Here is a 60,948-nt window from a genome sequence, read left to right as displayed (position 1 = left end):
TTCGCCAATCATAGACCATCGTGAGATCAGAGACTTCTGTAGATTGATTAATTGAAACAGAGTAATTAAGAATAGAGATTAACAGTGTTTGTCAATGCGGCCCTGACACCAACACATGGCACTGGAAGTATGCTTACAGAAGCAATAGTATTACCAACATTTAAACTGCAGCAGCACAAAGTTGGTTTAGTTAATAGAACAGCCCCATATGTAAAATGGTGGTCCTAAAGAGGACCGTTTGGTTAGAAATGGTAGAAATTAAGCTCTTTCGCCCGAATGCGACAGGCCAACCAACTGTGTGTCCTTAGGCATAATAGTGATTCTCTTGGCATGAATGTTTAGCGTGAGCCATAACTTTCTTTAGTAGTAACTGAAAGGCTATGTTTAGCACGAGCCATAATTTCCCTTAGCAGTAACTAAAAGTCTATGTTTAGCACGAGCCATAACTTCCTTTAGTTGTAACTCAAAGGCTATGTTTAGCACACACAGCCCATAAAGCGCTCACTAAAAGATTCATAGACCTCTATAGCGCCTGCTTTGCGACTATGAATACCATAATCCCATGGCAAAATGTTACTAGTGACAACCATCTAGCTCGATCGTGTTGGTCGGCCGACCGGCTCGCCTAGCGAGACGGCCGCTACTAGTAGTACACGGGACCTCGCCTCTTGAGAAGAGCGCCAAGCCGAGCGGGGGTTTTCGCTGTCTCGGCCGGACTCAGCCCGACCGAAGGCGGTAAAGGAGGAGCTAAAAAGCATGGGAAAGTGCTTCGTGATGATAATCAGGGTATCACCAAATTGCTACCGCCGTTTTGCAGGAAGAGACAAAACGGTGGATTAAAAACAAGATATGAACTCATCTACGAAGACATGTGAGGCGTTCTTAAAGTGTTTCTCAAAAATGTAATTCGTGACGCTGTAACCTACCCCGCAACCTACGCTGTAACCTACAATGCAACCTATGCTTGAACCTAATCTGCAACTTACTCTGTAACTTACACTAACCACGCAAAGAGGAAAACCGTCACCGCAATGGGCGTTGTTTATGCACTCCAAAGACAAGGCCACACTCTGTATGGTTTTGGAGGTTAAAATATTAGTACCATTGTTCCCAATGGTCATTTTCAAAGTTACCCAAATGTCAGAGAGTTGCTCAAGTAGCACTCATTGCATAAGCTTAATTTGCTTGAGCAAGCTGCAAGTACATATGTAATAAACTAACACAAGCTGCAAGTACATATGTAATAAACTAACACAAGAAAAAGAATGTTTCAACACGAAAATAAATATATCAACATAATTATATCTTATCTTGAAATGAACGGAGCACTTGTGTGTTAAGAAGATTATTTGAATATACAATCTACTAATCTACTAATCTACTAATAGCTTGATTAACCTAACTTCGTTAATTACTCAATTGAGTAAAATTTCAAGATATCTCTGAGTATTACGTGAAGCTATCGATTCTTCCGCTGCGCACGATTATGGCACACATGCAGGATTTTGACGCGGCAGCCATATTTTCTCATTCATCAAGACCGAGTTTCTCTGGCCAATAAAAGCATTGCGAGCTGTGCGGACACTCGAGTTATCTCATATACCCGTATGTGAGATAGTTGAGCATCAGCAGCCGAGAAGACTTGTTCCTAAAAGAGATACAGCTTAACCTAGAGATTAGAATGCTTGCTGCATCTTCTGTTACCTTCAGTAATTTTTGGTGCTGGACTAGCTTCTCTTGTGTGTCTTGTAAATAATGCATAGTCTTCCAAGTCCCACCTTTGCCCATGTTTAATTGTGGTTTAATGCCACGTTCCTTGTATAGCTTTCCAAATGCAGTAATTCCTTCTGCAATTATTTGAAGTAACTCCTCTACGATTTCTGTGACTCGTTTCCATTTTTTCTAAAATTGTATATAACATACATATGTATTATACTAGCTTAATGCCTAGGTATATATAAAAAAAAATTGTTTCTTCATCCCGGATGCCCCGTATGGGTGGTAAATTCTGCTCTAACTCGGGTCTCCTACCAGAGACCTAGGAGTTTGAGCACTCGCTTCAAGATCTTAGCTGTTCCCAATAGCGCACTTTTCTGCAACTCACCTGAGTTGATTGTTGTTGGTATTTGGGCAAGCCACATTTTATGCGCCGGTGTTATTGCGCCCAGTGCCCCAATGACTACTGGGATTACAGTTGTTCTTACATTCCAGCATTTTTCAATTTCTTCTCCAAGAAGGAGATATTTCTCTACCTTTTCTTTTTATTTGCTGGCTATATTGTAGTCATTGGGTACTGCTATATCTATTATAGTAGCCCTTTTGTTCTCCTTGTCTACCACCACTATATCTGGTTGGTTTGCTAGGACATGCTTGTCAGTTTGGATGTAGAAGTCCCAGAGGATCTTAGCGCGGTCATTTTCATTGACCTTACCAGGAGCTTCCCACCAGTGTTGTGGTTTATTAAGGCCATACTCATCACATAGACATACATATATATATATATATATATATATATATATATATATATATATATATATATATATATATATATATATATATATATATATATATATATATATATATATATATATATACACTGTATATATATACACTGTATATATATACACTGTATATATATACACTGTATATATATATAGTTAGAAGTTTGTCAAAATTTGACTAAGCATAAAAGTTACTATAAGTTTCATATTACACAAAATGTGTGTAATACTCATCAGATAAAATGCCTAGTGAGGACTATACATGAAATTCTGGATTAGCTGGTAAACTAAAATAAAAGCTCAGGTATTAAAAGCTAGATGGATGGGGTCCATTATGTAACGCTATTTCATAAAAGATGTTTCTTAGAATGTCTACGTCTATGTCTTCTATGTCTTAGAAAGTCTTAGTTGCCTTCTCCGGTCTGTAAATGATGAATTATTTTTCCAAAGTAAATAATTTGCAATTTCGGCTGTTTTTGGAGTGAGACTTGGCTTGTAATAAAATTTTCCAGGTTATGTGGGAGTCGGTGCTGCTTTCTTTGAGGTCCCATATGTAGCTGCTTAGCTCGGTAGAGTGGCGTTTAGATATGTCCTTGAATGTAGACTTGTGATGACTTAGTGTGACTAAGTCATCGCTTATGTCAGAATGGTTATATCTAGTTTTGAAGCTGGTTTCGGTGAGCCTGACATGTGTGGCTACAGGTCTTTTGTTATCGCTGGTTGTTACACTTGCCTGGTATATCACTGATTTTGCTAGGCAATTGTTTGGTAATGGGCAGGTGTTCTTATTTCTCCAATTGCAGCCAGGATTAGTTGTTTCTTGATTGTTCAGTGATAGTAGCTTCTGATTGTGAGAGTTGATAGCCTATTTTACGTTGCTCATGCAGCTATAGCTTAATTTTATAAGGTTTCTGTGAAAGATTTTGTGTAGCTTGTGGTTGGTTGAAAAATCTTCATCGATTAATTTGAAGAAAGTTTTCCCGATGTTGGTGTGTACGGTGTTGCTGTAAGGTGGGTTGTACCAGATTGTGTTTCTCTTTCTTTGTCTATTTCTTGCCTTTAGTTGTTGAGCTCTAGTTGAATAGAATTCTAGCTTGTGTTGGTATCCGCTCTTTGCTAATGCTTCCTGATAAATAGGGGCAGCTTTGCTGATGGCATTTTCATTTGATAAAATTTCTGAGAGTCTTTGGTTAATAGCCAGTGGTATATTTTCGATGATGTTAGGCGGGTGGTTAGAGCCTTTGTGAACATGGGTAATGGTGGTGTTTGGCTTAGTCACACTAAGTCATCACAAGTCTACATTCAAGGACATATCTAAACGCCACTCTACCGAGCTAAGCAGCTGCACATGGGACCTCAAAGAAAGCAGCACCGACTCCCACATAACCTGGAAAATTTTATTACAAGCCAAGTCTCACTCCAAGAACAGCCAAAATTGCAAATTATGTACTTTGGAAAAATATTTCATCATTTACAGACCTGAGAAGGCAACTCTAAACAAACTTAGTGAATTAATATCTACCTGTAGACATTCTAAGAAACATCTTTTACGAAATAGCGTTACATAATGGACCCCATCCATCTAGCTTTTAATACCTGAGCTTTTATTTTAGTTTACCAGCTAATCCAGAATTTCATGTATAGTCCTCACTAGGCATTTTATCTGATGAGTATTACACACATTTTGTGTAATATGAAACTTTTAGTAGTTTTTATGCGTAGTCAAATTTTAATAAATTTTTTACCAAATTTATAGTAAGCTCTACTTTAGTATCGAGCAGTTTATGCTGACTTTTAGCCTATACTTTACTGTATATATATATTTAAATATATACAGATACAATTATAGTGTTTTATATAAAAGTGGGGCAATGTGCATTGATATACATAGCCTGTTTGCTTAACAACTTCATTACCTTCATTGTAAATCCTTTCAGTGGCATGTCTAAAGTTTCATGAAACTCCTGGCAAGTTCTCCGCCATAGATGTAATTCTGTTTTATTCGCAGCCTGCATGTAGCTGATCCACTCATCTTTCAGAGCTTGTATGCAGCTTTCTTCAACATTGCACAAAGAGAAATGGTGCCTCATCAGCAATTCGTGTAGTTTTATCATGTGTCTCTTGCGGGCCGCATAGTCCTGTCATTAACAAAAACTTGTATGAACAGACAAGTCTGTACACACGATTACTTATGAGTCTCCATTCATAAAACAATTCTCTCGTCTATTTTGAGTTACCTCTTTTTCTCCTTGTTCTATTCTCTTATCAGACCATTTCTCCTTTTTGGCCAGCTTCAGTTGACTCCTGGAGTTGCCCCTTTCTATGTCGAACTCTCTTTTGACATTTTTAAATTCAGTAGTGATCTGGTTTTTGTGTTCATTTATGGCACCCATGACCCTTTTGAATATCTACAAAATTTTAAGAATTTAGGAAGCAAAAAAGATATCGTAGGAGCTTGGATAATGGACCACTGGGTAAATAACAATGGTAAAGTCTGTAAAGTGGGAACTACAAGCTTTGAGGCACAATCATAACACATTTATCATGCTCATGCATTTATACATTTACATTTATGCAGGTATATATATACATTTATGCAGGTATATATATACATTTATGCAGGTATATATATACATTGCTATGCTAACTTGAAACTGAGTAACATTTGTATAAATTGAACTGGAATAAAACTTGGAAAATGCAAATGGCTAGAACAAACTTTGGTTGCATGTTAGACATTGATGAAGTTAAAAACAATGGAATGAGAGATACACACATAATCAAAAATCAATCATTTAAGACACCAAGTGGATGTGGCCAGTAGATGTGGTCAGTAAATGTGGTCAGTGTATGTCGGCTATTCTACTGCGACAAACTAGTTACCTCGGCGAGGTGTTCAGAGCTGAAGTCAAATAGGGCAGTTGCTTCATTATGGCTGCTCACTGCTGGCTGATCTGGAGTAGCAGGATTAGTAGACCCTTCGCCATCCCCTTGGGGGGCTCTACAGCCCCCCCCGCCGACCTGTGCCAGCTCTCTCTCGTACTCCTACAACAGTAAGCAACTCTACATAACACCGCAATACATTCAATGATTTATTTTACTTCCATTCATAAAAAATTTGATCAAGCTCAGTTCGCCTCCACTGGTAGATGGTAAATGCAAATGTGAACTGTTTTGTCGACTGATTAATTGTGTGTCTACACAAATCACAAACAAAAGACAACCGATGAAAATTGTAGCTGTGTATAGCCCAAAAGTCACACGTTTTAAACACAACAATAGCTTGTTTTTGCTCTACAAGTTAAAATTTGTCGATATTGGGAAACTTTCACACAACTGTACCTCAATGTCATGCTCTCGGCTGGTTATATTCCCTGCGTGTCTGATGTTTCTACCAAACACAGAACCTGACATTTCTCATTGGCAATCACATGTTGCAACAGGAAGCGCTGGCCTAGTGATGTCATCAATCTATGTGATAGTAGCTGATAAGGGCCAAACTGGTTTTCAGTATGCGATCAAAAGGCTGCTCACAGTCAAACATTTATAATCAATAATATATTTAAAATATTTGTTATACTTCATTTCCCTAGCTAACTCAGACAGCAGGCCGATTATTAGGTCAGCATAATACTTTTCAGGGCACAGTTATTATTGTTCTAATGCGTGCGTCACTGAAAAAAATGAAATGAAGTGGTCTTATGAAAACCTCACTTGAAGCATTGAGAGAAACCATGAGAAAAACTTGCTGGCAAATATAACAGATATCTTGCCTTAATATATAGAGAGAACTACATAGTAGCCTGGACAAATTTTCCCAAAACATTCATTATGTCGAAATAGCTCACATAGATTGTATAGAGTGATTAGAGACTTGAACAACCAAAACATGAAACTTGGCCCAAGTTGACAACAGATGACAAGTGAATGTTAAATGAAGAATTTTGGAGCATTGCTAGTTATATCTCCTTATCGCTTTGCTTTGATTGGTAAATTTCTTGTTAACGAAAATAGGGTCTCCGTATTATTGCATTGTTATTATTGTTATTATCATTATTATCATTATTGCTGTTCAACTACATTCCAAGAATAAAAATGCTCTTGCATCTGTTGAGTGCTTTCAACTAATAGGGAGTTATCTCCCTATTAGTTGTAGACAATGGGGAGTTATCTCTCCATTGCCTACAATTAAGATGTGCTCACAAGTTCAGTCTAAGTAGAACTGGTCTATGTACTGCAAGGATACAAGCATAGTGTAATGCAATATTTCAACAATAGAACAATAAAACAGTAGAGCAAGATTTTTTTTCCAATTCTCCCATGATATGTTACAAGAGATGTGGCCTTGCTACCACAGAGTATTTGTGGCATTTTTTTAGGGAAGGCGGCATATCTTGGTGGTGAAGGGAACAGAGTCTAATACATTATGCGGAGCAAAGAAAAGCTGACTCCGTTTTACATTGCAGCATGACACAGCAATGACATCAGATCAACTAGGGCTATGTGGATTACTAAGACTAGGCTACCGGCACAGATATGCTTAGTTTTCATGTCCAGTTTATTATCAATCTTATTGTTATATGCTTTATGTAGATGAGCTCATCCTGGCTATTCGATCTTTTGGTCGACTTGTGAAAGTATGTATTTAGAGTCTACACGCTGTACGATTGGCTGTTGAGCACATCAGCAGCCAATCAGCAGCCTCATGAGGAAAATCTTCAGTTGTGCCGAGTAGGAATGAAGAGAGTCTGAAATAAAGAGAGAAATATTAATCCTATCATTGACCACACAGCTATTTTCATCCAGCCACATTAATCCTATTATAGACCACACACAGCTACTTTCACCCAGCCACACTCTGTGCCGGCAAACCAGCACATCTGGCAACAAGATTGGTCTACCTTTGCTATATTGACAAGCGCTACAAGATTGTTATAGAACTGAAATGTGATAGCAGCATATCTTACCGAAGGGCAGGAGATAGGAGCTGTAGGCAGAAGATCCATTTGTTTAAGCCTTGTTGGCTGCATCTAACAACAGAAGTAGACAACATCATGATTAGACGCGACAGTGGGACAAATGGCAAGGAAAAGTAGGTTCTTAAACGTAGTTCTTTACTTAGACTATCATCTAAATTCACTAGGTCATACAACCTCAACCTTGATGTACCCAACATGTCATTTAACATGAGTATTAATGTATTATGTATAATGTTTACTACTAGAAATTCCACTATCATACAGCCCACGACCAAAGTGATATTGGAAAAAAGAAAAGGGTACTGATGGTTGAAAAATGCAATACTAGCATTCAAATAGGATAACTGCAATGGTAGCTGTAATGTACTGGGTGGGGGTGTTATTATATACAACAAATAGCAATAATGAAAGGAAAAGATTATATGTTTATATCTCTCCTCCTGCAAAAAGAGAAATGCAATATTGGCCAATATTAGAAGTAAAATGCACTGATATTATTAGAATAACCAATATTATTTATATAGTAATAATATAAACCCAAAGCAAATTTTTTTTTACATTTCAAAACGGCATAGCTAACAATATCACGAAGTTGTGATATTTATATAGATTTTTAGAAAATCTGTACTACGTAGTCATTGTTCCGTAGTCATCCAAACTTATAATTAATTATTGTAATAATCTCATAAGAAACGTTAAAAAAATATCATCGTCATTTGCTTTACTGACACTGCGTTGGACATCAGTTAGAATGCAAAAGTATTCAAATATGTCGGCAAATGAAATTGAAAATGAAAAAAATTGAAATCGGCAAGAATGAAACGATTTCTGTACTCCTATGTTAATTGCCGAAACCTTCGGCAATTCGACAATGCTATAGACTGGTGAAAAGTGCACGTTTTTTTCATGAAATGCGCAAGACTTTATCAATCTATTCTCTGTCGCCCGGCGTTTCAATTTCCGGTCTTAACTTTTATTAATCCAAGCTTTTCAAGCGTTTTGTGGCGACTTTCATCCAAAAAAATCTGTCTATTTGTGTATAATCCGATCGGATGGGTTTGTTTTAGGAATTTGCGGTAACCTTTCAAAGGCTTGGTAACATATTCAAATAGGTTTATATGCGTTTTGTATCATTATTATACTTAAACGACTTTACTGAAAAATAGTTAAATTTGTTGATAAGATTTTGTTGCAAGGGTTTGGTGACGGCCGTTAACGGATAATTTTTCGGGAGTTGTGTGCACATGTGCATTTATCATAATTCTCCCAATCAATCGTTTCACTCTTGTTTGGTCGTGGGATAATAAAAGTACATACGTATTTTCGAAGTCACATGTAGAGCGTTAGTCCAATGTAATGTATCAGGAGAAAATCGAACTCATACATTCAGCTTAGCAGTCAGGTTAGTAGTTAGTAGTTAGCCAACTACTAACTGCTCCACTCGCCTACCTTGCTGCGTATGGAATAATTGTGTACATATTTAGACACCTGACGATCTCTCACAACACGCTGTACTGTCAGGGTACTAGTCTCTTATAATGTGTTCTTATCTCAAATTGTTGCAGACCTTGCATAGAGAAGTTTGATCTTGCATAGAAAGGTTTGACCTTGCACAGAGAATTTTGACCTTGCATAGAAAGGTTTGACTTTGCATAGAGAAGTTTGACCTTGCATAGAGAAGTTTGACCTTGCATCGAGAAGTTTGGCCTTGCATAGAGAAGTTTGACCTTGCATAGAGAAGTTTGACCTTGCATAGAGAGGTTTGACCTTGCATAGAGAAGTTTGACCTTGCATAGAGAAGTTTGACCTTGCATAGAAAGGTTTGACCTTGCATGGAGAAGTTTGACCTTGCACAGAAAAGTTTGACCTTGCATAGAAAGGTTTGACCTTGCATAGAAAGGTTTGACCTCGCGTGGAGAAGTTTGACCTTGTATAGAAAAGTTTGACCTTGCTTAGAGAAGTTTGACCTTGCATAGAGAAGTTTGACCTTGCATAGAAAAGTTTGACCTTGCATAGAGAAGTTTGACCTTGCATAGAGAAGTTTGACCTTGCATAGAAAGGTTTGACCTTGCATAGAGAAGTTTGACCCATTTGTATGAGTAAGAGTAAACTGAGTGGTAAAGAATGTTGCATAAATAAACAGGAAATGAAGACAAAGTACAACATACCTGCTCTAATGACAATACAACTTGACTGATGCAAAATCATAAATTAATGTTATCCTCTAAGAAGAATTAGTTTTCTCTTAATAAAAACCTGTGGTTCCATGTGCGGTTACAAATATATAACATGCCTATTGACTACAGGCTATAAGAAGAAGCCGCTTTCATTAAAACATTTACAAACATCTATCTCCTTGACAATTGTGTGACCTTGCAGAAATAACACAAGAAATACAATCAATAATGGAAACTTCCAACTAGTGGGAGCTTGCAGCAGTTACGATTGGACTGTTTGTTGATAATTTCGCATTAAGTAATACAAATGTCTGCCATATAATAAACCAACAGGCAGCTATTGAAATGCTGCCTCAATCGCAGTAAAATTCTAAACTTTTCAAAGAATCGACTAACTTGTTGGAACTCCTACCATGTTGTTCCACAGAGCCTTGCCGGCAGCTCTCTGTCCTTTTCCACTCAGATGAAAGCAGTCAGGGGCAAAATAGCTAAGATCAGGTCTGCCTCTCTGCAAAAACACTGAACACTGTATGATGATTTCTTCTCCGTCGCACGGAGTATTACAAGTTGTAATGTTTTTTGTGATATTAAGATGACTGCGAGAATCATCAGTGCTATGATCAGTGCTTGATGATAAAACATGATAACTCCTGATATATGGAATCATCAGTGCATGATGATAAAACATGATAACTCCTGATATATGGAATCATCAGTGCATGATGATAATACATGATAACTCCTGATATATGGAATCATCAGTGCATGATGATGATAAAACATGATAACTCCTGATATATGGAATCATCAGTGCATGATGATAATACATAATACATAATAAATCCTGATATATGGAATCATCAGTGCATGATGATAATACATGATAACTCCTGATATATGGAATCATCAGTGCATGATGATAAAACATGATAACTTCTGATATATGGAATCATCAGTGCATGATGATAATACATGATAACTTCTGATATATGGAATCATCAGTGCATGATGGTAAAACATGATAACTCCTGATATATGGAATCATCAGTGCATGATGATGATAAAACATGATAACTCCTGATATATAGAATCATCAGTGCATGATGATAAAACATGTTAACTCCTGATATATGGAATCATCAGTGCATGATGATAATACATGATAACTCCTGATATATGGAATCATCAGTGCATGATGATAATACATGATAACTCCTGATATATAGAATCATCAGTGCATGATGATAAAACATGATAACTCCTGATATATGGAATCATCAGTGCATGATGATAATACATGATGACTCCTGATATATGGAATCATCAGTGCATGATGGTAATACATGATAACTCCTGATATATAGAATTATCAGTGCATGATGATAATACATAATAACTCCTGATATATGGAATCATCAGTGCATGATGATAATACATGATAACTCCTGATATATGGAATGATCAGTGCTATGATGATAATACATGATAACTCCTAATATATGGAATGATCAGTGCATGATAATACATGATAACTCCTGATATATGCAATCATCAGTGCTATGATGATAATACATGATAACTCCTGATATATGGAATGATCAGTGCTATGATGATAATACATGATAACTCCTGATAAGTGGAAAAAATGCTTCAATTCATTCTGGCAACCATTCACAAACTAATAAATGTACATCGAAGTATTTCTGACAATATGTTTGTGCAGCTTTCCGTTGAATAAATCGCAGGAGAGTAAGCTTCAAATCTTTGGAGTCGCGTTCAAAATTAAAAATCTCAGTCTCAGTAGGCTTTATGTAGAATTATGTTTAATTCATAAATCAAAGGAAGCAATTATGAAAACTCCTCATTTCAGTTCAATCACACTCGTCAATCACACTTGTGGAATTGTTCACTCTATGCTCCATGTAAGTTTTTGATGCGCAATAAACATCTTGAGCAATTCGGATGGTTTTGGCGTCAACATTTGACTAGCCAATGAGCTGTGACAACTATGATGTCATAATTTCTAAGCTATTTTATTTGACTCGGAATATAAAATTGCAATTAAAACATGATACTCAAAAGAAACCTTATTAAATTTTACTTCACACAATGAATCTTTACACAACTTACAAATTTGGAACACCATTTGGTGCGCCAATGAACGCACAGCCCTGTTTGTTTTGTATAAATGAGGAACTCAAAGGGTGATTCAAGCTTCCATAAGGTATTCCAGTGTGACTATGTAGAACTTTGATTAAAAACAATAAAAATTGGTTAGTGCTACTTATAATGTATGCATATACATAGGTATATGTTACGAGACTGACAACCCAGTCGTAACTTGGAGTAATGTACTTCAGCGTAAAATAAGGCAAAACTTTCTCTGACCATGTATGACTAGTCAACTGATATGTACATCTATGACTAGTCAAGGGATATGTACATCTATCACTAGTTAAAGGATATGTATATCTATGACTAGTCAAGGGATATGTACATCTATGACCAGTCAAGAGATATGTACATCTATGACTAATCAAGGGATATGTACATCTATGACTAGTCAAAGGATATGTACATCTATGACTAGTCAAGGGATATGTACATTTATGACTAATCAAGGAATATGTACATCTATGACATGTTAAAGGATATGTACATCTATGACTAGTCAATGGATATGTAATTTCAAATTTATGAATCATCTAGTTTCGTCTTGAGAAGCAGAATACAAGCAGCAAAAAAGACAAAGGAAACTGTACCAAGTACCTGCATTGTAGGAAGAGTCAGCTGGCTGAGAAAGGGCTGTATTACGACTGAGAAATCAGGACGCGTGTCATATTTTCCTGTACCAACTAAATCAAAAATGGCTTTCCTATACTCTGTAGCAAGAGGGCCAAGGGCTACTCTGTTCACATTGAGTCCAGCTCCACATGGGCAAATTCCTCTGCAAATGATGATACTTTCTATTTGATATTTTGAGCTGAAGGAAGGTTATGTCAGTGTACTCTCTATTTAATACTTTGAGCTGAAGGAAGGTTATATCAGTGTACTCTCTATTTAATACTTTGAGCTGAGGGAAAGTTATACCAGTTTACTTTCTATTTAATACTTTGAGCTGAAGGAAGGTTATATCAGTGTACTCTCTATTTAATACTTTGAGCTGAAGGAAGGTTATATCAGTGTACTCTCTATTTAATACTTTGAGCTGAAGGAAGGTTATGTCAGTGTACTCTCTATTTAATACTTTGAGCTGAAGGAAGGTTATGTCAGTGTACTCTCTATTTAATACTTTGAGCTGAAGGAAGGTTATATCAGTGTACTCTCTATTTAATACTTTGAGCTGAGGGAAAGTTATACCAGTTTACTTTCTATTTAATACTTTGAGCTGAAGGAAGGTTATATCAGTGTACTCTCTATTTAATACTTTGAGCTGAAGGAAGGTTATATCAGTGTACTCTCTATTTAATACTTTGAGCTGAAGGAAGGTTATATCAGTGTACTCTCTATTTAATACTTTGAGCTGAAGGAAGGTTATGTCAGTGTACTCTCTATTTAATACTTTGAGCTGAAGGAAGGTTATATCAGTGTACTCTCTATTTAATACATTGAGCTGAAGGAAGGTTATATCAGTGTACTCTCTATTTAATACTTTGAGCTGAGGGAAAGTTATACCAGTTTACTTTCTATTTAATACTTTGAGCTGAAGGAAGGTTATATCAGTGTACTCTCTATTTAATACTTTGAGCTGAAGGAAGGTTATATCAGTGTACTCTCTATTTAATACATTGAGCTGAAGGAAGGTTATATCAGTTTACTCTCTATTTAATACTTTGAGCTGAAGGAAGGTTATATCAGTGTACCCTCTATTTAATACATTGAGCTGAAGGAAGGTTATATCAGTTTACTCTCTATTTAATACTTTGAGCTGAAGGAAGGTTATATCAGTTTACTCTCTATTTAATACTTTGATCTAAAGGAAGGTTATATCAGTGTACTCTCTATTTCATACATTGATCTGAAGGAAGGTTATATCACAGCACTTTTTAGAGGAAACGACAGAGTACATAGTCACCCAATAACCAAACTGCAGAGAATGTTGGAGTTGGCGAGACTAGCAACCATATTGATGTCGAAGACTTCGACTAGGTTAACCAACGTTCTGGGTAAATGCCTGTGTAGGATGTCGAGAGCTCTCTCTATTCCATCCTTGTATGCAGCAGCTGAATAAGCAACCTGCCAAATGTGATCCATACAATTCATTCTGATTGGTTGATTGGCTCTATATGGCTAAATAGTGAGCAGGTGATCGCTGTGAGCTTATGAAAAGCTAAATATGTTTTCAAATGCTTTTGAATGATTCCATGCATAATAATATGTTAAATTACCCATAAAGAGAGGTAACATTTACCAAAGTATTCTAGACACTATGTAAAAAAGACAAGACTTAGTGTACATGATAGTAAACATACAAAATATTCATGAAGGTAACTTGACAATGATGACACATACTGGATTTATGCAGGAGTTACAGAGGTCATTGCCCCCTACGAGCAGAGTGATAACTTTCCAGTCAGTCATGTAGTTGATGTGGCGGTCAGCCTGTAGTCTGGCCAGTAGTCTAACAGCCTGGCCAGCCATGCTCCTGTCAAGAGAGAGAAAATGAGAAGTCAACAACCAAATCACACCAGATAGACCACAGATCAGACCGATGACCAACAACGACAAATAAAAATATAATATTCCTATTGGTACATGTTGTAAAATTAATACGTATTCAATTTACCATTATCTTCAGGAGTTGCTCGCTCAAACGCTTCCCAGAATGGTAGAGTTTTGTATCAGAAATCACAAAGCTGGTGAAACTTATTGAAACAGAATTAGTAATGCCTGGATTCAAAACTGGCCGAATCCATCGGCTCCTAAATTTCACAGCACCTAATATGTTGGTGGGTGAAGAAATCTTCAATAAGATGAACTTCCATCGTTGGATTGGGTCATAGTATGTATGTAGAACTTTGTATTGGCATTGGGTCATAGTATGTATGTAGAACTTTGTATTGGCATTGGTTCATAGTATGTATGTAGAACTTTGTATTGGCATTGGGTCATAGTATGTATGTAGAACTTTGTATTGGCATTGGGTCATAGTATGTATGTAGAACTTTGTATTGGCATTGGGTCATAGTATGTATGTAGAACTTTGTATTGGCATTGGTTCATAGTATGTATGTAGAACTTTGTATTGGCATTGGGTCATAGTATGTATGTAGAACTTTGTATTGGCATTGGTTCATAGTATGTATGTAGAACTTTGTATTGGCATTGGGTCATAGTATGTATGTAGAACTTTGTATTGGCATTGGTTCATAGTATGTATGTAGAACTTTGTATTGGCATTGGGTCATAGTATGTATGTAGAACTTTGTATTGGCATTGGGTCATAGTATGTATGTAGAACTTTGTATTGGCATTGGTTCATAGTATGTATGTAGAACTTTGTATTGGCATTGGGTCATAGTATGTATGTAGAACTTTGTATTGGCATTGGTTCATAGTATGTATGTAGAACTTTGTATTGGCATTGGGTCATAGTATGTATGTAGAACTTTGTATTGGCATTGGTTCATAGTATGTATGTAGAACTTTGTATTGGCATTGGGTCATAGTATGTATGTAGAACTTTGTATTGGCATTGGGTCATAGTATGTATGTAGAACTTTGTATTGGCATTGGTTCATAGTATGTATGTAGAACTTTGTATTGGCATTGGGTCATAGTATGTATGTAGAACTTTGTATTGGCGTTGGTTCATAGTATGTATGTAGAACTTTGTATTGGCATTGGTTCATAGTATGTATGTAGAACTTTGTATTGGCATTGGGTCATAGTATGTATGTGTTATGTTTCTGCACAGAAGCAATTAAATAGAGTATTAAATTAGAGAAATGGTTTATTGCACACTCCAGAGACAACTGATTTGATAACAGAAAACCCAAGTATTTATATGTTTGGTCATAGAAAAGCTTTGTAAAAAGCTACAAGCATTATTAATAGCTATAATGAGACAGTACTATATAATATTAGCTTGTATAAAGCTTTAGCTAAAAAGCATAATGTTTGTTGGCAAAGTACCAGTAATACTTGGCACTTGCATGACACCTCCTCACTAAGCTAAAGGTTCTTTCTGGTTCTCTTAGACCTTCGGGGTTTGTCTCTGCTATACTCATCTCCATCAGGTAGACGAGGGTTGCGTGGTCTTCTTCTAGACGGAGGTTGCTCTGTTACAGTTGTAGGGGCTGGTAGTTGCAGTTTTGTCTCCTCTGTTATATCAGGTTTATCTCCAGGGTCTTGAGCTTCTTCTGTTGAGTATCTTGGTCTGAGTTGTTCAACATGTCTTCTCCAAGTAGGTCCCTTTGGTACCACTTTGACATTGAGACTACGAGTTCCATATATCTTAGTAACAATGGCTGGAACCCATCTAGGTTGTCTGTTGCGTCTAGGTCCATGATACAAGGCATAGCATGGTGCTCCAAGATTGTAGCTGTGTATCTTGCTAACTGTCTTTTCTGTAGATCGGTTGACTTCTCTGGATTGATGAAACTGTGCTATGTGTGCGGGTGATGGCAATAGGGTGTCAATCTTGCATCTCATCTGTCTTCCATTCAGCAGCTGACTGGGAGAGTATCCTGTAGGAAGTGGTGTCCTTCTATAGTGCATCAGGAACTGTTGTAGTGCAGATTTAGGTGAGAGTGACGATTTCTTCATGGCTTGTTTGAAGGATTGTACTAGTCTTTCAGCTGCGCCATTTGTAGCTGGATGGTAGGGTGCTCCAGTGAGGTGAACAATGCTTCTCTCTTGACACCACTGCTGAAACTCTCCTGAGGTGAAGCTGGTAGCATTGTCAGTGACTATGGTGTGTAGTCATACTGATTTAGTACCAGTGCCCATCTTGCTAGTCTGTTGGCTGCTAGAGCTGGAACTCCTTTGGTAGGTCCTAGAAGTGTGAGAAGAGGTCTGTGGTCAGTTACCAAGATAAACCGTCGACCATACAGGTACTGGTGATACTTCTTTAGAGCAAATATGATTGAGAGAGCTTCTTTTTGTATTTGTCCATATTTCCTCTGTGTGCTGGTCAGTGTTTTTGAAACATTGGCTATTGGTCTCTCACTTCCATCAGGATAACGATGAAATAGTACAGCTCCCAGTCCAGTTTCTGAAGCATCACATGAGATTCCAATGTCAAGATCTGGGTTGAAGTGTGCTAAGACACTATCAGTTGATAGCATATCTTTCAGTTTGCTGAAGCTCTTTTCTTGTTCAGTGCCCCACTTCCAGGTCTCTCCTTTGCGTGTCAGTTTGTGCAATGGTCCTGTGAGTTGTGACAGATTGGGTATGAACTTGCTGTAGAATTGTGTAGCTCCTAAGAAAGATCTTAGCTGAGTTAAGTCTGTTGGGACTGGCATCTGTTGTACTGCATCTGCCTTCTTTCCTTTAGTGATTCCCTTTGAAGTGAGTTTGTGTCCCAGATACTCTACTGTAGGTTGAGCAAAACAGCACTTGTCTTTTCTACATCTGAGCCCTCTTTCTTCTAATCTTTGAAGAAGTCGACGAGTTTTGTAGATGGCTCTCTGCATTGGCTCCACTCACTAGTATATCATCTAGGTATACTGCTACTCCTGGGAGGTCTTGTGTCAGTTGCTCCATGATTTCTTGAAAATACCCTGGTGCTGAGCTTATGCCAAAGGGCAACCTCTTCTGTAGTAGTACTCCTCGGTGTGTTGATAGTGCTAGTCGTCGTTGACTTTCTGGTGCCAACAATATTTGATTGTAGGCATCTGCTAAATCAATCTTTGTGTAGCAATAGCCTCCACCTAGTTTTCTGATTAGATCTTCTGGTAGTGGGATAGGTTTCCTATGTGTTTCTAGCTGATTATTGATAGTCTTGGAGTAGTCTCCACATACTCTGATCTTCCCTGCAGCTTGACCTGTTGTAGATTTGCGTACAGGTACAACTGGTGTTCCATACTGGTTGAATTGAGTTAGTTCCCATATGCCTTTAGCTACACCTGCTTCGTATGCTTGGTTGAGCTCTTCTGTCAAGGCAATAGGAACTGGTCTGGGTCGGCAGAAGACTGGCTTTGTTGAAGGTTTGAAGTTTATCTCTAGTTCAAAGTTCTTGAGACATCCTAGCTCGTCTTTGAATATTTCTGGAAATTCTTTGCACATCTCCTTACACTTGATTTGTAACCTCCCATCTGGCTGGTTCTCTGTGATTGTTGATACAAGGTTCTGTTGTAGCTTGTCATCAATAGAGATGCCTAGTTGCTGTATAGCAGTTCTTCCTAGTAGGTTGAGATCTTGTACAGCACTAATCACAAATGGTAGTCTGACTTCTTTCTGTGCATCCAATTGGGCAGTTAGCTCACATCTGCCAAGCGTCTCTATGAGATGTCCTGAGGCTGATTTGTAGTTAACTGTAGTAGGTTTTAGGTTTGGCTTTCCTAGCTTCTCCCATTTTGATTTACAGATGAAGTTGTCACAAGCTCCAGTGTCCAGTTCAAGTGTGAAGTTGTCTCCCTCCAGTTTGATGTTTTCAGCAAGTTTCACCATCTTGGTTGATGTGCATTCTATCATCTTTACTGGTTTTTCTGCTGCAGATGATTTCTTTTTCTTGCATGCTCTTTCTATGTGACCTTGTTTAGAACAAAAGTTGCAGGTGGCTGCTTTGAATCTGCAGTCATCCGCTGTATGGTTAGTTCGGTCACATCTGTAGCATAGCTTTTCTTCCTTCTGCTTGTCAGGTGTAGAGTTGTTTTTCTGGATTGGTTTGTATCTTGATTTCTGTTGAGCAACCTTGTTGACTTTAGACGAGTTTCCATAAACTGTCTCTTTGGCAACTTTAGCTGCTTCTTCTGTTTCCTGTGCTACCTGTATAGCTTTGTTGAAGTTGAGTTCATTGTCCTTGACCTTGAAGAGAGATTTGAGAACTGCTTCATTGTTTACAGAGCAGATAAATCTTGTTCTGAGAGCCTCATCAAATGGATCTGTAATGTCTATGAAGGCACATGTAGTTGCATCTTGACGAATTCTGGCAGCTAACTCTTGAATAGTTTCTCCAGGTTTCCTCTGCATGTCACTCCAATACTTGTAACGCTCTCTAACAATGAAGCGCTTAGGGTCATACTGGTCTTTGAGAAATTCCAGTATTTCATCCATGTTGAGGTCGTTGATCTGCTTGGGTGTTGAAAGCTGAGCTGCCATATTACTAAGCTGCTTGTAGAGTGTAGGCTGTTGGTTGGTGAGAAAAGTGCCAGCAATCTTGTCTTGATGAATAGAATTTGCTGCAATGAATGTGTTGAATCTGTCTATGTAATCTGTTAGTAGCTCTGCTGTTGGGTCAAAACCTGGGAAGGCTGGAACAGCGGTTGCAGCTGTTTCTTGTTTCCGTTGTAGGTTTTGTAGTAGTAGCTCCATCAGTTTCTTATTCTCCTCCATTCTTTCATCTTGCTGACGTCTGTATTCCTCTTGTTGCTGCTTGAACTCCTCATGCTGCTGTTGTCTATGCTCTTCTTGCTGCTTTCTCTGCTCCTCTTGCTGCTGTCTCTGGTCCTCCTGCTGCTTCTGCATTAGCTTGATCAGGTCTGCTACTTCTGCCATTGTAGTGGTGCAATTTTGAACAGTTACTCTTGTAATAAACTAGAACTCTTTGTATCGATTTTATCAATGATAATATCTGAACAAAACTCTTTGTAACTGTTCAAAAGAGAAATCCTTGTCGCCAATTAGCTTCTGTTATGTTTCTGCACAGAAGCAATTAGATAGAGTATTAAATTAGAGAAATGGTTTATTGCACACTCCAGAGACAACTGATTTGATAACAGAAAACCCAAGTATTTATATGTTTGGTCATAGAAAAGCTTTGTAAAAAGCTACAAGCATTATTAATAGCTATAATGAGACAGTACTATATAATATTAGCTTGTATAAAGCTTTAGCTAAAAAGCATAATGTTTGTTGGCAAAGTACCAGTAATACTTGGCACTTGCATGACAGTATGTAGAACTTTGTATTGGCATTGGGTCATAGTATGTATGTAGAACTTTGTATTGGCATTGGGTCATAGTATGTATGTAGAACTTTGTATTGGCATTGGTTCATAGTATGTATGTAGAACTTTGTATTGGCATTGGGTCATAGTATGTATGTAGAACTTTGTATTGGCATTGGGTCATAGTATGTATGTAGAACTTTGTATTGGCATTGGGTCATAGTATGTATGTAGAACTTTGTATTGGCATTGGTTCATAGTATGTATGTAGAACTTTGTATTGGCATTGGGTCATAGTATGTATGTAGAACTTTGTATTGGCATTGGGTCATAGTATGTATGTAGAACTTTGTATTGGCATTGGTTCATAGTATGTATGTAGAACTTTGTATTGGCATTGGGTCATAGTATGTATGTAGAACTTTGTATTGGCATTGGTTCATAGTATGTATGTAGAACTTTGTATTGGCATTGGTTCATAGTATGTATGTAGAACTTTGTATTGGCATTGGGTCATAGTATGTATGTAGAACTTTGTATTGGCATTGGGTCATAGTATGTATGTAGAACTTTGTATTGGCATTGGGTCATAGTATGTATGTAGAACTTTGTATTGGCATTGGGTCATAGTATGTATGTAGAACTTTGTATTGGCATTGGGTCATAGTATGTATGTAGAACTTTGTATTGGCATTGGTAAGGATCAACAGGATGATGTTTTTTATTAGATGCCCACAAGAAGCAGAGGAAAAGACAGAAATCAGGAGGGAATTACTGAGGGAGTTCAACAAAAGTGTTTTTAAAGTTAGTAATTTATAGTATTGCGAAGGAGTCACTCTGAATTGATAGTGAGTAGTGAATTAACGGCAGGATTATGACGAAATAGAGCCGCACTGGATCATTGTGGTGCAGTACGCAGTAATTTTGCAGTGCATTATACTTTCTAATGCGCCGTAGACATTTTCTGTAACCGCGCATCTACTGCAAATTGCCCACTGTGATCTACCGCGCATTTACTTCTGTGACGCATTACTCGAAACCCAACAATTCAGGCACACCACGAATGTGTATCTTCTAAACTTAAAACTGCATGTGTACTGCAACCTGTGCGTTAGTATGAAGCTAATAGAGTAGATCAACTGACACTGCTGGCTTTCAAAGCATCTGTATCGCATTGTACAAATTGTCAGATGCTATATTTAGCTCATGAGTGCGCTTTGATTCTAATCGACGGAATATTAGTTTTTGTATTGTATTCTCATTTGCATTACATATTAAAACCATAATATATTAATAATAATATAATAGATTATCGTGTCAACCATATACAACATGATAATTGTGGTCAATGTTTGCCTAATCATACTAAAGCTTGAACAACATTCACATTTTGCATTTGTGTTGTGGCTGTTGTGGTTGCGGCCAAGTCATTTCAATATTTGATTCTGTGATAAGTTTTTACGAAAATGTGCTGTGCATGTATGTAGAGTGTAATGTGCTGTGCATGTATGTATAGTGTAATGTGCTGTGCATGTATGTAGAGTGTAATGTGCTGTGCTTGTATGTAGAGTGTAATGTGCTGTGCATGTATGTAGAGTGTAATGTGCTGTGCATGTATATTGAGTGTAATGTGCTGTAAATGTATGTAGAGTTAATGTGCTGTGCATGTATGTAGAGTGTAATGTGCTGTGCATGTATGTAGAGTGTAATGAGCTGTGCATGTATATAGAGTGTAATGTGCTGTAAATGTATGTAGAGTTATTGCGCTGTGCATGTATGTAGAGTGTAATGTCCTGTGCATGTATGTAGAGTGCAATGAGCTGTGCATGTATATAGAGTGTAATGTGCTGTAAATGTATGTAGAGTTAATGGGCTGTGCATGTATGTAGAGTGTAATGCAACAGTTCCTACTGCATATAGAGATGTGAAAAGCAACTAGCTACACTCTTACAGCATCCAGCCCTGGACACTGTGCAGTAGGTAACACCGACACAGCACCAATATTGCTTACTTCACATTAGAAAATAGTTGTACTGCATGTATACGGCGCACTGTGCATTAGTTAAAGTAAGCACTGTAATTATACTGCATACTGCATGACTGTGAGATGCCTACTATTGCTACTGCACTGCTGATGCAACTACATACACTGTAGATACTCAGACAAAAATGCACTGCAGTGCATTTTACATCTGGACATCAATGAATACTTATTTATCAATGTGCAGCTTCAATTTATCATAAACTAAACATATGATAGTGGGCGTAGTATGTTGGGGTAACAAAATAGAAAATGATGTTTGTCACATGTGTGGAAGGATAAATACAAATATTCTGGCCATATTTAGCGCAAGATTTTAAAACCTCTAACACAAGCGTAGAAATGAGCAAGTTTAGGATAAGACAATATGTTTAAAGACATTGTGATGTGATTGGTGGAAGTGCGGTAAGCTGGACTACATGATCAGTAATACACAAGTTTTAGTATATATTTCTGTAAAATGAATACCCTTTTTCGCTGTCGGAATGATCTGACAGGGAAATATATATCAACGCCAATCAGATGACAATTCACAAATTAAAAAAAAACACAATGTTGTTTTTCTGTTTAGTATCAATAAATTAATAGATAAATTGCTACTCTATAGTTTTTTCATGGTTTATCTGTAGTCTGTCACGATCTTTGCCTCTATACCATGATAGATGCTACATACCTTTCTCCTGAATGTCAAAATTACATGGGAAAAGCTCACGCATGGTTTTATTCATTCACAAAATCGCCCAAGTGTCATTGATGGTCACAAACATCTCTCCCGTTTACCCTCTCTCCTATCGCTGACTTCATAAAACTTCTCCAAATTAGTTGGTTCAAGAAGCTAGAGAGTATTGCTTGCTATAGAGTATTGCGTGGCTATAGAACTCTGAAGCTATAGATAGCTCTGCATGGGTCATGGTGGGGTCACGGGGTCATGGCTGCTACCTGCAGCTATGTCATCAAAATAATTGGTTCCCTAAAATTCTAGTGATCACTTGATCAGTAGATGCCAGATAAATCAAATCAAGGCTTCATTTTCTGAGGAAGACAATCGTTATACAATTCACCGACAATTACAGCGCTCTTAAAATCTTTTTTAGTGCTGCGTAACAAAACCCTCTCGACCGACAGTTAAAATACTGAATAAAGAACATTTAGATTTTTTTTTAATTAATTTGACTGTATCTAGCGAAATAGCTGTGGCTAAAAGGCAGTTGAAAATTTATTTTTCTTCTTTGAAAGTCGCGCTCTCCTTCAAATAATTGTAGCTTATCTTTGATGATCTGATATTGAGTATTCCTAAGTAAACTCCAGTTGAAATCCACATCAACTTTTGATTGGAGTTCAATGAGTTTTTGAGTTACGTTCTTCTACTCAAAATTGAGTTCGATGTTTCCGTTTGTAAAGTCTCCTGCTCGAAGCGAATTTAATTTTAGACACAAAGTAACAATAAATAGAGTATCTGCCAAAATTTCCTCAGACTGTCTTTTTCGAAGCGTTTGCAGCATTTGTGCAACTATTTTCAAATAATCAAGTTCATAGGTTCAGCGCCTGTACTACCTATATATAAGTCTTAGTGTTTGTTTGTCTGTTGTTCGTCTGTCCAGTTATAGCGATAAAGTATTAGCAATGAAAAATCATCTTTGTATTGGATTTGAACTCGCGACATTCAAATCGGAAGTCTACTGACAAGTCTGCTGTAACCCTAAGGCTAAGTCTACTGACAAGTCTGCCGTAACCCTAAGGCTAAGTCTACTGACAAGTCTGCTGTAACCCTAAGGCTAAGTCTATTAACAAGCCCGTAACAACAAGGTTAAGCCATTCTTATCATTTCCATCACTCTTATCATATACTGTATATCCTTTTTGCGATTACACATGCTAAATGTGCGCTTTTTTCATTAATTAATATTAGCTTTTGCATTTGTTATTTCCTTGAAATCTTTGTAAAAGCTAATATTTTTTATCAATACCTGATTTTTAATTTGTATTTTTCATATGTATCATTTCAATTTCAAATGTGCTGATATATTTCTATTTCCAGTTTCCCTAAGGTTTAATCGCTAAATCATCGCTAAATACTTTTCACATGGAAAATTGTATTACCTCGAGTAGAAGTTGCCTCTACATACTCTCTCCATTCAGCTAGACAAGGTATCAGACAAAGACAGTCCGATATCTCACTTTTATGTTTGCATCAGTATCAAGAGATACAAGTATCAACCATCAAAACTCTGAATACAACAAGCTTCTGCTGCAACGAGCTTCTGCTGCAACGAGCTTCTGCTGCAACAGTGACCTTTTTTATACACCAACACTTCTTTGTAGTCATTGCTATGCACAACTATTTTCACAGAGCTTTTATTTGTCCACTTTCTGCTTAAACACTCATATCAATCCTCAAGCTTGCTTTTTACATATTTTATGCATTCAGTTCCAACATTATTATATTAGCTAGACTGTTCATTAGTTTGTTAGTTGGACTATAGTTTCTTTGCGTTGTTCTTTTTTATTTGTTTTGTTTGTACACTGCTTTTTAGTTAGTTTACTTGCTGCGGTACCTTGTGGGAAACATGTTGTAGAATATGACTATTGACCACAATAAATATTGCTCATATATATATATATATATATATATATATTGCTATTATTAATTCAACATATTCATGATTTTTATTTTGTTTTCTAAGTTAGTAATAATTGTACCTGTATAAAATCAATTCTCCTTTTAATCATCCTAGCAAAACAGACTATCTAACCATTACTTACTAATTACTAGCCATTACTTACTAATTACTAGCCATTACTTACTAATTACTAGCCATTACTTACTAATTACTAGCCATTACTTACTAATTACTAGCCATTACTTACTAATTACTAGCCATTACTTACTAATTACTAGCCATTACTTACTAATTACTAGCCATTACTTACTAATTATTTCACATTTAAACACCTTTACAGTTGTTATATTTTTTCTTCTAATTTTATTTGAGCTGCAAAATACATTTTTTTCCTGATATGAAGTTTGGAAGTTAAAATGGTAACTGTTGTCATATGGTAAATAAAAATAAAGTTTCTATACAAGAACTTTCTTATTACCCGGGCAACTCCGGGTAGCACAGCTAGGGGTTACTAAAGGCACTTATCTACTTACTTAGCTGTGGCACCTGCTTCTCCAACATTAAACTGAGGGGATCCCGAACCTGAACTAGTAGAGAAACCGTAGATGTCTTCATTAAATGCTTTTAGTATATCTACAAGAATACACACGGGTCACTTGCATTACGCTGGTTAATGAACCTTGATTGGTTTCAACGTGGTTGTCAGTTGGAGGGATGAATAAGAACATATATATTGAAGAGATGTCTTTAATCTAGTGTTTATAGAGCACAGACTATAGAATATGGATCACAGCCTATAGAATATAGACCACTGACTATAAAATATAGACCACAGACTATAGAATATAGACCACAGACTATCGAGTGTAGACCACAGACTATAGATCACAGACTATAGAATATAGACCACTGACTAGAGAATATAGACCACAGACTATAGAATATAGTCTGTGGTCTTTAGAATATAGTCTGTGGTCTATAGAATATAGACCACAGACTATAGAATATAGACCACAGACTATAGAATATAGACCACAGACTATCGAGTGTAGACCACAGACTATAGATCACAGACTATAGAATATAGACCACTGACTAGAGAATATAGACCACAGACTATAGAATATAGACCACATACTATAGAATATAGACCACAGACTATAGAATATAGATCACAGATTATAGAATATAGACCACTGACTAGAGAATATAGACCACAGACTATAGAATATAGTCTGTGGTCTATAGAATATGGTCTGTGGTCTGTAGTCTATAGAGAAAACTTTGCGCTCACCGAGTAGAAACTGGAAGTTGTCTGTAAGAGTTGATGAGTAGGTAATGGATTATATAAATTACTATCAGTAGACATACTGTGACTAATAAATAATCTAGCAGGCTCACCATTTATGTAAACAAACTACTCGACAATTTTATAGCTAGAAAAACAATTTTACCAACACCTACAGTAACATTACCTTGCATACAGTATACCTACAAGCATGACATTTAGTTTTTTTATTTATTTTTATTGTAGAAACGGTGATCTCAAAGTTTTAGGAATTTTGTAACAACAGGATGAAAGCTATTATATTCTTTACAATGAAATATCATGAAATTCCCAATGACATGCAAGCGTGATCTAGCACTTTCTAATATTTTAAATAATTGATACGACTTAAGGAGTAAAATAATATTAAAATAGGTAAAAAAGTCTAAGAAAAAATAAATAAGCTAAATGCTCTTTGAAACTAGCAATAATAAAACTAATAAAGCGATATGTGTCGGTTATGATTCGGTTAGCAACTTATGCAACTCAAATTTAAAGATGAACTTAGACAAAAATTTTAGTAGATTTTATCAGAAAGTGTCGGTATTTTTCTATCCTTTGGCAATGTTTGAGATGTTTGATGTGATCTGACTGCCAGGACGTTTCAAAATTAGAATTGACAAAAACCTGATCACGGTTAAAATGCTGAGATGAAAAATACATACCAAAATGAATATATCATTATTGATACCGGCTGTTCAAGGGTTACGGGCCTTTATTCTGTCGGTCTCTTTGCTGAAGTGCAACTGTAGACATCATAATCGCACTTTCGTCTTAACCACGATCAGGTTTTGCTGATTTTAATCTTGAAACATTCTAGTAGGTAAATCACTTCAAACAACAAAAACAATTTCAACTGATAGAAAAATACCGAGACTTTCTGATAATATCTACTAAATGTTTGTGTAAATACATTGTTAATTTTTGCTTTACATTTGCTCATGACAAGAGATACCTGTGACATCACGGCTCCAGAGATACCTGTGACATCACGGCTTAAGAGATACCTGTGACATCACGGCTCCAGAGATACCTGTGACATCACGGCTTAAGAGATACCTGTGACATCACGGCTCCAGAAAGATACCTGTGACGTCATGGCTTAAGAGATACCTGTGACATCACGGCTCCAGAGATACCTGTGACATCACGGCTTAAGAGATACCTGTGACATCACGGCTCCAGAGATACTTGTGGCGTTGTGGCTTAAGAGATACCTGTGACGTCACGGCTTAAGAGATACCTGTGACATCACGGCTTAAGAGATACCTGTGACATCACGGCTCCAGAGATACTTGTGGCGTTGTGGCTTAAGAGATACCTGTGACGTCACGGCTTAAGAGATACCTGTGACATCACGGCTCCAGAGATACCTGTGACATCACGGCTTAAGAGATACCTGTGACATCACGGCTCCAGAGATACTTGTGGCGTTGTGGCTTAAGAGATACCTGTGACGTCACGGCTTAAGAGATACCTGTGACATCACGGCTTAAGAGATACCTGTGACATCACGGCTCCAGAGATACTTGTGGCGTTGTGGCTTAAGAGATACCTGTGACGTCACGGCTTAAGAGATACCTGTGACATCACGGCTTAAGAGATACCTGTGATGTCACGGCTCCAGAGATACCTGTGACATCACGGCTCCAGAGATACTTGTGACGTCATGGCTTAAGAGATATCTGTGACGTCACGGCTTAAGGGGTTACCTGTGATGTCACGGCTTTAGAGATACCTGTGACGTCACGGCTCCAGAGAGATACCTGTGACGTCATGGCTTTAGAGATACCTGTGATGTTACGGCTCTAGAGATACCTGTGACGTCACGGCTCCAGAGATACCTGTGACGTCATGGCTTAAAGGTTGACTTGCAGCAAAATTCACATTACCGTTATTTGATATGAAAAGATTCACCGTGTCTTACTCTGTTGTGTTGTAGGTGCAAAATATGTGGAAAGGTGATTACAAGCTCTTAAAAGCTCAAAAACGAACAGAAAATCACAGCCAAACGAGACCGCCGTAGTTTGGATTCCCTTTCCAAAACGGCTCAAATGTGATGTAGTTGTGAGAGATGGTTCCTGTTTACACTTTCTTGCAACCTTATTCATCGAAATGTTTTCACAAATATACTTCACACATTCAATAAAACCATGTCTACTGTTCTTACGCGTCTATTTTATCGTCATCGTAATGCTGTCACTTTTAGCAGTGATATCTTATAACTTGCCGTAAAAATTCGTTTAATTTTTTAGCCTTAGCTTGAAGGAGTACATATCATTGTCTGATAATCATGACGAGCCTGTTGGTCACTTGTGATAATCGAAAAGTGCTGCAGAAATTATTTGCGAAGTATTGGGTCACATGATCAGATTACGACTTGTCGATTATACCAGGCCGAAAAACAACTGTAAAGTAGCGAGCATCTATATTTAATATGGGGTCTTCGGTAACACCCGAAGTGTTTGTCATAAACTAGTACTACGATAAGTTTTACATTGAGCTTTGTATTGATCTTTCAATTCACGTGAGAACATACGTGACAAGACGATAACCAAATTTCGTGGCTACGTCGGATAAATAAATAGATTCCAATCTACAGCGGCTTTTCGTTTATGAGCTTTTAAGAGCTTGTAATCACTTTTCCACCCATTTGGCACTTACAACACAACAGAGTAAGACATGGTGAATCTTTTGATACCAAATAACTGTAATGTAAATTTTGTTGCAGGTCAACCTTTAAGGGATACCTGTGATGTCATGGCTTTAGAGATACCTGTGACGTCACGGCTCCAGAGATACCTGTGACATCACGGCTTTAGAGATATCTGTGACATCGCGGCTCCTGAGATACCTGTGATGTCATGGCTCTAGAGATACCTGTGACGTCACGGCTCCAGAAAGATACCTGTGACGTTACAGCTCAAGCATGTCTAGCTTTTTCATGTTAGGTTTTAGGAGATGAGTAAGTTCCTGTTCTTCGAATAGCTAGTGATTTGTTAAAAGAACACTGGCTCAAGCTTTTGTCAAATACTTATGGACAGCGAACGTTACATGAAATCAGCTCAATCAGCTAGTCAGCTAGATTTAGAGAGGCATCTGGTACTAGAAGAACAAGTAAAAAGAATCAGGAAGGATACTCACTTGGTAGGGTTGTGACTCCTTCAGAAAGGCTTCTGTCTCCTCCGATACTGAAACACAGAATCAATTGATGTGAGAGAGATTGACACAGCACTGCCAACTATTTCTTTTATTGCGAATTACTTTTGTGTTTTCCTGCCATAGCTTTAATAGTTATAATGCAACTAGCTCTTGTCACAGGCAGACCCAATGCAGTATAGCGATGATATTCACTGCAATCTGTTTCTGTGATTCTCAACTTAATGCTGGGAGACGAAATCATGTTTAAAAAAAGTAAAATCAATATTCATGTTGATAGTTAAACTCGTAGCAACAGTACAATAACATCCAAATATTTCCTTTGTGAATAATCCAAATGTTTTAAAGATATAGTGGAAAACCTTTAGAATTTAGCTAAAGGTCGACTCATAATAGTAGTAAACATATATGATACCTGAATGCATGTCCCCTATCTTCTCTAAGTACGCCAAAAACGTTGGTAGCCTGGGCACCATTGCCAGCTGTGATGGAGTCCCCCATAGCCGCCACCACTTTTATATCTCCTGCCCTGAGCCTGTGAACTAAAATAAAAGCACCAGAATCTTGCACTGAAGAGAAAAATTAGCAGAATAAAAGGTTAGCTGACAGCTCAGAATATTATGGCATTAAAAGCAACAGATAAAATTACAGATTGGTGTTTTAATAACAAATTTGTGTAAGTTTAACCAAATACTAAGTTTTATCAAAAATTTATAGTCACACAAATGGACTGTAAAATTTTCAAATTATCGAGCAGAGACAGTCACAGCGCAATATAATCATATTAAGATCGCTTGGTTTTTGAGATAGATTATCAAAAATTGTTCACTCAAAATCCTTTTTTAAGATAGCAGAGCATAGATTGTTGTATTTGGATGTTTAGTCTATATATCTTTATTGGTAAATATCTAATATGTTATGATAACACAAGTACAAGTATTTAATATAACCGCATTTACTGCTTAACTCACCAGAAACGATCAGTACACATGCGTCAACCACAAGTATAAAAGATAACTACTAAAAATATATGGTACGATAACTATGAAATGCCGACGAATGTATAAAGTGTGAGAGAAGATGACTCTTAACTATATACAACATAGATGACTTTTGAGAATAGCTAATTTTACCGACAATGTTTAAATTTCCAGTTGGTATAAGGGAGGAATTTATTGCTAGCACAATTTACAAGCCGATTGGTGTAATTCTATAACCACAACTTGAAAACATACGGGGCGTATAAATATGAGAGAGACTTTAGTATTTGTGTAATCTACTTCATCCTTGCTAACATGTGCAGAAGATTGATGTAATGAGAGCAAACTAATCACCAGTCTCTTAGCTATAGACTTAATTTATAGCGGGTAAATATCACTAGTGATATTTACCCTCTATATATTGTCACTATTCTATCTTATATATTCTATACTAGCGATATTCCGGGTGTTGCACTGGTGTTAAAAACAGCTTATAAAACAGTGGCAGGTATGTATTTGCCTGCCCCTTACCATTAGTCTGGCACATTGCCAATGGCTAGTTTGAGTAGACTAGTAATTTAATAATAAAACCTGTTAGAGCAGATATTCACCCATATCGCCCAATGAATTTATCATTCTTGCGTAGCTCATTGGTTTAGTGAGTCCCCTGGTGATCGAAAGACTCCGAGATCAAATCTTCTGCGATGCGGATTCTACATTCCAATATTTTAATAGCTATAGCCCGACATAGTGAAGGACATATATGACATAGTGAAGGACATATATGACATAGTGAAGGACATATATGACATAGTGAAGGACATATATGACATAGTGAAGGACATATATGACATAGTGAAGGACATATATGACATAGTGAAGGACATATATGACATAGTGAAGGACATATATACACCCACAGACTTTGAGATTTACATATATAGATTGTTACTATTCCAATTACTTGGTCTAGTCATGATGCATTATCAATAAGGGCCAACATCAGTTAATTTGTACTGGGTTCTTTGATTGGCTGATCTGCAGCCTTGACATCAGTTAATTTGTACTGGGTTCTTTTATTAGCTGATCTGCAGCCTTGACATAGGTTATTTACACATCTATGTCTGCTCAGAACATGGCTTTCTTACATCGCAGTTAAGAGTGCTCCTCGTGGGTGTTTTTGCCTCTAACACTAATATTTTGTATTACTAATATCATAATCTATATATATGTTTTTCAAAGTTGATGTGTGTATCTGTCTGTCATTGTATATGTCCATCAATAGCTATTGAAATCTTGGAAAAAATAATCCGTACAGCAGAAGATTTGATCTCTAATGATCCCATTCACCAGCTAGACGCCTTACCAATTCAGCCACAGAGGTTGCTAGATTGCTAAGCGGTGTATGTCGCTATATGGGAGAAAATATGCTCCCGCTTTCCGTTACAACGTAACATCACAGAGAGGGGTAGTTCTTATTAGTAAGCTTACTCAAACTATCCATTGGCAATGTGCCAGGCTAATAGCGAGTGGCAGGCAACTCTCATTACCTCTCATTGTTTATAAGCTGATTTTTAATACCCAGGCAAGGCCGGGTAGCACAGCTAGTCTATATATGTATATAAATGTCAAAGTTTGTCTGTATGTTTGAACTTTGGTATGTCCGGCTATAGCCATTAAAAATTTGGAATTACATATCCATTTCATGCTGGATTTAAACTCACGAAGATTGCATCCGCAAGTTTCAAACCCAGCAGTTAACAACTGAGCTATACAGTCCTTAGCATTCTATCGCTCTTGTCATATACCGTATACCATATGCATACGGCTGAAATATGTGCACTTTTGATTATTAACTAATATTACCTTTTGCATTTGTTAGTTTTTGAAATTGTTCAAAAACTAATTTTTTGCTACCATTACCTATTTTTTAATTTGTAATTTCAAATGTGTTGCTACACTTCTATTTCCGGTTTTTCATAAGGCTTGATTCTTAAATGGGTAAAGACTAACACTTTTTATGGAATAGCCTCTACATTCTCTCTCTCTGTTCGGTTAGACAAAGTATCAGACAAAGACAGTCCGATATCTCTATTTCACATTTGTACTAGTATCAAGAGGTGCCAGTATCATCGTATTCAAAGTTTTGATGGATAGCTTCTGCTGGAACAGTAACCTTTTTTATACACACACTTTTATGTACGAATAGTTCTTATTAATTCAACATATTCAGGAGTTTTATTTTGTTTTCTCAGTTCTTATTAATTGTATCATTACCAAATCATCTTTTATTGTAATCGTAGCAAAACAGACTTAATTTAGCTATTACTTGCTAATTATTTCACATTACATTTATACACTTTTATAGTTGTTTTATTTTGTTTTTTAATTTATTTGACCTGCACAAAACATTTTTCTCATGATATAAAGTTTGAAAGTTACAGTTGTTTGACCAAGTTTGAAAACCTTTACAGTTGTTTTATTTTTTCTCTTAATTTATTTAAATTGCACAAAACACTTTACTCATGATATAAAGTTTGAAAGTTAAAATGGTAACTGTTGTTATATGTTAAATGAAAATAAATTTTCGAAGCAAAGACTTTTATTACGCGGGCAACGCCGGACATTTAGCTAGTCATTGATAAAAATGAGTTACAATTGTTGTAAATAAAAGTAATTTTTAAATAGTTTCAGTTAACCTTCACAAAGTGACACCTTGCGCAGTCATGGCTCTGGTGAGGTTTAGTTATTTACAGATATCTGAGCCTAACTCTATGAGTGCAGCTTTATTAACGACTATTTTAGGAGAACCATGCATACCATGAACTAAAACTGTTTTGGTAATTTCCTTTGTTTTATAATGAAAGTGTGTAGGCCTGCAGTGGTTTGCAAATGACCAGGTAAAAACAGGTATCCGACACAGTGAATAAAGGTTGCAGCACATTGGAATGTATAAAACTGCTGTAAAAGAAAACGCAAGGTTTCAGTTGCTCAATATAGAAAGCATCGCCATATTCTAATCAAGCACATACCTGAAGTAGGAATACCTGAAGATGTGAAGCTTCCCAGACACCCAGCTGCATTTGCAATCACCGGCATGATTGGTTGAACAGCAGTTGCATTCACGGCAACCATTGGCCGAGCAAAGTTAGGCTGAGATAGTCTTGATGAAGCGATGACTGACCCTGCTATGACTGGCCTGACAGTCACTTGTTGAGCTGTGATTGGTCTAGAAGAAACTGGTTGAGCTGAGATTGGTCGAGAAGAAACTGGTTGAGCTGTGATTGGTCTAGAAGAAACTGGTTGAGCTGCTCCTACAATAGGAGAGTCTAATTAAGCTAGGCCAGTGACATTAAAGACATTTGATTGGTTCCTTGAAAAAGCTCACAAAGCTGGCGAAGGCCTGTTGGTGCTGCCTGCATCAGCAGAGACTAAAAACGTTCAAAGAATAGATGCAAACTATACAAGTAGCATGATATGGCAACTCCTGTTGTTTCCAACTTGGTCAGCACCTGTCATGTTTGGGGGTCTCAGCCCAGGTAGGGCAGTCAATGGGTCAGGCTGCAACAGGAATGAAGAGATATTACCTGGTGGAAAGGAAGGGCCAACAGGTTCCAAATCAGATGGTTGACCATTTTCTGAGGGAAACTACAATAGAGGATAAAAAGAAATAATTAAAGATGGCTAAAGAGAAACAAAAACAAGCACAGTTATATGAAAATAAGCAAAAACTCCTTTAAACGTGTTTTCCACATATAGTCAGGGAGTAATGACACAATTTCTTTTGAAATATATATCAGGCCAGTTTAATATGACTACTGCATTTATAACAGAATGCAAACTTTTTTTAGAGCTGCATGAAAAGATAACTTGTCTGATAAAGTTACATGTCATCAAGTTTAGTTTAAGCTCCATGTGCTTGGATTGGATTATGTATGACCAAGAGAAGGAAAACTCGTAACTGTCGTATACAGATGAACCCTTAACCGGAGAATACAGATGAACCCTTAATTGGAGAATACAGATTAACCCTTAGCTGGAGAATACAGATGATTCCTTTACTGTAAAATACAGATAAACCCTTAACTGGCGTATACAGATAAACCCTGAACTGTCGTATACAAATGAACTCTTAACTGAATAATACAGACGAACCCTTAATTGGAGAATACAGATGAAATCTCAACTGGAGTATACCGATGATCCATAAGTGCCAGGCACAAGATGCCATTAGTAAGTAAACAGAAATTATCATAACTCACCCTTCGGAGTCTAAACAAGCCTGCAGCTTCTTGTGGCTCTAGACAGTTAACTATACACCAAATTCCTGCCAAAACAACAGAAATTACTGAGCATTTCCTCTAAGCACATGATCTTTGGGGCATGAGTTCATGAGTTCATGGCTGGGTGAAGAAAGTCCAGCAGCTAAAGTATTATGTAGTAGAATAAGTCCTTGACATATAAAAAATTTGAGATAGCAGAAAAATTCTAAGCAAATTTTTGCCTTGAAATATGGGACCAATTTGAGATGCGAGCCAGGTCGCCGTGTACGCAAGTGGCCACTTACTCAAACAACACCACTTGTACTTTCTCGTCGGATCAGTTTGATAAAGTTTTAAAAAGGTTGGCTAATAGTCAAGGTGAAAGCGAGGCAGAAAGAGCAAAGCCAGAAAGGGTGTGTATAGCAGCTAAGTACATTTAAGGGTGTGTATAGCAGCTAAGTACATTTAAGGGTGTATATAGCAGCTAAGTACATTTAAGGGTGTGTATAGCAGCTAAGTACATTTAAGGGTGTGTATAGCAGCTAAGTACATTTAAGGGTGTGTATAGCAGCTAAGTACATTTAAGGGTGTGTATAGCAGCTAAGTACATTTAAGGGTGTGTATAGCAGCTAAGTACATTTAAGGGTGTGTATAGCAGCTAAGTACATTTAAGGGTGTGTATAGCAGCTAAGTACATTTAAGGGTGTGTATAGCAGCTAAGTACATTTAAGGGTGTGTATAGCAGCTAAGTACATTCAAGGGTGTGTATAGCAGCTAAGTACATTTAAGGGTGTGTATAGCAGCTAAGTACATTTAAGGGTGTGTATAGCAGCTAAGTACATTTAAGGGTGTGTATAGCAGCTAAGTACATTTAAGGGTGTGTATAGCAGCTAAGTACATTTAAGGGTGTGTATAGCAGCTAAGTACATTTAAGGGTGTGTATAGCAGCTAAGTACATTTAAGGGTGTGTATAGCAGCTAAGTACATTTAAGGGTGTGTATAGCAGCTAAGTACATTTAAGTACATTTAAGTACATTTAAGTTAAATTTAAAGTTCATGTTACGTAGCGTCAAGAAAGTGTAACGTACCGAATGTGTTACTGTCAAGTCTCTCTCATACCGCCGTTAGCCGCTACCATCTATCTTGAAGGCAAGAACTCAATACAGTACTGTACATAGTAATGTGACATTTTATTGCAGACCATAATCATTAGATAGGGATTTGTTACGTTGTAAGTGTAGGTGGTGAACTAGAACAATTAATAACCCGTTTTTTTCATTTTAATATCCTGTTTTTTAAAGTTTGTCAAAAGGAGGAGTGAATTAATTTGTATTTAGTTATCCATATGAGGAACATTGTTTTGAGAAATGCATAATAATGCATGACTAATCAACTGCTGTTTACAAATTTTTGTGGTGATGAATTGTACTAATCCTCTTACAGGAGTTGTGGAGGGAGCCACCTTAAACTAGTTTTGTCCCGTGGCAGGTAAGGTAAATGACGCCAACCACCAAATATCACATGATGTATAAAGAGGGTCTCACCAAAGAAGAGGATAACTGTGAGAAGACAGGACGACATACTGATGGCGAAACCTACAATATAAACTTGACGGCTATGGCTTGCCTCGTCAACGATTTTGTGACAGCTGAAAATTGTGGAGTGCTTTCTCTTAAAAAATGAAAGCAGAAGTTTCAAAACACAGAGTAATAACAATGTAATGAGGATAACTGTGATCTGCCTCTACATAGACTGTAACACATTCAGCAGGTCTGTCTCTACATAGACTGTAACACATTCAGCAGGTCTGTCTCTACATAGACTGTAGCACATTCAGCAGATCTGCCTCTACATAGACTGTAACACATTCAGCAGGTCTGCCTCTACATAGACTGTAACACATTCAGCAGGTCTGCCTCTACATAGACTGTAACACATTCAGCAGGTCTGTCTCTACATAGACTGTAACACATTTAGCAGGTCTGCCTCTACATAGACTGTAACACATTCAGCAGGTCTGCCTCTACATAGACTGTAACACATTCAGCAGGTCTGCCTCTACATAGACTGTAACACATTCAGCAGGTCTGTCTCTACATAGACTGTAACACATTCAGCAGGTCTGTCTCTACATAGACTGTAACACATTCAGCAGGTCTGTCTCTACATATACTGTAGCACATTCAGCAGGTCTGTCTCTACATAGACTGTAGCACATTCAGCAGGTCTGTCTCTACATAGACTGTAACACATTCAGGAGGTCTGTCTCTACATAGACTGTAACACATTCAGCAGGCCTGTCTCTACATAGACTGTAACACATTCAACAGGTCTGTCTCTACATAGAATGTAACACATTCTATTTTTAACATATTGTATCAGCAACTAATGTTTGCTGGTGACATTTGTAAGTATATTCTCAAAGTTCACACCATTGTTTTCCAACTGTCAACCAGACCGCAATAGTATAGATTCAGTTAAAATCTGAATAGAACAGGTTGGATGAGGGCTATATAATAAACATCCACACTGGAGTACATAAATAATTTGCAAGCGCTTAGAGGAAAACAAATAGAGGTAATAAATTTAGTATCCTACCTTAGTAAGAGTCTATTGTGTCTAAAGACCTCCACTCAATCAGTGAGCATCTCTGATGGTTAGATAGATGACTAACCATTCAATTAGCATAGCAACATCATATATCAAAATGAACTCCCTCCCATTCCCACACAGATAGATTGCAGAACAAGCGATTATGCAGGGCAGGTCCAACCTTAATGTCGACGTTAGGTGGTGCATAGTTGCAAAAGTTGAGCCATGCCTTGTTCTATTTTGCACCGTTAGCTTGGTGACAGGGACTGACGTAACAGTTGTGCCACTTTGAGCAACTCTCAACAACATCATAGCTAACGTATGAAAGGAGTTTTCCCTTATGTTTCCTACTTGCTTTAAAGAGAAATGCCCAATTTTATCGGCTTGCCATGAGAACTGGTCCAAGACAATAGCACAACAACTCTGACTGCGGATGCCTCCAGTACCTTTATTCTAGAACATAATTCATTTCAAATTTTTGTTCAACAATCGAATTGCTCAAATACTGAATCAATTTCCCCAGAGAAAAAAGATATTGAATAGAAATTCCTTCTTAGACATTTTAATATTTAATGTAATATTATAATGTAATATTACATTGTGTAGTATTAATATAATATGAGTATAACAAATTAATATAGTATTTAAAACATAGACTGCTACGTGTAAACTAGTAAATTATAAAAATAAAGATATAGATGCATGCTCTTTTCAACTTTCACTACGATCTCCTTTTTTAACTCAATCACGGACCTCATGATCTTCCTTTTCGGCATCACTGCTGACTTTCTTAGGGTCCGTAATTAATAAAATTACAAATAAAGAAAAATAAAAACTGCAAAAAGAGTAGGGACGGTGGGGGAGTATTGGGACACGGGATGTATTGGGACACGGGATGTATTGGGACACGGGATGTATTGGGACACGGGATGTATTGGGACACGGGATGTATTGGGACACGGGATGTATTGGGACACGGGATGTATTGGGACACGGGATGTATTGGGACACGGGGTGTATTGGGACACGGGGTGTATTGGGACACGGAATGTATTGGGACAGACCTAAAATTCAAACTTCAACACTTTGTGAAGTTGTCTTTCCACTCACCAGAAAGAGGAAATAACATTACTGCTCAGCTATATAAAATTTGTCCGCTTTGCATGAAGGAGGAAATTTTGGTGAGTATTTATTCACTTTTCTCTAGCAAAATTAAAGTTCAAGCTGAATTGAATTTGCTAATTAAGCGTGAAAGAATTACAGCCGAGTGAGAATTGTTAGTTTATGAAAACCATCCGAACTTCAGCTTGGCGCGTTAATATCAAATTAGGCTTGCAAAATTTTATATAACAATAGTTCAAGTCTCTTGACTGCTGTAGAGACACTTTGGGACGGGTTGCATTGGGACATGTCCCAATGCACTCCATGTGTCCCAATGCACTCCATGTGTGCCAATGCACTCCATGTGTCCGAATGCACTCCATGTGTGCCAATGCACTCCATGTGTCCCAATGCACTCCATGTGTGCCAATGCACTCCATGTGTCCCAATGCACTCCATGTGTGCCAATGCACTCCATGTGTCCCAATGCACTCCGTGTGTGCCAATGCACTCCGTGAACTATTTTACTTTTTTGCATAGTTTACAATTACCAGAATGCAAAGAAAGTTAACTACTGCACTATGCACTTCATCAAGGCTATGTTAGCCTTAGCAATTAGTAACAAGGGTCAGTAATTGCTACTTGTTTTAATAATGCATAAAATATATCATAAATTCTTATTACAGAGAATCATGGTATGTAATCGAAAACCAACCAGACGCATTAGTCATACAGATGAGCATATTACAGCTGCTGTACAACTGGTGCTAGATGGATTAGTCATACAAATGAGCATATTACAGCTGCTGTACAACTGGTGTTAGATGGATTAGTCATACAGATGAGCATATTACAGCTGCTGTACAATTGGTGTTAGATGGATTAGACATACAGATGAGCATATTACAGCTGCTGTACAACTGGTGTTAGATGGATTAGTCATACATATGAGCATATTACAGCTGCTGTACAACTGGTGTTAGATGGATTAGTCATACAGATGAGCATATTACAGCTGCTGTACAACTGGTGTTAGATGGATTAGTCATATAGATGAGCATATTACATCTGCTGTACAACTGTTGTTAGATGGATTAGTCATACAGATGAGCATATTACAGCTGCTGTACAACTGGTGTTAAATGGATTAGTCATACAGATGAGCATATTACAGCTGCTGTACAACTGGTGTTAGATGGATTAGTCATACAGATGAGCATATTACAGCTGCTGTACAACTGGTGTTAGGTGCATTAGTCATACAGATGAGCATATTACAGCTGCTGTACAACTGGTGTTAGACGGATTAGTCATACAGATGAGCATATTACAGCTGCTGTACAACTGAAGCTAGATGGATTAGTCATACAGATGAGCATATTACATCTGCTGTACAACTGGTGTTAGATGGATTAGTCATACAGATGGGCATATTACAGCTGCTGTACAACTAGTGCTAGATGGATTAGTCATACAAATGAGCATACTACAGCTGCTGTACAACTGGTGTTAGATGGATTAGTCATACAGAGGAGCACATTACAGCTGCTGTACAACTGGTGTTAGATGGATTAGTCATACAGATGAGCATATTACAGCTGCTGTACAATTGGTGTTAGATGTCTGAACTGTCTGATAATGGCAATGCATTGAAATGATAACACTAACATATTCACATTCAACTTGTAGGTGAGGATTGAAATGATAACACTAACATATTCACATCCAACTTGTAGTTGAGGATTGAAATGATAACACTAACATATTCACATCCAACTTGTAGGTGAGGATTGAAATGATAACACTAACATATTCACATTCAACTTGTAGTTGAGGATTGAAATGATAACACTAACATATTCACATTCAACTTGTAGTTGAGGATTGAAATGATAACACTAACATATTCACATTCAACTTGTAGGTGAGGATTAAAATGATAACACTAACATATTCACATTCAACTTGTAGTTGAGGATTGAAATGATAACACTAACATATTCACATTCAACTTGTAGTTGAGGATTGAAATGATAATACTAACATATTCACATCCAACTTGTAGGTGAGGATTGAAATGATAACACTAACATATTCACATCCAACTTGTAGTTGAGGATTGAAATGATAACACTAACATATTCACATTCAACTTGTAGGTGAGGATTAAAATGATAACACTAACATATTCACATTCAACTTGTAGTTGAGGATTGAAATGATAACACTAACATATTCACATTCAACTTGTAGTTGAGGATTGAAATGATAACACTAACATATTCACATCCAACTTGTAGGTGAGGATTGAAATGATAACACTAACATATTCACATCCAACTTGTAGTTGAGGATTGAAATGATAACACTAACATATTCACATTCAACTTGTAGGTGAGGATTGAAATGATAACACTAACATATTCACATCCAACTTGTAGGTGAGGATTGAAATGATAACACTAACATATTCACATTCAACTTGTAGTTGAGGATTGAAATGATAACACTAACATATTCACATCCAACTTGTAGGTGAGGATTAAAATGATAACACTAACATATTCACATTCAACTTGTAGGTGAGGATTGAAATGATAACACTAACATATTCACATTCAACTTGTAGTTGAGGATTGAAATGATAACACTAACATATTCACATCCAACTTGTAGTTGAGGATTGAAATGATAACACTAACATATTCACATCCAACTTGTAGTTGAGGATTGAAATGATAACACTAACATATTCACATTCAACTTGTAGTTGAGGATTGAAATGATAACACTAACATATTCACATTCAACTTGTAGGTGAGGATTGAAATGATAACACTAACATATTCACATCCAACTTGTAGGTGAGGATTGAAATGATAACACTAACATATTCACATTCAACTTGTAGGTGAGGATTGAAATGATAACACTAACATATTCACATCCAACTTGTAGGTGAGGATTTAAATGATAACACTAACATATTCACATTCAACTTGTAGGTGAGGATTGAAATGATAACACTAACATATTCACATCCAACTTGTAGTTGAGGATTGAAATGATAACACTAACATATTCACATCCAACTTGTAGTTGAGGATTGAAATGATAACACTAACATATTCACATCCAACTTGTAGTTGAGGATTGAAATGATAACACTAACATATTCACATTCAACTTGTAGTTGAGGATTGAAATGATAACACTAACATATTCACATTCAACTTGTAGGTGAGGATTGAAATGATAACACTAACATATTCACATCCAACTTGTAGGTGAGGATTGAAATGATAACACTAACATATTCACATTCAACTTGTAGGTGAGGATTGAAATGATAACACTAACATATTCACATTCAACTTGTAGGTGAGGATTGAAATGATAACACTAACATATTCACATCCAACTTGTAGGTGAGGATTAAAATGATAACACTAACATATTCACATCCAACTTGTAGTTGAGGATTGAAATGATAACACTAACATATTCACATTCAACTTGTAGTTGAGGATTGAAATGATAACACTAACATATTCACATTCAACTTGTAGTTGAGGATTGAAATGATAACACTAACATATTCACATTCAACTTGTAGGTGAGGATTGAAATGATAACACTAACATATTCACATTCAACTTGTAGTTGAGGATTGAAATGATAACACTAACATATTCACATCCAACTTGTAGTTGAGGATTGAAATGATAACACTAACATATTCACATTCAACTTGTAGTTGAGGATTGAAATGATAACACTAACATATTCACATTCAACTTGTAGTTGAGGATTGAAATGATAACACTAACATATTCACATTCAACTTGTAGGTGAGGATTGAAATGATAACACTAACATATTCACATTCAACTTGTAGGTGAGGATTAAAATGATAACACTAACATATTCACATTCAACTTGTAGGTGAGGATTGAAATGATAACACTAACATATTCACATTCAACTTGTAGTTGAGGATTGAAATGATAACACTAACATATTCACATTCAACTTGTAGTTGAGGATTGAAATGATAACACTAACATATTCACATTCAACTTGTAGTTGAGGATTGAAATGATAACACTAACATATTCACATTCAACTTGTAGGTGAGGATTGAAATGATAACATTAACATATTCACATTCAACTTGTAGGTGAGGATTGAAATGATAACACTAGCATATTCACATTCAACTTGTAGTTGAGGATTGAAATGATAACACTAACATATTCACATTCAACTTGTAGTTGAGGATTGAAATGATAACACTAACATATTCACATTCAACTTGTAGTTGAGGATTGAAATGATAACACTAACATATTCACATTCAACTTGTAGGTGAGGATTGAAATGATAACACTAACATATTCACATTCAACTTGTAGGTGAGGATTGAAATGATAACACTAACATATTCACATTCAACTTGTAGGTGAGGATTGAAATGATAACACTAACATATTCACATTCAACTTGTAGGTGAGGATTGAAATGATAACACTAGCATATTCACATTCAACTTGTAGTTGAGGATTGAAATGATAACACTAACATATTCACATTCAACTTGTAGTTGAGGATTGAAATGATAACACTAACATATTCACATTCAACTTGTAGTTGAGGATTGAAATGATAACACTCACATATTCACATTCAACTTGTAGGTGAGGATTGAAATGATAACACTAGCATATTCACATTCAACTTGTAGTTGAGGATTGAAATGATAACACTAACATATTCACATTCAACTTGTAGTTGAGGATTGAAATGATAACACTAACATATTCACATTCAACTTGTAGGTGAGGATTGAAATGATAACACTAACATATTCACATTCAACTTGTAGGTGAGGATTGAAATGATAACACTAACATATTCACATTCAACTTGTAGGTGAGGATTGAAATGATAACACTAACATATTCACATTCAACTTGTAGGTGAGGATTGAAATGATAACACTAACATATTCACATTCAACTTGTAGTTGAGGATTGAAATGATAACACTAACATATTCACATTCAACTTGTAGGTGAGGATTGAAATGATAACACTAACATATTCACATTCAACTTGTAGGTGAGGATTAAAATGATAACACTAACATATTCACATTCAACTTGTAGGTGAGGATTGAAATGATAACACTAACATATTCACATTCAACTTGTAGTTGAGGATTGAAATGATAACACTAGCATATTCACATCCAATTTGTAGTTGAGGATTGAAATGATAACACTAACATATTCACATTCAACTTGTAGTTGAGGATTGAAATGATAACACTAACATATTCACATTCAACTTGTAGTTGAGGATTGAAATGATAACACTAACATATTCACATTCAACTTGTAGGTGAGGATTGAAATGATAACACTAACATATTCACATCCAACTTGTAGGTGAGGATTAAAATGATAACACTAACATATTCACATTCAACTTGTAGGTGAGGATTGAAATGATAACACTAACATATTCACATTCAACTTGTAGTTGAGGATTGAAATGATAACACTAACATATTCACATCCAACTTGTAGGTGAGGATTGAAATGATAACACTAACATATTCACATCCAACTTGTAGTTGAGGATTGAAATGATAACACTAACATATTCACATTCAACTTGTAGGTGAGGATTGAAATGATAACACTAACATATTCACATCCAACTTGTAGTTGAGGATTGAAATGATAACACTAACATATTCACATCCAACTTGTAGGTGAGGATTGAAATGATAACACTAACATATTCACATTCAACTTGTAGTTGAGGATTGAAATGATAACACTAACATATTCACATTCAACTTGTAGGTGAGGATTGAAATGATAACACTAACATATTCACATCCAACTTGTAGTTGAGGATTAAAATGATAACACTAACATATTCACATCCAATTTGTAGGTGAGGATTGAAATGATAACACTAACATATTCACATCCAACTTGTAGGTGAGGATTGAAATGATAACACTAGCATATTCACATTCAACTTGTAGTTGAGGATTGAAATGATAACACTAACATATTCACATTCAACTTGTAGTTGAGGATTGAAATGATAACACTAACATATTCACATTCAACTTGTAGTTGAGGATTGAAATGATAACACTAACATATTCACATTCAACTTGTAGGTGAGGATTGAAATGATAACACTAGCATATTCACATTCAACTTGTAGTTGAGGATTGAAATGATAACACTAACATATTCACATTCAACTTGTAGGTGAGGATTAAAATGATAACACTAACATATTCACATTCAACTTGTAGGTGAGGATTGAAATGATAACACTAACATATTCACATTCAACTTGTAGGTGAGGATTGAAATGATAACACTAACATATTCACATCCAACTTGTAGGTGAGGATTGAAATGATAACACTAGCATATTCACATCCAACTTGTAGTTGAGGATTGAAATGATAACACTAACATATTCACATTCAACTTGTAGGTGAGGATTGAAATGATAACACTAGCATATTCACATTCAACTTGTAGGTGAGGATTGAAATGATAACACTAACATATTCACATTCAACTTGTAGGTGAGGATTGAAATGATAACACTAACATATTCACATTCAACTTGTAGTTGAGGATTGAAATGATAACACTAACATATTCACATTCAACTTGTAGTTGAGGATTGAAATGATAACACTAGCATATTCACATCCAACTTGTAGTTGAGGATTGAAATGATAACACTAACATATTCACATTCAACTTGTAGGTGAGGATTGAAATGATAACACTAGCATATTCACATTCAACTTGTAGGTGAGGATTGAAATGATAACACTAACATATTCACATTCAACTTGTAGGTGAGGATTGAAATGATAACACTAACATATTCACATTCAACTTGTAGTTGAGGATTGAAATGATAACACTAACATATTCACATTCAACTTGTAGTTGAGGATTGAAATAATAACACTAACATATTCACATTCAACTTGTAGGTGAGGATTGAAATGATAACACTAACATATTCACATCCAACTTGTAGTTGAGGATTAAAATGATAACACTAACATATTCACATCCAATTTGTAGTTGAGGATTGAAATGATAACACTAACATATTCACATCCAACTTGTAGGTGAGGATTGAAATGATAACACTAGCATATTCACATTCAACTTGTAGTTGAGGATTGAAATGATAACACTAACATATTCACATTCAACTTGTAGTTGAGGATTGAAATGATAACACTAACATATTCACATTCAACTTGTAGTTGAGGATTGAAATGATAACACTAACATATTCACATTCAACTTGTAGGTGAGGATTGAAATGATAACACTAGCATATTCACATTCAACTTGTAGTTGAGGATTGAAATGATAACACTAACATATTCACATTCAACTTGTAGTTGAGGATTGAAATGATAACACTAACATATTCACATTCAACTTGTAGTTGAGGATTGAAATGATAACACTAACATATTCACATTCAACTTGTAGGTGAGGATTGAAATGATAACACTAGCATATTCACATTCAACTTGTAGTTGAGGATTGAAATGATAACACTAACAATTCACATTCAACTTGTAGTTGAGGATTGAAATGATAACACTAACATATTCACATCCAATTTGTAGTTGAGGATTGAAATGATAACACTAACATATTCACATTCAACTTGTAGGTGAGGATTGAAATGATAACACTAACATATTCACATTCAACTTGTAGGTGAGGATTAAAATGATAACACTAACATATTCACATTCAACTTGTAGGTGAGGATTGAAATGATAACACTAACATATTCACATTCAACTTGTAGTTGAGGATTGAAATGATAACACTAACATATTCACATCCAACTTGTAGGTGAGGATTGAAATGATAACACTAGCATATTCACATCCAACTTGTAGTTGAGGATTGAAATGATAACACTAACATATTCACATTCAACTTGTAGTTGAGGATTGAAATGATAACACTAACATATTCACATTCAACTTGTAGTTGAGGATTGAAATGATAACACTAACATATTCACATTCAACTTGTAGGTGAGGATTGAAATGATAACACTAACATATTCACATCCAACTTGTAGGTGAGGATTAAAATGATAACACTAACATATTCACATCCAATTTGTAGTTGAGGATTGAAATGATAACACTAACATATTCACATTCAACTTGTAGTTGAGGATTGAAATGATAACACTAACATATTCACATCCAACTTGTAGGTGAGGATTGAAATGATAACACTAACATATTCACATCCAACTTGTAGGTGAGGATTGAAATGATAACACTAGCATATTCACATCCAACTTGTAGTTGAGGATTGAAATGATAACACTAGCATATTCACATTCAACTTGTAGTTGAGGATTGAAATGATAACACTAACATATTCACATTCAACTTGTAGTTGAGGATTGAAATGATAACACTAACATATTCACATTCAACTTGTAGGTGAGGATTGAAATGATAACACTAACATATTCACATCCAACTTGTAGGTGAGGATTAAAATGATAACACTAACATATTCACATCCAATTTGTAGGTGAGGATTGAAATGATAACACTAACATATTCACATTCAACTTGTAGGTGAGGATTGAAATGATAACACTAGCATATTCACATTCAACTTGTAGTTGAGGATTGAAATGATAACACTAACATATACACATTCAACTTGTAGGTGAGGATTGAAATGATAACACTAACATATTCACATTCAACTTGTAGGTGAGGATTGAAATGATAACACTAACATATTCACATTCAACTTGTAGGTGAGGATTGAAATGATAACACTAGCATATTCACATTCAACTTGTAGTTGAGGATTGAAATGATAACACTAACATATTCACATTCAACTTGTAGTTGAGGATTGAAATGATAACACTAACATATTCACATTCAACTTGTAGTTGAGGATTGAAATGATAACACTAACATATTCACATTCAACTTGTAGGTGAGGATTGAAATGATAACACTAACATATTCACATTCAACTTGTAGGTGAGGATTAAAATGATAACACTAACATATTCACATTCAACTTGTAGGTGAGGATTGAAATGATAACACTAACATATTCACATCCAACTTGTAGTTGAGGATTGAAATGATAACACTAACATATTCACATTCAACTTGTAGGTGAGGATTGAAATGATAACACTAGCATATTCACATTCAACTTGTAGTTGAGGATTGAAATGATAACACTAACATATTCACATTCAACTTGTAGTTGAGGATTGAAATGATAACACTAACATATTCACATTCAACTTGTAGTTGAGGATTGAAATGATAACACTAACATATTCACATTCAACTTGTAGGTGAGGATTGAAATGATAACACTAACATATTCACATTCAACTTGTAGGTGAGGATTAAAATGATAACACTAACATATTCACATTCAACTTGTAGGTGAGGATTGAAATGATAACACTAACATATTCACATTCAACTTGTAGTTGAGGATTGAAATGATAACACTAACATATTCACATCCAACTTGTAGGTGAGGATTGAAATGATAACACTAGCATATTCACATCCAACTTGTAGTTGAGGATTGAAATGATAACACTAACATATTCACATTCAACTTGTAGGTGAGGATTGAAATGATAACACTAGCATATTCACATTCAACTTGTAGTTGAGGATTGAAATGATAACACTAACATATTCGCATTCAACTTGTAGTTGAGGATTGAAATGATAACACTAACATATTCACATTCAACTTGTAGTTGAGGATTGAAATGATAACACTAACATATTCACATTCAACTTGTAGGTGAGGATTGAAATGATAACACTAACATATTCACATTCAACTTGTAGGTGAGGATTAAAATGATAACACTAACATATTCACATTCAACTTGTAGGTGAGGATTGAAATGATAACACTAACATATTCACATTCAACTTGTAGTTGAGGATTGAAATGATAACACTAACATATTCACATCCAACTTGTAGGTGAGGATTGAAATGATAACACTAGCATATTCACATCCAACTTGTAGTTGAGGATTGAAATGATAACACTAACATATTCACATTCAACTTGTAGTTGAGGATTGAAATGATAACACTAACATATTCACATTCAACTTGTAGGTGAGGATTGAAATGATAACACTAACATATTCACATTCAACTTGTAGGTGAGGATTGAAATGATAACACTAACATATTCACATTCAACTTGTAGTTGAGGATTGAAATGATAACACTAACATATTCACATTCCACTTGTAGTTGAGGATTGAAATGATAACACTAACATATTCACATTCAACTTGTAGGTGAGGATTGAAATGATAACACTAACATATTCACATTCAACTTGTAGGTGAGGATTAAAATGATAACACTAACATATTCACATTCAACTTGTAGGTGAGGATTGAAATGATAACACTAACATATTCACATTCAACTTGTAGTTGAGGATTGAAATGATAACACTAACATATTCACATTCAACTTGTAGGTGAGGATTGAAATGATAACACTAGCATATTCACATTCAACTTGTAGTTGAGGATTGAAATGATAACACTAACATATTCACATTCAACTTGTAGTTGAGGATTGAAATGATAACACTAACATATTCACATTCAACTTGTAGGTGAGGATTGAAATGATAACACTAACATATTCACATTCAACTTGTAGGTGAGGATTGAAATGATAACACTAGCATATTCACATTCAAATTGTAGTTGAGGATTGAAATGATAACACTAACATATTCACATTCAACTTGTAGTTGAGGATTGAAATGATAACACTAACATATTCACATTCAACTTGTAGTTGAGGATTGAAATGATAACACTAACATATTCACATTCAACTTGTAGGTGAGGATTGAAATGATAACACTAACATATTCACATTCAACTTGTAGGTGAGGATTAAAATGATAACACTAACATATTCACATTCAACTTGTAGGTGAGGATTGAAATGATAACACTAACATATTCACATTCAACTTGTAGTTGAGGATTGAAATGATAACACTAACATATTCACATTCAACTTGTAGGTGAGGATTGAAATGATAACACTAACATATTCACATTCAACTTGTAGGTGAGGATTGAAATGATAACACTAACATATTCACATTCAACTTGTAGGTGAGGATTGAAATGATAACACTAACATATTCACATTCAACTTGTAGGTGAGGATTGAAATGATAACACTAGCATATTCACATCCAACTTGGAGTTGAGGATTGAAATGATAACACTAACATATTCACATTCAACATGTAGTTGAGGATTGAAATGATAACACTAACATATTCACATTCAACTTGTAGTTGAGGATTGAAATGATAACACTAACATATTCACATTCAACTTGTAGGTGAGGATTGAAATGATAACACTAACATTTTCACATCCAACTTGTAGGTGAGGATTAAAATGATAACACTAACATATTCACATCCAATTTGTAGGTGAGGATTGAAATGATAACACTAACATATTCACATCCAACTTGTAGGTGAGGATTGAAATGATAACACTAACATATTCACATTCAACTTGTAGGTGAGGATTGAAATGATAACACTAACATATTCACATTCAACTTGTAGTTGAGGATTGAAATGATAACACTAACATATTCACATTCAACTTGTAGTTGAGGATTGAAATAATAACACTAACATATTCACATTCAACTTGTAGGTGAGGATTGAAATGATAACACTAACATATTCACATCCAACTTGTAGTTGAGGATTAAAATGATAACACTAACATATTCACATCCAATTTGTAGTTGAGGATTGAAATGATAACACTAACATATTCACATCCAACTTGTAGGTGAGGATTGAAATGATAACACTAGCATATTCACATTCAACTTGTAGTTGAGGATTGAAATGATAACACTAACATATTCACATTCAACTTGTAGTTGAGGATTGAAATGATAACACTAACATATTCACATTCAACTTGTAGTTGAGGATTGAAATGATAACACTAACATATTCACATTCAACTTGTAGGTGAGGATTGAAATGATAACACTAGCATATTCACATTCAACTTGTAGTTGAGGATTGAAATGATAACACTAACATATTCACATTCAACTTGTAGTTGAGGATTGAAATGATAACACTAACATATTCACATTCAACTTGTAGTTGAGGATTGAAATGATAACACTAACATATTCACATTCAACTTGTAGGTGAGGATTGAAATGATAACACTAGCATATTCACATTCAACTTGTAGTTGAGGATTGAAATGATAACACTAACATATTCACATTCAACTTGTAGTTGAGGATTGAAATGATAACACTAACATATTCACATCCAATTTGTAGTTGAGGATTGAAATGATAACACTAACATATTCACATTCAACTTGTAGGTGAGGATTGAAATGATAACACTAACATATTCACATTCAACTTGTAGGTGAGGATTAAAATGATAACACTAACATATTCACATTCAACTTGTAGGTGAGGATTGAAATGATAACACTAACATATTCACATTCAACTTGTAGTTGAGGATTGAAATGATAACACTAACATATTCACATCCAACTTGTAGGTGAGGATTGAAATGATAACACTAGCATATTCACATCCAACTTGTAGTTGAGGATTGAAATGATAACACTAACATATTCACATTCAACTTGTAGTTGAGGATTGAAATGATAACACTAACATATTCACATTCAACTTGTAGTTGAGGATTGAAATGATAACACTAACATATTCACATTCAACTTGTAGGTGAGGATTGAAATGATAACACTAACATATTCACATCCAACTTGTAGGTGAGGATTAAAATGATAACACTAACATATTCACATCCAATTTGTAGTTGAGGATTGAAATGATAACACTAACATATTCACATTCAACTTGTAGTTGAGGATTGAAATGATAACACTAACATATTCACATCCAACTTGTAGGTGAGGATTGAAATGATAACACTAACATATTCACATCCAACTTGTAGGTGAGGATTGAAATGATAACACTAGCATATTCACATCCAACTTGTAGTTGAGGATTGAAATGATAACACTAGCATATTCACATTCAACTTGTAGTTGAGGATTGAAATGATAACACTAACATATTCACATTCAACTTGTAGTTGAGGATTGAAATGATAACACTAACATATTCACATTCAACTTGTAGGTGAGGATTGAAATGATAACACTAACATATTCACATCCAACTTGTAGGTGAGGATTAAAATGATAACACTAACATATTCACATCCAATTTGTAGGTGAGGATTGAAATGATAACACTAACATATTCACATTCAACTTGTAGGTGAGGATTGAAATGATAACACTAGCATATTCACATTCAACTTGTAGTTGAGGATTGAAATGATAACACTAACATATACACATTCAACTTGTAGGTGAGGATTGAAATGATAACACTAACATATTCACATTCAACTTGTAGGTGAGGATTGAAATGATAACACTAACATATTCACATTCAACTTGTAGGTGAGGATTGAAATGATAACACTAGCATATTCACATTCAACTTGTAGTTGAGGATTGAAATGATAACACTAACATATTCACATTCAACTTGTAGTTGAGGATTGAAATGATAACACTAACATATTCACATTCAACTTGTAGTTGAGGATTGAAATGATAACACTAACATATTCACATTCAACTTGTAGGTGAGGATTGAAATGATAACACTAACATATTCACATTCAACTTGTAGGTGAGGATTAAAATGATAACACTAACATATTCACATTCAACTTGTAGGTGAGGATTGAAATGATAACACTAACATATTCACATCCAACTTGTAGTTGAGGATTGAAATGATAACACTAACATATTCACATTCAACTTGTAGGTGAGGATTGAAATGATAACACTAGCATATTCACATTCAACTTGTAGTTGAGGATTGAAATGATAACACTAACATATTCACATTCAACTTGTAGTTGAGGATTGAAATGATAACACTAACATATTCACATTCAACTTGTAGTTGAGGATTGAAATGATAACACTAACATATTCACATTCAACTTGTAGGTGAGGATTGAAATGATAACACTAACATATTCACATTCAACTTGTAGGTGAGGATTAAAATGATAACACTAACATATTCACATTCAACTTGTAGGTGAGGATTGAAATGATAACACTAACATATTCACATTCAACTTGTAGTTGAGGATTGAAATGATAACACTAACATATTCACATCCAACTTGTAGGTGAGGATTGAAATGATAACACTAGCATATTCACATCCAACTTGTAGTTGAGGATTGAAATGATAACACTAACATATTCACATTCAACTTGTAGGTGAGGATTGAAATGATAACACTAGCATATTCACATTCAACTTGTAGTTGAGGATTGAAATGATAACACTAACATATTCGCATTCAACTTGTAGTTGAGGATTGAAATGATAACACTAACATATTCACATTCAACTTGTAGTTGAGGATTGAAATGATAACACTAACATATTCACATTCAACTTGTAGGTGAGGATTGAAATGATAACACTAACATATTCACATTCAACTTGTAGGTGAGGATTAAAATGATAACACTAACATATTCACATTCAACTTGTAGGTGAGGATTGAAATGATAACACTAACATATTCACATTCAACTTGTAGTTGAGGATTGAAATGATAACACTAACATATTCACATCCAACTTGTAGGTGAGGATTGAAATGATAACACTAGCATATTCACATCCAACTTGTAGTTGAGGATTGAAATGATAACACTAACATATTCACATTCAACTTGTAGTTGAGGATTGAAATGATAACACTAACATATTCACATTCAACTTGTAGGTGAGGATTGAAATGATAACACTAACATATTCACATTCAACTTGTAGGTGAGGATTGAAATGATAACACTAACATATTCACATTCAACTTGTAGTTGAGGATTGAAATGATAACACTAACATATTCACATTCCACTTGTAGTTGAGGATTGAAATGATAACACTAACATATTCACATTCAACTTGTAGGTGAGGATTGAAATGATAACACTAACATATTCACATTCAACTTGTAGGTGAGGATTAAAATGATAACACTAACATATTCACATTCAACTTGTAGGTGAGGATTGAAATGATAACACTAACATATTCACATTCAACTTGTAGTTGAGGATTGAAATGATAACACTAACATATTCACATTCAACTTGTAGGTGAGGATTGAAATGATAACACTAGCATATTCACATTCAACTTGTAGTTGAGGATTGAAATGATAACACTAACATATTCACATTCAACTTGTAGTTGAGGATTGAAATGATAACACTAACATATTCACATTCAACTTGTAGGTGAGGATTGAAATGATAACACTAACATATTCACATTCAACTTGTAGGTGAGGATTGAAATGATAACACTAGCATATTCACATTCAAATTGTAGTTGAGGATTGAAATGATAACACTAACATATTCACATTCAACTTGTAGTTGAGGATTGAAATGATAACACTAACATATTCACATTCAACTTGTAGTTGAGGATTGAAATGATAACACTAACATATTCACATTCAACTTGTAGGTGAGGATTGAAATGATAACACTAACATATTCACATTCAACTTGTAGGTGAGGATTAAAATGATAACACTAACATATTCACATTCAACTTGTAGGCGAGGATTGAAATGATAACACTAACATATTCACATTCAACTTGTAGTTGAGGATTGAAATGATAACACTAACATATTCACATTCAACTTGTAGGTGAGGATTGAAATGATAACACTAACATATTCACATTCAACTTGTAGGTGAGGATTGAAATGATAACACTAACATATTCACATTCAACTTGTAGGTGAGGATTGAAATGATAACACTAACATATTCACATTCAACTTGTAGGTGAGGATTGAAATGATAACACTAGCATATTCACATCCAACTTGGAGTTGAGGATTGAAATGATAACACTAACATATTCACATTCAACTTGTAGTTGAGGATTGAAATGATAACACTAACATATTCACATTCAACTTGTAGTTGAGGATTGAAATGATAACACTAACATATTCACATTCAACTTGTAGGTGAGGATTGAAATGATAACACTAACATTTTCACATCCAACTTGTAGGTGAGGATTAAAATGATAACACTAACATATTCACATCCAATTTGTAGGTGAGGATTGAAATGATAACACTAACATATTCACATCCAACTTGTAGGTGAGGATTGAAATGATAACACTAACATATTCACATCCAATTTGTAGGTGAGGATTGAAATGATAACACTAGCATATTCACATTCAACTTGTAGGTGAGGATTGAAATGATAACACTAACATATTCACATCCAACTTGTAGGTGAGGATTGAAATGATAACACTAACATATTCACATTCAACTTGTAGTTGAGGATTGAAATGATAACACTAACATATTCACATTCAACTTGTAGGTGAGAATTGAAATGATAACACTAACATATTCACATCCAACTTGTAGGTGAGGATTGAAATGATAACACTAACATATTCACATTCAACTTGTAGTTGAGGATTGAAATGATAACACTAACATATTCACATTCAACTTGTAGGTGAGGATTGAAATGATAACACTAACATATTCACATTCAACTTGTAGTTGAGGATTGAAATGATAACACTAACATATTCACATTCAACTTGTAAGTGAGGATTGAAATGATAACACTAACATATTCACATTCAACTTGTAGTTGAGGATTGAAATGATAACACTAACATATTCACATTCAACTTGTAGGTGAGGATTGAAATGATAACACTAACATATTCACATTCAACTTGTAGTTGAGGATTGAAATGATAACACTAACATATTCACATTCAACTTGTAGGTGAGGATTGAAATGATAACACTAACATATTCACATTCAACTTGTAGGTGAGGATTAAAATGATAACACTAACATATTCACATTCAACTTGTAGGTGAGGATTGAAATGATAACACTAACATATTCACATTCAACTTGTAGGTGAGGATTGAAATGATAACACTAACATATTCACATCCAACTTGTAGGTGAGGATTGAAATGATAACACTAACATATTCACATTCAACTTGTAGGTGAGGATTGAAATGATAACACTAACATATTCACATTCAACTTGTAGGTGAGGATTGAAATGATAACACTAACATATTCACATTCAACTTGTAGGTGAGGATTGAAATGATAACACTAACATATTCACATTCAACTTGTAGTTGAGGATTGAAATGATAACACTAACATATTCACATTCAACTTGTAGGTGGGGATTAAAATGATAACACTAACATATTCACATCCAACTTGTAGGTGAGGATTGAAATGATAACACTAACATATTCACATTCAACTTGTAAGTGAGGATTGAAATGATAACACTAACATATTCACATTCAACTTGTAGGTGAGGATTGAAATGATAACACTAACATATTCACATTCAACTTGTAGGTGAGGATTGAAATGATAACACTAACATATTCACATTCAACTTGTAGGTGAGGATTGAAATGATAACACTAACATATTCACATCCAACTTGTAGGTGAGGATTAAAATGATAACACTAACATATTCACATCCAATTTGTAGGTGAGGATTGAAATGATAACACTAACATATTCACATTCAACTTGTAGGTGAGGATTGAAATGATAACACTAACATATTCACATTCAACTTGTAGGTGAGGATTAAAATGATATCACTAACATATTCACATCCAATTTGTAGGTGAGGATTGAAATGATAACACTAACATATTCACATCCAACTTGTAGGTGAGGATTGAAATGATAACACTAACATATTCACATCCAACTTGTAGTTGAGGATTAAAATGATAACACTAACATATTCACATCCAATTTGTAGTTGAGGATTGAAATGATAACACTAACATATTCACATCCAACTTGTAGGTGAGGATTGAAATGATAACACTAGCATATTCACATTCAACTTGTAGTTGAGGATTGAAATGATAACACTAACATATTCACATTCAACTTGTAGTTGAGGATTGAAATGATAACACTAACATATTCACATTCAACTTGTAGTTGAGGATTGAAATGATAACACTAACATATTCACATTCAACTTGTAGGTGAGGATTGAAATGATAACACTAGCATATTCACATTCAACTTGTAGTTGAGGATTGAAATGATAACACTAACATATTCACATTCAACTTGTAGTTGAGGATTGAAATGATAACACTAACATATTCACATTCAACTTGTAGTTGAGGATTGAAATGATAACACTAACATATTCACATTCAACTTGTAGGTGAGGATTGAAATGATAACACTAGCATATTCACATTCAACTTGTAGTTGAGGATTGAAATGATAACACTAACATATTCACATTCAACTTGTAGTTGAGGATTGAAATGATAACACTAACATATTCACATCCAATTTGTAGTTGAGGATTGAAATGATAACACTAACATATTCACATTCAACTTGTAGGTGAGGATTGAAATGATAACACTAACATATTCACATTCAACTTGTAGGTGAGGATTAAAATGATAACACTAACATATTCACATTCAACTTGTAGGTGAGGATTGAAATGATAACACTAACATATTCACATTCAACTTGTAGTTGAGGATTGAAATGATAACACTAACATATTCACATCCAACTTGTAGGTGAGGATTGAAATGATAACACTAGCATATTCACATCCAACTTGTAGTTGAGGATTGAAATGATAACACTAACATATTCACATTCAACTTGTAGTTGAGGATTGAAATGATAACACTAACATATTCACATTCAACTTGTAGTTGAGGATTGAAATGATAACACTAACATATTCACATTCAACTTGTAGGTGAGGATTGAAATGATAACACTAACATATTCACATCCAACTTGTAGGTGAGGATTAAAATGATAACACTAACATATTCACATCCAATTTGTAGTTGAGGATTGAAATGATAACACTAACATATTCACATTCAACTTGTAGTTGAGGATTGAAATGATAACACTAACATATTCACATCCAACTTGTAGGTGAGGATTGAAATGATAACACTAACATATTCACATCCAACTTGTAGGTGAGGATTGAAATGATAACACTAGCATATTCACATCCAACTTGTAGTTGAGGATTGAAATGATAACACTAGCATATTCACATTCAACTTGTAGTTGAGGATTGAAATGATAACACTAACATATTCACATTCAACTTGTAGTTGAGGATTGAAATGATAACACTAACATATTCACATTCAACTTGTAGGTGAGGATTGAAATGATAACACTAACATATTCACATCCAACTTGTAGGTGAGGATTAAAATGATAACACTAACATATTCACATCCAATTTGTAGGTGAGGATTGAAATGATAACACTAACATATTCACATTCAACTTGTAGGTGAGGATTGAAATGATAACACTAGCATATTCACATTCAACTTGTAGTTGAGGATTGAAATGATAACACTAACATATACACATTCAACTTGTAGGTGAGGATTGAAATGATAACACTAACATATTCACATTCAACTTGTAGGTGAGGATTGAAATGATAACACTAACATATTCACATTCAACTTGTAGGTGAGGATTGAAATGATAACACTAGCATATTCACATTCAACTTGTAGTTGAGGATTGAAATGATAACACTAACATATTCACATTCAACTTGTAGTTGAGGATTGAAATGATAACACTAACATATTCACATTCAACTTGTAGTTGAGGATTGAAATGATAACACTAACATATTCACATTCAACTTGTAGGTGAGGATTGAAATGATAACACTAACATATTCACATTCAACTTGTAGGTGAGGATTAAAATGATAACACTAACATATTCACATTCAACTTGTAGGTGAGGATTGAAATGATAACACTAACATATTCACATCCAACTTGTAGTTGAGGATTGAAATGATAACACTAACATATTCACATTCAACTTGTAGGTGAGGATTGAAATGATAACACTAGCATATTCACATTCAACTTGTAGTTGAGGATTGAAATGATAACACTAACATATTCACATTCAACTTGTAGTTGAGGATTGAAATGATAACACTAACATATTCACATTCAACTTGTAGTTGAGGATTGAAATGATAACACTAACATATTCACATTCAACTTGTAGGTGAGGATTGAAATGATAACACTAACATATTCACATTCAACTTGTAGGTGAGGATTAAAATGATAACACTAACATATTCACATTCAACTTGTAGGTGAGGATTGAAATGATAACACTAACATATTCACATTCAACTTGTAGTTGAGGATTGAAATGATAACACTAACATATTCACATCCAACTTGTAGGTGAGGATTGAAATGATAACACTAGCATATTCACATCCAACTTGTAGTTGAGGATTGAAATGATAACACTAACATATTCACATTCAACTTGTAGGTGAGGATTGAAATGATAACACTAGCATATTCACATTCAACTTGTAGTTGAGGATTGAAATGATAACACTAACATATTCGCATTCAACTTGTAGTTGAGGATTGAAATGATAACACTAACATATTCACATTCAACTTGTAGTTGAGGATTGAAATGATAACACTAACATATTCACATTCAACTTGTAGGTGAGGATTGAAATGATAACACTAACATATTCACATTCAACTTGTAGGTGAGGATTAAAATGATAACACTAACATATTCACATTCAACTTGTAGGTGAGGATTGAAATGATAACACTAACATATTCACATTCAACTTGTAGTTGAGGATTGAAATGATAACACTAACATATTCACATCCAACTTGTAGGTGAGGATTGAAATGATAACACTAGCATATTCACATCCAACTTGTAGTTGAGGATTGAAATGATAACACTAACATATTCACATTCAACTTGTAGTTGAGGATTGAAATGATAACACTAACATATTCACATTCAACTTGTAGGTGAGGATTGAAATGATAACACTAACATATTCACATTCAACTTGTAGGTGAGGATTGAAATGATAACACTAACATATTCACATTCAACTTGTAGTTGAGGATTGAAATGATAACACTAACATATTCACATTCCACTTGTAGTTGAGGATTGAAATGATAACACTAACATATTCACATTCAACTTGTAGGTGAGGATTGAAATGATAACACTAACATATTCACATTCAACTTGTAGGTGAGGATTAAAATGATAACACTAACATATTCACATTCAACTTGTAGGTGAGGATTGAAATGATAACACTAACATATTCACATTCAACTTGTAGTTGAGGATTGAAATGATAACACTAACATATTCACATTCAACTTGTAGGTGAGGATTGAAATGATAACACTAGCATATTCACATTCAACTTGTAGTTGAGGATTGAAATGATAACACTAACATATTCACATTCAACTTGTAGTTGAGGATTGAAATGATAACACTAACATATTCACATTCAACTTGTAGGTGAGGATTGAAATGATAACACTAACATATTCACATTCAACTTGTAGGTGAGGATTGAAATGATAACACTAGCATATTCACATTCAAATTGTAGTTGAGGATTGAAATGATAACACTAACATATTCACATTCAACTTGTAGTTGAGGATTGAAATGATAACACTAACATATTCACATTCAACTTGTAGTTGAGGATTGAAATGATAACACTAACATATTCACATTCAACTTGTAGGTGAGGATTGAAATGATAACACTAACATATTCACATTCAACTTGTAGGTGAGGATTAAAATGATAACACTAACATATTCACATTCAACTTGTAGGTGAGGATTGAAATGATAACACTAACATATTCACATTCAACTTGTAGTTGAGGATTGAAATGATAACACTAACATATTCACATTCAACTTGTAGGTGAGGATTGAAATGATAACACTAACATATTCACATTCAACTTGTAGGTGAGGATTGAAATGATAACACTAACATATTCACATTCAACTTGTAGGTGAGGATTGAAATGATAACACTAACATATTCACATTCAACTTGTAGGTGAGGATTGAAATGATAACACTAGCATATTCACATCCAACTTGGAGTTGAGGATTGAAATGATAACACTAACATATTCACATTCAACTTGTAGTTGAGGATTGAAATGATAACACTAACATATTCACATTCAACTTGTAGTTGAGGATTGAAATGATAACACTAACATATTCACATTCAACTTGTAGGTGAGGATTGAAATGATAACACTAACATTTTCACATCCAACTTGTAGGTGAGGATTAAAATGATAACACTAACATATTCACATCCAATTTGTAGGTGAGGATTGAAATGATAACACTAACATATTCACATCCAACTTGTAGGTGAGGATTGAAATGATAACACTAACATATTCACATTCAACTTGTAGGTGAGGATTGAAATGATAACACTAACATATTCACATTCAACTTGTAGTTGAGGATTGAAATGATAACACTAACATATTCACATTCAACTTGTAGTTGAGGATTGAAATAATAACACTAACATATTCACATCCAACTTGTAGTTGAGGATTAAAATGATAACACTAACATATTCACATCCAATTTGTAGTTGAGGATTGAAATGATAACACTAACATATTCACATCCAACTTGTAGGTGAGGATTGAAATGATAACACTAGCATATTCACATTCAACTTGTAGTTGAGGATTGAAATGATAACACTAACATATTCACATTCAACTTGTAGTTGAGGATTGAAATGATAACACTAACATATTCACATTCAACTTGTAGTTGAGGATTGAAATGATAACACTAACATATTCACATTCAACTTGTAGGTGAGGATTGAAATGATAACACTAGCATATTCACATTC

The 60,948-nt window shown here is 35.2% G+C and overlaps 1 protein-coding gene across 1 annotated transcript; it reads right to left on the bottom strand.

The window, feature by feature from the left end:
- Positions 1-6,044: 6,044 nt before the first annotated feature.
- Positions 6,045-36,750, bottom strand: LOC137405975 (phospholipase B1, membrane-associated-like). Its single transcript, XM_068092463.1, has 14 exons — positions 36,696-36,750; positions 35,642-35,692; positions 34,098-34,162; positions 33,423-33,483; positions 32,868-33,149; positions 29,271-29,397; positions 28,841-28,887; positions 24,903-25,002; positions 14,170-14,302; positions 13,733-13,893; positions 12,427-12,604; positions 10,070-10,165; positions 7,469-7,531; positions 6,045-7,249 (listed from the first exon to the last, which is right to left on the bottom strand). Exons 2-14 carry the CDS (start codon positions 35,676-35,678, stop codon positions 7,220-7,222), a joined length of 1,380 nt encoding a protein of 459 aa, XP_067948564.1. The 5' UTR covers positions 35,679-35,692; positions 36,696-36,750; the 3' UTR covers positions 6,045-7,219.
- Positions 36,751-60,948: the final 24,198 nt, after the last annotated feature.

The sequence above is a fragment of the Watersipora subatra genome, chromosome 10 (assembly GCF_963576615.1).
Source record: "Watersipora subatra chromosome 10, tzWatSuba1.1, whole genome shotgun sequence".
NCBI classification, from domain to species: domain Eukaryota; kingdom Metazoa; phylum Bryozoa; class Gymnolaemata; order Cheilostomatida; family Watersiporidae; genus Watersipora; species Watersipora subatra.
The sequence above is the reverse complement of the archived record's forward strand: the minus strand, read 5'-3'. Positions and strand labels throughout refer to the sequence as shown.

Excerpts from the sequence above, each read along its gene's own strand:
- LOC137405975 (XM_068092463.1), bottom strand. The coding sequence starts at position 35,678 with ATGTCGTCCTGTCTTCTCACAGTTATCCTCTTCTTTG. Across the intron at positions 34,163-35,641 it reads CACAGTTATCCTCTTCTTTG|GAATTTGGTGTATAGTTAAC; the intron begins GTGAGACCCTCT and ends TTGTTTTGGCAG. Across the intron at positions 12,605-13,732 it reads CTCTGCAGTTTGGTTATTGG|AGGAATTTGCCCATGTGGAG; the intron begins GTGACTATGTAC and ends CATCATTTGCAG.